Raw genomic sequence first — 50,618 nt, 5'->3', positions numbered from 1 at the left:
CATTACAGCTCATGACTTATCAATGGCAACTAAAAGAAACAAAGTCAAAAATGTCTTAGTGGGTGATGTAAAAAATCGAGAAAATCAGACATCGGTCAGACACCAATGTTCAGGATACGAACACACATCGCTTCTAAAATCGATGTATAATCGTTATAATCATCATAATTTTGTATGTTAACTATATTTAATTCTTTAAATTTTCACATTTTATGCTTAATAAAGTATATGACGAATAATACCTAAGTGGATATTTAAATCAATTACAATTTCATAAATGATGTCTGACACTCTTCTAGACATCAGTTTTCAAAAACTATTGTTTGTTCTTGGCCATTTTTTCGTGTATCTTGCCACCTTATTTCCTAGGAACCACGTGGTTTGAAAGTTTTGTGGTGTTCTTCGGGATTCAGGATTCAAAGGATGCAGCGCAAATTCAAAGGATTGAACCTGCTCTGATACCAAGTAGAAAAGAATACTTCAATTTAGGGTTAGTTCAATGATCATATTAATTCATCCCACAATGGGGGTATATATACAAGTACAAATGAGTAGTCTAACTCTAATAGGAAACAATTTTTCTATAATGACATGATTTTCTATAATTACAATATATCCTAATTAAATAAGAATCCTAATTAATTACGGATTTACAGCGATTCTACGGAGAAGGGTTTGGTGGTTTCATGGTGCTCCCAACTAGAGGTTTTGGCTCATGAGGCTATTGGGTGCTTCATTACACATTGTGGTTGGAACTCAACTTTTGAGGCTTTGAGTGTTGGGAAATTAATCCCCCGTCACGCAAGTACTACTAGTAGAGATGGAAAAAAGAAATAAGCAAGCCAAGAAGACAACAAGATTTAACGGGGTCGGCCAATATTCTTGTCTACGTCCTCGGAGAGTTTCACTTTCACTAATGAGAGATTTACACAAGTACAAGATTACACAGCTCAAATTTATACACAACTTGAGCACTCAAGTTTATACCCAACCCGAGCCCTTGTATCCAATCGGATGCCCCTTGTACACCCTCTCTCAACCTAGAAGATTACTCTACCCAAGAGCTATTCACACAACTCACTTTTTCTTCTATACACAAAGACCCTTAGAGTTGCTCACGCAAAGATTGTTTCTGCTCTCTCCTTACTCTCTTTGTGCTTCTGTCCTCTTTCTCTCCTTTCTGCCGATATGGGGATTATATATCCCACACTCACTCTCCAGCTCTCTCTTCAAAGCATGCTTTCTACTTTTTCTTATCTTTTCCCTGTCTTATGCATGTTTTCATTTCCCTTGTCTCTTGCATGTCTCCTGCATGCTTTCCCTTTCTTGTCTCCCACATGCTTTCTTTTTGTAAGGAGGGACGTCTTACCTAACAATCTCCCCCTCCCGACTTAGATGGAGAGCTCCGCATTACAACTTCAATCCTTGAAGTCATCTCAATTCGAGACACAACTTGTTATACCCACAAGCACTACTAAAAACAATTGCTTTTGCGACGCCTATTTTGCGACGGCAAATTGAGCTTTTGCGACGGCAAAAACTTTTCGCGACGGCAAATTGACCCTTTTGCGACGGCAATGTTAGTGTTGCAATAGGTGGCGTCACAAAATCCATTTGCGACGGTAAAATGCCGTCGCAAAAGATAATTGCTACGGTATTGTCCTGCCGTCGCTTCAGTTATTGTTTTGCGACGGCAATTTGCTACGCAGGCTTCCGTCGCAAAATCCGCATCAGGGTAGTCCATGTGGAGGTATTTGCGACGGCTATGATGCCGTCGCAATGTGTATATTTTCAAAAAAAACCGCCAAACCTTGCCACCAAATTTGTTGCTACGGTTAGGTTGCCGTCGCAAATATATTTATAATTTTTATATTAAATTTTTTTAACAAATAGATAAAACTATATAATTTTATACAAATTGCGACGGTGGTATCGCCATCGCAAACGCTAATTTTATTATTATTATTATTTAGCCCATTTCCACAAAATTAAACAAATAAATAATAATAATAATAACTAAGCCATTAAAAATCTGCATATATTAAACCAAATAGGAAATTAACATTAATTCATGAAAAGTATACTTAAACATATCAATTGATTCATCCTACCATATCCAAATACAAATACAAAATGAAAATAAATATGTTGTACGTTATTTTCAAGTATTGAACAATATTATAAGCACTCTTAAACTAAAACACCAATCATTTTACTTTTTCATTTTGTGAGCTTTGCACTTGCTTTCATTTGCTTTGCTCTTTTTGCCATGAGAACCTGTAAACAATACAGAAAAACCAATGTTAGCTTAATGTCTAGTAGGCAAGATAGACAACAAATTGCACATATTCTTTCATGATGGTGTCTATACAAACAAAACCTAAAACATAAGGCATTGATGAACCTCAATCAATAGTAACAGACATTGTAGCACAAGTGTGTGGTTTTGTGTGCCTGTCATATATCATATTCATGCCCACAAAATTCTTCTTCTTGCAGTGGGTAGCTAATACTTTACAAATAATCTAATAATATTCATCATGTAAATTCAGCGAGCTAAGCTTTGGCATTGATAAGTGGATTAACCATAAGGGATTTTTCTACACTAGAAGTATGGACAACCTCTAACCTGAGGGACATACCACATAGAAGTCGAATCAGCGATAGGACTACGAATATCTAAAGCAGAAAATTTAACCGCTTTCCCATTTACAAACTCAATAGTTCTTTACCAGCCAAAAGGCCCAGAAAATTGAACAGGGTTCGACTAGATTCATACAATAAACTTTAGGAAAATAAATGGGTCGGTTGCAACATTTTCTACATGGACAAGTTATCAATTCACTTTCCTTCCTATTAGTGTATGCAAACTTCAGAAATTCTTCATAACCATCAATAACCCTCTTTGACCATCTGTTCCCTATGTTAATCCAACTCTTATCCATTGTGAAATGCAACTTTTCTAGATCAATCAAACAAAACATTGAGTCAAGACTATGTATGTCAAAGGCTAAAGGTTTATCAAAGCTACATACTTGTGTTAATGAAGTTTTCCATTATTTAGAAGTTTGTCTTGGTTTCATTAAGCTACATCAGAATATGTATGTCTTGTGCAAGTTATATTTTATGTAAATGATATAATGTCTTTTTATTTAAGATAAACAAGTGTCAATTGTAAAAGACTAATATATATACATCAATAAAAAAAAAAGAAGCATAGCCATATTACATTGCCACAAACAAGCTTAGTACTTCATAATAAATGAAATCAGCATAAATATAAAAATGGGGATGAAGTACTAACCTGCTAATATCAAGCTCTTGGATTTGGATTGCCAAAATTAACTCCAGATTCTTCACTGCTGACTTGGTGATGAGTTGCCTTTTCAACTAATGGATGGTGTTCTCTGCTGCAGAAAAAAAAATATGAGTGTTGCTTCTCATTAGAATTAAATTGACATAATTATGGATCCCACAGAGCTTAAAATAATGATTGGGATATAATGTGGTCGAGTAAGCATGAATCAACTAGTCCTATGGCAGATTATAATACATCAAACTAGAAATCAATGTATCTTACTCTTAGAAAGAGAAAGAGTTTGCACATCAGAGGACTAATTCATGTATAATGCATGATGTAATGTTATATGCCTACATTCAATAGAATTAGTACCTTAAAAGAATGCAAAGTTCCATATACAACAATGCAAAGATAGGGGTTTCAATGGTCATGAACCGTTACACTAATGTACCAAATCTACATCTAATAGAGTTGGGACCTTGCCTCCATAAACAAGAAACCTATTACATGGTTCTGGTATACAAAGGATATTGTATTTCACTATAGAACCTCTCTGAAAAGAGGAATAAACCGTAAACATAAGGCTGCACAAAAATTGATGTTCCAAGTCTCTAATCAAAGTTTGCACTTAAGTATTCCATTGGCCTTTTAGTTGCACAGTTACACATAATCAGAGTTAATTGCATTTGTCCTAACTCCCCCTGATTCAATCGGCCAATACCATGTGTAACTGCCCCGAGACAACTATCACTTGTTGACTCTGAAGAGGGATCTCGACTCGACCCCTTCCTCAGTAGGATTTACCTTTTCACCATCGTCTGAAACTTGGAAACTTGTCACTGGAGTCTCTGCTATACTCGCAAATGAGACCCGTTTCAGGTACCTGCATCCTTGTGCACACCGTTTCCCTTCAACCTTCGAGGTCTGAGTTTTTCCTATCAGACGGAACATACTTCCACACTTTTCTCCCTTCATTAGGACCATGCAGCCACATGATATTTTCATGGCTCCCCCTGCTGACGAAACCCTGCAGCCCTTGGAGTCTAGCTGGCTCAAGGATACTAAATTTCTCCGGAACCTTGGGACGTACACAACATCACCCAAAGTGCGAACCGCTCCATCAAACATCTTGATCTTCACCGTTCCAACACCCATGACACAACGCCTTGTGTCATCTCCCCAAGTCACAAATCCTTTGACTTCTTGGAACGTATCAAAATATTCTCTCCTGGAACAAAGATGATGAGAACTCCAATGCTTGCTGTATGCTTCTGGAATGCTGCTACTGACAAGGCCTTGGTGAAATGATCTGCTAGCTGTGAATTTGTATCAATACTCAAAACAGCTATTTCACCATGCTTTACCCTTTCTCTAACACTATAATACTTCAAATCGATGTGCTTGGAATTATTTGACCTTTTAATGTTCTTGCTAAAGAAAACAGCTGCTTCATTCTCACAATAGATCACAAGTGTACCAGCTACAATGTGACTCAACACTTTGGTTTGCATCAAAAAATTCCTAATCCAAAGTCCTTCACACACAGTCTCATACACTGCAATAAATTCAGCTTGCATAGTGGAAGTTGAAACAAGTGTTTGTTTCATGGTCTTCCAAGCAATAGCACCTCCTGCAAGCATGAACACATATCCACAAGTTGACTTCTTGGAGTCTGGATAATTTCCTGCAAAATCAGAATCTGAAAACCCAATAAGTTTCAGATCCTCCACTTGTCTATAAACTAACATGTGACTTTTAGTTCTCCGCAGGTACCTCAACACTTTCTTCCCAGCTACCCAATGCTCATGGCCTGGATTGGATTGAAACCTTGATAAAATCCCTACTGCAAAAGACAAGTCTAACCTAGTGCAGACTTGTGCATACATGAGACTTCCTACAAGTCTGGCATAAGACTTTGACTCCATATTTTCCTTCTCAACATCACTTTTAGGACTCTGCTTCTTGGTTAACTTATCACCTTTGGACATGGGAACTTCTCCAGCTGCACACTTTTCCATACCAAATCTCTTCAAAACTTTGGTAATATAATTCTGTTGAGACAAACCAAGTAGTCTCTGTGCCCTATCTCTTTTAATCTCAATGCCTAGTACATAGGATGCTTCTCCTAAGTCTTTCATGTCAAAGTTCTTTGACAGAAAATTCTTAGTGTCTTTAAGCAGTTTAAAGTTACTGCTAGCCAAAAGTATATCATCCACATAGAGTACCAGAAAAATAAAATTGTTCCCAACTGTCTTCAAGTAAACACACTCATCAACAAGGTTTTTTGTAAATCCAAAAGTAGAAATCACAGAATCAAATTTCTTGTACCACTGTCTAGAAGCTTGTTTTAGGCCATAAATTGATTTTCTTAACTTGCACACTAAGTTTTCATGTCCAGCTTGTACAAATCCTTCTGGTTGCCTCATATAAATCACTTCATCTAGTTCACCATTCAAAAAGGCTGTTTTAACATCCATCTGGTGCAGCTCCATATCAAAATGAGCCACTAAAGCCATGATTATTCTAAACGAGTCTTTTGTAGAAACTGGAGAAAAGGTCTCAGTAAAGTCAATGCCCTCCTTCTGTGTAAATCCTTTGGCAACTAATCTTGCTTTATGTCTCTCTACATTGCCATTTGCATCTCTTTTGGTTTTGAAAACCCATTTACAACCTATAGGCTTCTGTTTAGGGTCAGGTTCAACTAATTCCCAAACTGCATTTTGGCTCATGGATTCAATTTCTGCTTCCATTGCTAACTGCCACTGATGAGATTCACAACTTTCAATGTCCTGATTAAATGTAGTTGGATCATTGTCCTCTGCACAATCCATTTCAATTTCTGCTTCTTGCAGATAAACAATGTAGTCACTATCTTCCCCCCCATAAGTTGGTTTTCTTGCTCTCTGTGATCTTCTAGGCTGAGCTACTGGAGGATTTTGAGGTTCTTCATCAGGGATTTGTTCAGGTATTTGATCAGTTACTTGACCAGTTACGTGGTCAGTTACTTGACCAGGTACAGTTACTTGGTCAGTTACATGGTCAGTTACTTGACCAGTTTCATGGTCAGTTACTTGACCAGGTACAGTTACTTGGTCAGTTACATGGTCAGTTACTTGACCAGTTACAAGACCAGTTACTTGATCAGAGACAGTTACGTGATCAGTTACTTGGTCACTTACTTCTTGTTCTAAAGGCAATGCTACACTTATATTTTCATCTGACACAATTTCCTCAAAATCTGAGGTTAAATCCTCAAAATTTGTATTGTGAACTTTTTCACTTAGAAACTTTACTTGATGTGTTTCAAAAATTCTAGGTGAATGATGAGTAGAATATAATTTATAGCCTTTAGATTTATCTGGATAACCAATGAAATGACAACTAACAGTTTTGGGATCAAGTTTATTCAAGCTTGGATTATAAATCCTAGCTTCTGCATGACATCCCCAAACATGGCAGTGATGACGACTAGGTTTCCTGCCACACCAAAGCTCAAAAGCAGTCTTTTCTATAGCCTTGCTAGGTGTCCTGTTGCAAATATAATTTGCAGTTTTTAAAGCCTCACCCCACAAAAACTTTGGCAAGCTAGTTGTACACATCATGCATCTAACCATGTTCAAAAGAGTCCTATTCTTTCTCTCTGCAACACCATTCTGTTGTGGATTATATGGTGTTGTATATTGAGCTTTAATTCCATTGTCTTGCAAAAACAAGGCAAATGGACCCTTTTGTTGGCCGGATTCAGTGTACTTTCCATAGAACTCTCCCCCTCTATCTGACCTTACTGTTTTGATTTTCTTTTCTAGTTGATTTTCTACCTCAGACTTAAAAATTTGAAAGGCTTTCAATGCTTATGCCTTTTCTGAAAGTAGATAAATATAACTATATCTAGTAAAGTCATCAATGAATGTGATAAAATACACATTCCCACAGATAGTTTGATGCCTAAATGGGCCACATATATCAGTGTGTATGAGTTCTAGTAAAATTTGGCTTCTATATGCAGTCTTCTTCCTAGTATTAGTTATTATTCCCTTAAAGCATTCCACACAGTCTGTTAGATCAGAAAAATCAAGTTCATTTAGGATGTTGTTTTTCACCAAAATTTTCAGTCTCTCTTTTGAAACATGGCCGAGTCTTCTATGCCATAAAAATGCAGCTTTTCATTTAGTTTGGTTCTTTTAACACCTGTTAAAGTGCTAGTACTGTTAGTGTTATTTTCAACAAGTAAAATTTCTTGTTGAGCCGTTGAACAATTTAACTGTAAATAATCATTCCAAATAACACCAGAACCAATTTGAACAAAATTTTTAAAATTAAGAATTCCATTACTATCAATAACAAGTCTACAACCAGATTTTACTAAAAGAGAAACTGAAACCAAATTCCTTCTCATGGAAGGTACATAAAAAACATTGTCCAAAACTAACAATTTTCCTAATCCTAAGTCGAGCTTTAAGGTTCCAATAGCCTTGACTGCCACTCTCATGCCATTACCCACACACAGGTTCACTTCATCACTTTTTGGGATTCTCCTCCTTATGAATCCCTGCAAGGAATTAGTAATATGAATAGGTGAGCCTGAATCTATCCACCAAGACTGTGGTTCAACATTTATAAGATTAATTTCTAAGGAAAAAACTGTATTAGAAAAAATCTTACCCTTTTTGGCTAACCAATTCTTATAGCCAGCGCAGTCCTTTTTCATGTGTCCTACTCTTTTGCAAAAATAGTACTTGAACCTAAATGGCCTGTTTTCCTTGGCCAGTGCAGCTGTTGAACGCTTAGTTATGGCTTTAGTAGGCTTGAGCTTGTTCTGGGGCTTTTTCTTCTTAGGCTTCTCTATGAGGTTTATGGCTGTAGCAGGTTCTTTTTCTTCCTTGATCCTAGCTTCCTCATCAACACAGATGGATATAAGTTCATCTAAAGTCCAGTTGCCCTTTTGTGAATTATAACTGGTTCTAAGATGACTAAAACTGTTAGGCAGGGAATGCAGTGCATAATGCACCACCTGTTCATCCCTAACCCCCATCAAGAGCTCCCTGAGTCTGCCATTTATATTGATCATCTTCATGATATGCTCTCTAACTCCCCCTGAACCCATGTACTTCAAATCATGAAACTCCTTGGCTAGCCTAGCTGCTTCTGCCTTTTCACTTTCTTTAAACTTAGCACCTATGAGTTCCAGAAAATCTGATGCTAGCTCAGGCTCCTCTATACTTCCCCTGACAGTCTTAGACATAGAGGTACTAATGAGGTTCTTAGCCATTCTATTGGATCTATGCCAGTTCTTGTAAAGATCAGTTTCCTTCTTAGTGCTCTTTTCAGTTAATTCTTCAGGTTTGTCCTCAGTGAAGCAATAGTCTATATTTTCATGCATTCCCATGTAGTTCTCTACAGAATCTAGCCACGCTCTATAGTTTGTTCCAGTTAACATCAAGACACTGTTCAAGTTCATGTAAGAGTTACCTAAGGAGCAAAACAAAATTCCTGTGAGTTCTCAGTTTGTAAAGAAAATATGTTTAAGTTTTCTGTGTTTTATTTAGTTTTAAGCATCCAAGACAAGATCACACAGAAAACCTAAACAACCATACTTGCATTCATATCAGTCCATAACCAAAAACAATGTTAAGCAACACTTTTGAGCAGAAGCATAACATCCTGGAGTTCTTTATCAATATGCCATGTTCAATGAAAACAAGTTATCCAAAGAAATTTATCCACATCTTTAGACAGAAGAAAAATTTCTAAGTATCTGAATTTATTTTCATCAAGCACGCATAGTGCTGTTTTGTATTCTAAAACCACACTTGACCACTTCTTTGGAAGATAAAACTGAAGCATAGTTTTAAAACACAAAACACAATTTCAGTTTTGTTACTCGATCAGGTACAGTTACTTTATCAGTTACCTGACCAGTTACTTGGTCAGTTACCTGAGCAGTTACTTGGTCAGTTACCTGACCAGTTACTCGGTCAGTTACCTGATCAGTGTTTTCTGCCAACTTCAATGAAGGATGCTTTGTGCATCATAATCACTTATGCCAACAGAAAACCAAAAACATATGAGCTCTTTTACTTTACATTCTATCCAGATTCATCATTGTAAGAAAATTAAGCTCTTGTATCTGTCAACTTTAACAATGTGTAAACAATTTCTGGGAGATTTTTGTTCTTCATATAATTTTACACAATCACAGATACAATACCATATCATCAATCAATTGAACATGCATATCAAATCAGACATACACATTCAAACACAATTGTTTCGATTCCCAAGAAACCATAGTACAAACAAGAAATTGTAAATTTCATCCGGTCACCATCTACTCTAGCCTAACGCACGCCGGGAATGCAACTAGGGTTCTTGAGCACAAACAAAACTCAATTATCATGCTATGAATCGAAACAATTTTCACAGAAAAACCTGTTTTTGCTTTTTCCCCAATTTGCTGCAAAAAATCTCAGCGGAAGCATGAACTTGATATCCAGATGCAGCAAAACAATTCTCTTGGTATCTTAATTCACAGCAATCGGGGTTTGAATCCCTTCTGAGATGAAAACACCTCAAACACTTCTGAATCCAGTCCCATACCCTCTTCTTGATCGAAACTGAACGTTGTAGAACAACAGTCCTTTGTTCTTAAGGCTTCGGGTCGGGTTTTGGGCCTGGCTGTTGTGTTTGCTGCGACTGGTTCAAGAGATTAAGTAACTTATTTTGATCAGGTACCTGATCAGTTACTTGGTCAGTTACCTGATCAGTTACATATCTAGATCAATCCTATCAAACATGTAATCAAGCCCTAGAAAGCTAGTCAATCATGACATGTTTAACGCATTAGACATAGAGAAAGGCTATCAACTCAAGTGTACAACTTTGTATGGAAAAGTCCACCTAATTGCAATCCTCGTTAATTAAATTCGATCTTTGTCCAAAATCTTTACTACTTTTGATTCAAGTCACACAAAGCAAAAAGTTGATTTATGTTCTTAAACCTAGCACCAATTACATGCAAATCCTATAATTGTCGACCCAAATAAGATAAACATATAAAAGTTTTCTGTAAAGCAAATTTAATTAAACAAACTCACATAAGCAACTCTCGAATTACAATATATGAATCTGAAAATTCTCAATTAATCATAAAATTCCAGAATTTAACAATTGTTCAAACATATATGTCAACTAGAAACAATTCCAACGAAATCAAACAAGGTTACAAAGAAAGAGGTTGAATTACACCGTGAGATGAAGATGGGGATGAAAGATAAAACATATGGAGTCTTGAATCTCGAAAACAAGCTTCAAGGTGGAGAATGCATGATGATGCTCACGGCTTGGTTCTTCTTCTTCTTCGGCCTTGCTTGAACTTCGTGGCTTGCTCTAGAGGATGGAGAGAGCTTTCGCGTATATAGTAAATTTCTGAATTATGGGGGTGTCTCAAACGTCTAGCATAGGGGGAGTATATATAGGGGACGTTGGCCTTGGTCTCCAAGTCTTCATGAATCTTCTATTATTTTCCAAGGAATTATAAGAAAATGCCACATAACTTCAACCAATCACAAATTGCCATGTAAGCCCTGGTGTGTCATCCAACCAATCATAAGCCTTCAAAATAAGTCCCAAATATATTATTGCCGAATATCCATGAATTAATTCTGATTTTCTTCTTTATATTCGGGCAAAATTCCTTTAGGAATTGTAGGAATGAATCTGGACTTGTTTTTGAACCTTTTATTCCTTAAATCTCTCCATGGACTTCCTTTAATGTCTCCCCTTGATTTTCTCTTGATTTTCATGAAAAAATACAGATTTTATTCCTCATTTTCGTCCAAAATATATTGAGGGGATTTAGGAACGAATCTGGACTTGTTTTGAGCTTTTTCTTGTTGCACAATCCCTTGAAACTCTCCCTAGAATATCTCCAACGTTTTTCCTTGATTTCTTCTTGATTTTTCACATTATCTTCATGATTTCCCACGGCAAAATCAGATTTCATTCCTCCAAAAATATCTCCATTACGTCACAAACCCTAATTTCCATGGGCCTTTATCCATTTTGCCGAAAATCCAAGTCATTCTTGAGAGTTCTTGGGCCTCCATGTGCCACCTTCATGCCATGTCATCTTCTAATGTCTTCAGGTTTCCTAGCCTCATCAGGATTCTTGCGTTGACTGGGATTCCTAGTCGGACCAGGAAAACTCCATTTCTTCATTTCAGCTCATTTCCTTGTCATTTATTCCAATGTACCTAGAAAATAGAAACTTTTATTAAAATTACTAAAAATAGAAACTTTCTAAAGATGGAAACTTTCCTAATCAAGACGGATTTATTTAATGAAATAACTAAGTAAATATGAGGAAATAACAGTTAAAACGTCGCATTATAATGCTCCTATCAATTGCGTTCCTATCAACGGAGTCTGCAACTCTGCAAGTCTACCCAGCAAACTTGTTATATTTTCTTATCTAATTAAATTATGGTTGAATGTTTTCCTATCATTAGGTCACTACTATATTTGTAGAAACCCCATGGTTGACACAGCTATCATATGTTTTGCTTGAAAATCAAACTAATTCTTCCGTACAGACAAGGGAGAACTCTCCAGCCGCATAAGCGACTAACTGGGGAACAATACTGACCCGACCTGCCGGGAATTAAAAGCCGGCTTTGGTGGATTTAAAATTTGTGTTGACAGATCTATCATCTACTACAATTACAAATATTTTACACCTTGATGCAGACCCATTTGTGGACTTTTGGATTGACAATTGATAGCAAGGTGGTCTTCATGGAGAGCAAAAGAAGCAAAAGGTTTCTGAAATGAAGACCAGTGATAGAGATAAGAACAGTAGAAGGACTATGCTGGAAATAGAAAAGCTTGGTGTTTCAGTCCTTCAAGATTTGCATTAACAATGAAAGATATAGAAGAAAACGGTGCTGTAAGATGGCAAAAACGATTTAGATGTCTAAACAGTTAAGGATCCACGTGTCGTTGTTTTATAGGGACATCACACAAATGAAGTGGTGTGACCGTAGTTTGAAAAAATTTCTCTTTAATGTGTACTCATTTGTTGCATATATTTTGCAATAATTGCAATTAGATTGAACTTAATCTTCTATCAAGAGATGATTTAGATGGACCAGAGTAAATCACAAGATAGATTTGTTAACGCGGGAGGTTGAGGTTGAGGTTGAGGGTGAGGCTACTTGTAGATATCTATGGTACTGAGTTGATTCCAGATCAATAACATTCGACTTCTATCAATCAATACAACCGAATGGAAGACAGTAGAACCAACCAATGTGCGAAGATTAGAAATCCATCAAAGAAATTTGGTGCAAACAATTACCTTACTCTATATGAAGCTTCCAAGGAACCACATTGAAATGAAGATAATTAGGCAAGAATCAAAATTAAACTTCAGAAAAAACTTAGATCTACATTGTTCGGAAGTGTCCGTGTCTCCAAATTCTCTTTTATTTGCATACTTTAGGCTGTCTAAATTCATATACTAACCGTTTTTATAATTTAATCAATCCTTAAAGATCATATCTGCAAAAATTCAATATAATAAACACAAATCATTTATTCATCCAATTGCATCAAATGAATGAAAAGTTTTTTTTTTTTTTTTTGAATAAGGGTTATGCGGATGCCCTCAGGCCTTTATTAATGAAACGGATGAATACATAGGGGGGACAAGAAGCCTAAACCCCTCATTACAACACATATTAAGAGAAACCCCGGAATAATACCAGCAGCCTCTACAACTACAATGTATTCAAAGATGCACCTGATAACAAAGAGTGTCGTATCGACTACTCTATTTGTTTTACAACGACGGTGGCATATCAGAAAGTTAAAGCAGTGCCATAGTACCAATAAATTAGTAGCTTTCCCAATATGCTGCTGATCGGAAACAAAATCGACGACACGTTGTTTCATCCCGCCACTAGGAGGTTGCAACCAATGCATGATACGCCGCCTCGCTAGGGCAGACAAGGCATACTAAGTATACAAACCTGGAAAACGCACACAAGTCCCTACTAAGAGGTGGTAGGGATTTATTGTACATACAATACACATAAACGTTAAATAAACTACTGAAAATAAATAAACTATATACCCAGCCCACCAACAAAGGCCCATCAAGGCAACACAGGCCCACAACCCAAACAACCGACCACCCTTCACCGCAAGCCGCACCACGGGAAGCTTCATCACTGTCGACCAACCCTGCTGGCGAACCATGGCCGGTACCAGTGGCCGGACCACTTCATCGTTGAGGCTTTTCGCCTCCGAAACACAGCGACATCGTCCAAGCTGTCCTTCCACCGCATGCGTGCATACGTGAAGAACCACCACCATTGGGACTGGATTACAGACTGTTGCACCACCACAGCCGGAATTGAATTGCTTCCCAGAACGCCGTCACCGGTCTCCAGGCTTCCATGAATGCGGTGGAATGCAGATCCAACCAACGAAAGTCGGAAGCGGCAGTTGTAAATGGTGTTGTAGAATATAGCAAGTCCTCCCTCGTTCCGCCCCGCTCCGACCTCGAACCCGCCTTGGACCTTGACTGGTGGACTGAGATTCGATACCTACCCGTCCGATGACGACGTCAGGAAGACGTGCCGCCGGACGGAACATGGGAACATGACGGTTCGACGCCTCTTCAAAACTGAAACTGTTTTTCGTCTTCTCCTTGATAACTGCTGCAGAGCGCTTTACTTAGCTATGAATGAACAGTTTTAGTAAAGGTTAGATTTTAATCATTTTATCCAATATATATGGAAAGTTTTTATTCACATCATCATGGGCTAGCTATCTACAATACACAATCCTTCTTTGATCCTCTATTACACACCATTTTTTTTAATAGAAATTGATATCATTAGAAATAATAACCAGCAACAGCCAATAACTAGAGTCAACCTGTACTTACAACAAGATAGCCAGCAAGAAAATTATGAAATCCTACTCTAAGCAAAACAAACTCTTACAAGTTGATGATAAGATCGTTAAAATTAGCAAACTTATAAACAAAGATACTCCATGTCTTTTAGGGCAAGATCATTCACTAGCCTCCTATTAGTCAATCACGCAATTGTGGTACCAATAGGGGTCGACAGAAAGAATCATTATGTAGAAACTACTACAAAGCTACCTCTAACCAAACGAGTAAACAAAACTAGCTAGCAAACTCCTAGTACACCAACCTTCTAAGAATAAATTGAAGCGCAAAACAAAAAAAAGATAATTGCCCCGAAGAAGAGTAAAGCAAATAGCAAGGTCATTTTTTTTCTTTCTTTTTTGTGATCCTTTCAGCTCAAGAATATTAAAATTTTTGTTGGGCCTCCAGCCTAAAAAGGCTCTCTGAAACCCTAATCGAAGCCCAAGAGGCTTATATTGAAAACGTGGTCTATGTAGGCGTAATAGCGTAACTCTTTAGTTGTTGGTATTAAAAGGCTTAGCCGCTCAGAGTGGACCAAACACAATTACCAACCAATTACGCCAGACTCTGACTCGCAAGAAACAAGAAGCAAGAATATATATATATATATATATATATAATATATATATATATTGATAGCAAAGAAAATTTTCTTTTCGGTCAGAAAAAGCAAAGAAAAATTATTAGAGAACAAAGCTCCTGCTTTCGTAGATGATGAGCTCATCTGCTATATATGAGCAGCTTATGACTTATCAATGGCAACTAAGAGAAACAAAGTCATAGGCATTAGTCATCTTCCTCTGTGGATGCTTGTAGTGAGTCACTTATTCCTTGGGAGGGTCTAATATAGTCAATTGCTTGAACTTTCCTTCTAGTTCTCTAGTCAATTAACATGAGTTTGGGAAAATGTTGGGGGGTGTCTAGATGCATGCAGTACGTACTTCAGTGCTATAAATAAGAGCTTCTGCATATTGAGGTAATCAGATTTCTTCTGTACAACAAAATGGCCAATACTGAAGAGCGTCTGCAACAGCTAAAGGCCTTTGACGAATCCAAAGCTGGGGTCAAAGGTCTTGTCGATGATGGAATCACCAAAGTCCCATCCATTTTCATGTACAAGCCAGAAGATCCCTCAGCCGAGGACATCCCAAGTTTCGGCAATCCAACTAGCCAACACCAATTCGGTATTCCAGTTGTGGACCTTGGTGATGCTCTCGCTGGAAGGCCTGCTAAGGTGATCCCAGATATCCGGCGGGCTGCAGAGAGTGTGGGGTTCTTTCATGTGGTTAACCATGGGATACCCAAGAGAGTGTTGGAGGAGATGCTCGAGGCGACGCGTGGGTTTCATGAGCTGCCAAGGGAGGTGAAGGCTGAGTACTATACTAGGGATCCCATGAGGAAGGTCAAATACTTCAGTAGCTATAATTTGTACCAGTCAAGATTTGCTACCTGGAGGGACAGCATGTTTTTTGACATGGCTCCCGAGCCTCTTGATCCCCAAGAATTGCCTCTGGTTTGCAGGTATATCCGTATATATATATGATCCATATATGATCATGCATCTGCATGTGCACGTGATTCAATTAATTAACGTGTTCTTTATCTCATTTCAGGGATATAACTATGGAGTTTTCTGAGCAAGTACAAAAATTAGCTGTCACTGTGTTTGAATTGCTATCTCAGGCACTTGGACTCAAACCTGACCATCTTTTCGGTTTGGACTGCGAAAAAGAGCATCTTATTATTAGTCACTACTATCCTCCATGTCCTGAGCCTGAGCTCACAATTGGCACAGCCAAACACCAAGATGGCACTTTCATAACACTTCTACTTCAAGATCATATTGGTGGACTTCAGGTTTTGCATGAAAACCAGTGGATTGATGTTCTTCCTCTGCCTGGAGCTCTAATAGTCAACATTGGAAATCTTATGCAGGCAAGCTTTTCTCTATGGTCTATACTTACATATGTTCCAACAAACACTCTTTACCATTAATATTGATCCAGTAACTCCTCTAATCTGTTAATTTCTCGGTGATTACTGCACATTCATTTTCCGTACCACGTACATATATAGGTAGATCTTCAATTACATATTTGTATTTCAGAGTCTTTGGATATAGAAACGTTAAAGTAGAAAAGAAGAAAAAGAATAGTACGTATACACATAACCTGGTATGAATTTCGTTATACAACTCAGATTCATGTAGCTTTGGGTAAAATATATGAATTTGGACCTATACCAAAATGTCTCTGGCAATTGTATATAGATCGATTGCATGCAGCTGTTTCGTTGTTTGTGATAATGCATGTTTTAGTGCAGATAATCTCAAATGATAAATTCGCAAGCATTGATCATAGAGTGTTGGCAAAGAAAGAAGGTCCAAGAGTATCTGTGGGATGTTTTTTCCAACCTGCTCCATCAGATAATCCGTCGAGGCTTTACGAGCCAATTAAAGAGTTGACATGCAAAGAAAATCCACCCATTTATCCAACAATTACCACGAAAGAATATTTTACGGTGTTATACAAAAACTCTATAAATGAGGTCCCTGTTTTAAAATCTTTGAAGTTGTGAAATTTGTCCATGACAATATTTCCAATATATAGGTACTTAAAATAAATGTACGTGCTTTAAGCATGTTCGTTGTTTTTTTTTTTTTTTTTCCTTTAAAGTTTTAATTTGGATGTTAATTGCCACTTTATGGCAATTCTCTAGTTTAATGCGGAGACGACCCGTTTATTTTGAGTATTTTCTGTTATGTTATTATTGTGTACTATAATAAAATGTTGTCATTCTCTGTTTGATGAGGAGATAGCCCTTCTATTTTCTATTTTCTGTTCTTTATTATTTATTTATATAATTGTCAATAAATAAAAAATTCTACTTGTAGTAGTGGAGTTTGATTGGTAAGCCAATCGAGGGAGGAGTTGTAAACTCAAACATTATTGAAGCGCAAAAAAAAAAAAAAAAAAATGCCCCGAAGAAGAGTAAAGCAGATAACAGAGTCATTTCTTTTTTTGTGATCATTTCAACTCAAGAAGATTAAAATCTAGTTGGGCCCTCAGCCCAAAAAGGCGCTCAGAAACCCCAATTAAAACCCAAGAGGTCTAATAAGTCATTAAAACATGGTCTATTTTTGCATAAGAATGGCGTCACTCTTTAATTGTTGTTATTAAGGCTTAGCCGCTAAGAGTCTACACACCAAAGACCAAACACAATGAGTGATAAGTTTACCAACCAATTACGCCACACTCTGCATGACTCGCAAGAAACAAGAAGCAAGAATATATAGTGAAAGCAAAGAAATTTTTTTCTTTTCGGTCAAAAAATAGCAAAGAAAAATTATTAGAGATCAAAGCTCCTGCTTTCGAAGATGATGAGCTCATCTGCTATGACTTAATTGGGATGGAACTACAACATTACAGCTCATGACTTATCAATGGCAACTAAAAGAAACAAAGTCAAAAATGTCTTAGTGGGTGATGTAAAAAATCGAGAAAATCAGACATCGGTCAGACACCAATGTTCAGGATACGAACACACATCGCTTCTAAAATCGATGTATAATCGTTATAATCATCATAATTTTGTATGTTAACTATATTTAATTCTTTAAATTTTCACATTTTATGCTTAATAAAGTATATGACGAATAATACCTAAGTGGATATTTAAATCAATTACAATTTCATAAATGATGTCTGACACTCTTCTAGACATCAGTTTTCAAAAACTATTGTTTGTTCTTGGCCATTTTTTCGTGCATCTTGCCACCTTATTTCCTAGGAACCACGTGGTTTGAAAGTTTTGTGGTCTTCTTCGGGATTCAGGATTCAAAGGATGCAGCGCAAATTCAAAGGATTGAACCTGCTCTGATACCAAGTAGAAAAGAATACTTCAATTTAGGGTTAGTTCAATGATCATATTAATTCATCCCACAATGGGGGTATATATACAAGTACAAATGAGTAGTCTAACTCTAATAGGAAACAATTTTTCTATAATGACATGATTTTCTATAATTACAATATATCCTAATTAAATAAGAATCCTAATTAATTACGGATTTACAGCGATTCTACGGAGAAGGGTTTGGTGGTTTCATGGTGCTCCCAACTAGAGGTTTTGGCTCATGAGGCTATTGGGTGCTTCATTACACATTGTGGTTGGAACTCAACTTTTGAGGCTTTGAGTGTTGGGAAATTAATCCCCCGTCACGCAAGTACTACTAGTAGAGATGGAAAAAAGAAATAAGCAAGCCAAGAAGACAACAAGATTTAATGAGGTTCGGCCAATATTCTTGCCTACGTCCTCGGAGAGTTTCACTTTCACTAATGAGAGATTTACACAAGTACAAGATTACACAGCTCAAATTTATACACAACTTGAGCACTCAAGTTTATACCCAACCCGAGCCCTTGTATCCAATCGGATGCCCCTTGTACACCCTCTCTCAACCTAGAAGATTACTCTACCCAACAGCTATTCACACAACTCACTTTTTCTTCTATATACAAAGACCCTTAGAGTTGCTCACGCAAAGATTGTTTCTGCTCTCTCCTTACTCTCTTTGTGCTTCTGTCCTCTTTCTCTCCTTTCTGCCGATATGGGGATTATATATCCCACACTCTCTCTCCAGCTCTCTCTTCAAAGCATGCTTTCTACTTGTTAATGTCTAAAAGTCCGGCGGTAGCTGAACCTTTGTTAACGCTGATCCGGTGGGCGGATCGATACTTGTGGTGCTCTCAAAGCCTCCGCTACCTGTCAAGTAAAATACAAAGAGCGTCAGAGGGAGACCGCATTGGGCGGTCTTCAACTCTCCGATGCCTAAGTTAGTCATTGTATTTATGTTGACAAAGTAACAGTAGGTAAGTATTGAATGCGTAATTAATGAGGAGAGAGGAGAGAACTTTTTATAGGTGAGGAGGAGGCTGTCCTCCTCCTTGGTTTCGATGTGGGACTGATGTGCTTCAGTTCCCAGCTCTGGGAGCTACTGATGCCATTTTGGCACGGCGCGTGGCGGCGCGTCGGCGGTGATCCGACGCTGTGGTTGTAGCCCGCCTGGCGGTGTGTCTGCATGTCATTCCTTTGGTTGGAATTAGTACCTTTGGCGGTACAATGAGCGTGGCCCATTATAGCTAATTATGCTTGCAAATGTACATGTATGTACAAGTCCCCCAAGTCCCCAGTCAAGGAAGGCAATCTTGGTTGGGGAGTTGCTCGGCGGTTTGAAGCGTTTTGTTCCGCTAGACTTGCAAGAGCATAATTAGCGTCAGTGCGTTGTCAACCACGGATTTTGTGAGCAAACGCTTTATACCCTTTCGGGTGGGCCCCTGCTAGGCCCCCCAGGGAGTCCCCCACTCCCCGGCTAAGATAGACCTCCGGATGGTCGGCAAATTGTTTGTTGAGGGGGAGCTGCACGGAGCAGAGGGTGTTGGGTAGCGAACCCAATCTTAGTACCCGAGTGACGGGGGTCAACGTGCCTGATCAGGGCCGTCGTAGACTGTTGACAAGTCCCCGTGTCCCGTAGGGACCGTCTGACCGTAACGCCGCGTGGCGGTCGTTGTCAGAGTGAGGCGTGGCCTCGGGATCCGCCGCTGGCGGATATCCCCCTACTGACTGCAGCAGGAAGCAGCGTCCAGTAGATGTTCCTGGCGGTACTTCATTGAGCGAAATTGCGCTGAACAAAGCACGCAACTTGCAAGATGAAAATGGGGTCCGCCAGATGTGTGTGGCGGAAGACGCCCCGCTTGCAGGATGGCAAGGGAGAAGTTTCGCTGGCGGTGTTTCGCTCAGCGGATACTTCGTCTCTTGGAAGATGACAAGGGAGAAGTTCTGTTGGCGGGGTTTCGCTTAGCGGAGACTTCGTCTCTTGGAAGATGACAAGGGAGAAGTTCCGCTGGCGGGGTTTCGCTCAGCGGAGACTTCGTCTCTTGGACGAAGACAAGGGAGAAGTTCCGCTGGCGGGGTTTCGCTCAGCGGAGACTTCGTCTCTTGGAAGATGACAAGGGAGAAGTTCCGCTGGCGGGATTTCGCTCAGCGGAGACTTCGGACGGTTGGGGAAGTCATCCCCAGCGGTTACTTCCACCAGACGCTTCGTCTGGTGGTGGTTGACACGTGTCCAACCTGTAGAGGGTTAGCGTGCGGAGGTTTGTCTCCTAAGCCTGGCCGTCTTCTCGCCATAAATGATAGTAATTATGGATTTCGTAACCGAGGCGACGCCTCGGTTAATCCGGAGAGTAAGTGGAGGTCTGCGACACGTGTACGGCTGTTGTGTGATGTCGTTTTTGAGCGGACGGCTGAGAACGCGCTGATGTTGACATAAAAGGGGGGGAAACTCAGCGAGATTTGACACTTTGGTAAAAGCTTCAAACTCACAGTCGTCGTCTTCTCGCTCTGTTCGTCCGAGACTGAAGAAAGAGGTTGCCGGAGCTTTGAGATACCGTTCCCGGAGAAACGACGATCTCACCCCCCTAAGATTGCTGCGCACCATCACATCGTAGGCTTCACCACCGAGGTTGGTACCTGGATTCCCTTTTCCCTGTTTCATTGAATCTGCTATTTTCTGGGTTTTTGTTGTTTTTGGGTTTGGGATGGTTTCTGTTATTTGGCGTGTTCTGAGGTGTGAAGTGAGATTTGGGGGGGGGGGGGGGGGGGTTGGGTTATGGTGGTTGGCAGGGAGTTGGCGTTTAGGGATGAGCTAGATGGTCGAATCTGGGTTGAGTGTGTTTGTTCTTATTTTGGCATTTTCTGGGTAAACTGTTCTTGATGTTCTTGGCTATAACTGATGTAAGAATAGGCTAGATCTGTGTTTATGCTAACTGGTGTGGATTTTAGGGTTTGGGATGGCTAACGTCATAGAGATTTCGAGCAGTGAGGATTCCGGGTCTGACGTGTCGTTCAGCGCGGCGGATAGGATATTTATTGACTCGTTGCGTCCGTCTGCCCATGCAGGAACCTCACCGCCAGAACCGCTAGAGGTTGAGCCGCTACAAACCATACCTTGGGAAGTAGCTATGGGTCGTGGTCCACGTCCAGAGAGCTCTAGGGCGGGTGAGGCCGCTGCTGCCAAAGCAAGGCGCGACGAGCCTTTGGCGAGCAATAGCGCTGCCAGCGGCTCCGCTGGGGAAGAAGAAACAGCGGGGGAGAATGCTGAGTCAGCGTGGTTCCTCCAGGATGGCACCGCCGTTGACGAGGCAGGAGGGCGGATGAATGCCGCCGCCGTCACTCGAATGAAGAAGACGTTCCGGTTGCCGGGCTCGGTGAAGCTACGCCCGCCGACGGTAGATGAGAAGGCGTCGATTCTCCTAGAGGGACTTGCGGCCGTGCATGAGGCGATATTCCGCCAAGGAGTGACACTCCCGCTGGTGCGCAATCTCCAAATCTTGGTGTGCGAGTTTGGCCTTGCCTTCGGTCAGATTTGCCCCAACATGTGGCGGTTGATACTGGCGATGAACTCACTGTGGCGGTTGTCCGGGTGCGAGGGGCCTACTGTGGCGGAAGTGCTTCACTTCTATGAGCTGGTCTACGTGAAGCGCTAGGGTTGCAAAGGGCAAGTGAACCTGAGTCGCCGCCAGGGAGCGCCCAAGCTGATCGAGAATCTAAGGGATTCAATGTCCTACTGGCGGGGGACCTTCTTCGTCGCCACAGAGGGGTGGGAGTATCAGGCTGGGGCGAATGATGAAGGGCCGACGTTTAGGATTAAGTCGGAGTTCCAACCTATCCGAGGTTGGTAACCAGTTTCTGCAGAATGTAGCTGGCGGGTGCTTGTATTTTGCAGATGTACTTTTACTAATCGATTTGTGTTTGTACAGCGGGATTGCGGTACAACTTAACGCGCGAGGAGGGGTGTCGCGTGGCGCGGATCAGAGGTTGTTGGCGGAACCGCAACTTGCTGGACTTCCGACTTCTGACTGGTTGGGAGTTGCTAGTCGAGCAGAAACTAACTCGCTCCGTTGGTAAGAAATTTCCGCCATACTGCTCTTTTTTGTAATAAGTAGCCCAGACTGACTGGTTTATTGTGTTTTTTTTTTTTAGAAACTCCGCCAGGTAACAAATCGAACCGCGACGCTTTCGAAAAAGCAATGGACCGTGCGGAGATTGATAACTTCCTGGAGACAATGTACGCCGAGGGGTTGGCGGCCCAGAAGACTGTAGTGAACCCCGAGACACTGGCGCTGAGCCAGTCCGAGGTTCCGGTGGTGTTGCAGATGCCGCTCCACTCTCACCTTGGCAACGACGGCCTGCCCGTCGTTCAGGCGGGGGTCCCCTTAGCAGGCGGCAAAAAGGGGGCCGCAACAGCGGCTACTCCAAAGGAAAGGGTACCCGCCAACAGGCGTGGTTCCCAGAAAGAAAGGCCGGTGCAGCCGGTAGGGACTGTCACCGCCCCAAGGGAGGAACCGCCGCTGAGGGTGACAAGGGCCGCTGGCGGGAACACAAGGGTGCTTGAGAGGAAGCGCCGGCAGATAGACTCCCCCGACGAGGAAGAGGGGGAGGATGTGGAGATTGTCGGGGGCCGGCAGCAGAAGAAGGCCCGTCAAGCCCCGCTTAAAGCTGCTGTGGCGGAAGGGGAGGCGCCCGCCGCCAGTGACTTGGACTCCTTCGCCGCCTACGCGGAGTTTATGACAGATGGCGAGCGGGAGTTCCTCTTCTATCTGTGCGAAAGGCTAGGGTTTGGCGGCCTAGCGAGGATCTCACGCCCGACAGCGATTGACCAATCGCCCTACAGCTCGGCGTTTGGTCAGATATCAGCTGGGCTGCACGACATGTTTGAGGCGGCGAAGAAGCAGCCTTTGGTCGAAGGGGAACTGAGGGAGGAGATTCAAAGCCTCCAGAGGGAGCTGGCGGAGGCGAGGGAGAAGCTGGCGGAGACAGAAAGGCGGCTGGCCAAGGCGGAATGTGACTTCGCCAACGCCCGCGGTAAGCTCAACGTGGCCATCGAGCGGGACTTGGAGAGGAATGACCGTGTCTCCAAGTTGGAGGAGGACATCGCCCTGCTGCAGGAGCAGATAGCCGCTAAGAACAAGAAACTTATTATTGTGCAGCGGGAGTCCGCCGCCAGGGCGACGGAGCTGAAGCGGCTGGAAGGCCAGGTTGCCCGCTTGAGGGCTGAAGGGGATACTGCCGCGGCCGCCGATGTTGAAGCATTCAAGCAGTCGGCGGAGTATGCGAAGGCGATGACCGAGTCAGCGAAGGCTGGGGCCCTAGCAAACATAGACATGCTGAAGCGGAAGGGCGCCATCGACTTCGTCAAAGCGTCACAGCCCGATGCGCCGCCGGCCAAGAGTGCCCCGCCGGAGAAAGATGTCGTGCCTGCCCCAGCGGGAGGCGCCCGCTCAGGCAGTGGAGAAAGCGGCGTACATCCGGCGGAAGGGTCCTAGCAGACCCCCAATCCCACCCCGTCAGAGGTGTCGCGTGCTGGATTCTTGGCGGCGCACACCCGGGCGGACGGCACCATAGAGACCCCAAGTCCGACAGCCCGAGGGTCCGATCAAACGAGTCGAGCGATCGTGCCGCCGCCTACTGAAGCAGAAGATGCCGAGGGCAACCCCTGAAGCCAGCTGGGACAGCAATAGATTCTCTTTTTTTTTTTTTTTTTTTTTTTTTTTTTTTTTTTTTGTAGCCGCTGAGGCATAATAACTTGTGTAACAAATATTTTGAAATGGAATGAAATTTTTGAAGTTTTGTTTGCTATGATGTGTTTGTACCGCTAGTACTTTAACTTATATTTTTCTTTTGTCAATCAATGAAACATTAAAGGAATTAAGATTGGTCCAAGTGCACCACGTAGCGGACGAAGTCCGCTGACAATTGCTGGCGTTGCCAGTTGCCCTCAGTGCTAGACTTGGTAACAATGGTTTGAATAATTCCTCGTTTCATTGATAGCTGATCGATCAGCGTGTACAAAAGTGGGGTAGTACCCGTTGGGTAGCTTCCCTTAGCTAAGTATTGAACAAAAATTTAGCTAAGTCAAGATGCTCCTGGGTAGCGGCATGACTATTTGTAGTAATACCGAAGGTGTTCGGTATTCCAAGGGTGGGTCGACGTGACGCCATCCTTGTCCATTAAGTAGAAGGTGCCTGGGCTAACGACTTCCACAATTTTGTATGGACCTTCCCAAGTTGGGCGGAGTTTTGTTGCCGGTGGAATTACTTCCTTCATTACCCAGTCCCCCAATTGGAGGTTCCGGGCCTTGACTCTGGCGTTGTAGAAACGCGATACCCGTTGTTTGTTTTGCAAGTTGTGCAAATGGGCCTTGTGTCTTTTTTCTTCTAGGAGGTCCCTGTCCAGGTTGACGCCGTCGCTGTTGGTCTCTGGGCAGTAGCCTTCGACCCTAGCGGTAGGCTGAGTTACTTCAACAGGTAGGACAACCTCTGTTCCGAACATCATACAAAAAGGGGTTTCGCCGGTGGCGGTAATTGGAGTTGTCCGGATGGCCCATAGGACCTCTGGAAGCTTTTCTGCCCACAAACCCTTGGCGTCGTCGAGCTTCTTTTTTAGCAGCTTCTTGATTATCTTGTTTGCTGCTTCGACCTGGCCGTTGGTTTGGGGATGGGCGACAGATGCAAAACTCAACTTGGTGCCAAGGTTGGCGGTAAAGGAGATGAGTTCCTTGTTGTTGAACTGTGTGCCGTTGTCTGTAATGATTGTATGTGGGACACCATAGCGGCAATAGATGTTCTTCCAGAGGAAGTGAATTACCTTGGCGGTAGTTATTGCCGTCAGTGGCTCGGCCTCTATCCACTTGCTGTTGTAGTCGATGGCGACAATGATGTACTTGAACTGGCCCTTGGCGGTTTGGAACTTTCCCATCAAATCGAGGCCCCACGTGGAGTGAATCCATGGGCTGATGATGATGGACAGCGGTTTTGTCGGTGCATGTGGGAGATCTGCAAATTGTTGGCATTTGTGGCAAGACCTCGAAATCCGCCGGGCGTCATCACCAAGTGTGGGCCAGAAGTAGCCCTGTCGCATTGTGCGGTTGGCCAAGGATCTAGCGCCCGAGTGGTTTCCACATTCTCCGCCATGGATTTCTGCTAGGACGACCTTTCCTTCCTCTGGGGTTAGACAGCGGAGGTTGGGATGGGTGAATCCTTGGCGATAAAGCTTGCCATTCTGGATGTTGTAGCGGGTTGCTCTCCGCTTGAGCTGTCTCTCCTGGACCTTATCTTCTGGCAATGTGCCGCTGCGCTTGTATGCAATGATCTCGTCCATCCAGCTGGGACTGACCTCAATGCTGAAGATCTCCGCCAGGGTCTTTGTGATACTCGGCCTGTCAAGGCACTCCACTCTTGTGTCCGCTGGACTTTGATGTGGTTGGGCGGTTGCCAGTCTCGCCAGTGAATCAGCCTTAGCGTTCTTTTCCCTGGGGATTTGTGTGATGGTGTGAAATTTGAACTTTTTGAGCAACGTTTTGACGTACCCCAAATATGCCGCTAACTGCTGGTCCTTGGCTTGGAAGCTGTCGTTGACCTCGTTAACGACTAATTGAGAGTCGCTGAATATGTTGACGCTGTCAGCCCCCGAGTCAATGGCGAGGAGCAAGCCGGCAATGAGGGCCTCGTATTCCGCCATGTTGTTTGAAGCTTTGAAGTTGAATTTCAACGCATACTCCGCATTCAGTCCCTCGGGTCCTGTTAAGATGACTCCGGCGCCGCTGGCCTTGGCGCTGGCGGAGCCGTCCACATGCAGGTTCCAATCTGACTGTGGGGGAGTTGCCTCCTCAGCGGTTACCATTTCTGTTCCGGGCCCTGTCTCGGTACCGGGTTCTGGCTGACGCTAGGTGAGTTCAGCGATGAAGTCCACCACTGCCTGGCCCTTCATGGCGGTTCTTGGCTTGTATTCTATGTCAAACTCGCTGAGCTCAATGGCCCACTTGCTGAGGTGCCCTGAGTGTTCAGGGTTCTGCATCACTTGCCTCAGCGGTTGATTGGTTAACACATGGATGGTGTGAGCCTGGAAGTATTGGCGGAGGCGTCTGGCGGCAACAATGAGTGCGAGGGCTAGTTGCTCCAAGGGAGGATATCTTGTTTCTGCTCCGTTCATGCCTCTGCCGGCGTAGAACACTGGGAGCTCGTCTTGGCCTTCCCGCCGGACAATGGCGCAGCTTACCGCCGACACCGAGACCGCTAGGTAGATGAACAGTGTCTCTCCTTGCACAGGGACAAAAAGGAGAGGGACTGCCGCTAGGTATTCCTTCAGGCCCTGGAACGCCGCCTGACACTCTGCGTTCCAGTTGATGACTTTCTTGTGAGTCGTTTTGAGGAGCTTGAAAAATGGGGCACACTTATCAGTGAGTCTGGAGATGAATCGAGAGAGGGCGGTTAACTTGCCCTGGAGGCATTGGACGTGCACCTTATACTCAGGGTCCGCCAGGTCAAGGATGGCCTGCACCTTGTCTGGGTTAGCCTCGATGCCCCGTTCGCTGACGATGTAACCCAGAAATTTGCTGGCGGTGACCCCAAAGAAACATTTTTCTGGGTTGAGGCGCATACCATAGGCCAGGAGAATGGTTACTATGATCTTGAGGTTTGCCACATGTCTGCTGGCCTTTATGCTCTTAACTAGCATGTCGTCCACGTAGACCTCGATGATTTTTCCCAGATGTTCAGCGAACATGGCGTTCATCAACCGCTGATAAGTTGCACCGGCGTTCTTCAGACCGAAAGGCATGACATTGTAGCAGTAGAGGCCTTTGTCAGTGGTGAAGGTGGTGCATTCCTGGTCGCCGGGATGTATCTTGATCTGATTATATCCGGAGAAAGCGTCCATCATACTGAGGAGCTCGTGTCCGGCGGTTGCGTCGACCAGCTGATCAATACGAGGTAGCGGGAAACTATCCTTTGGGCATGCCTTGTTGAGATTTTTGAAGTCGACACACATCCGCCACTTGCCGCTGGGCTTTTTGACCATTACCAAATTGGAGATCCACTGGGGATAGATGACTTGGCGGATGAATCCAATGCCCTGGAGCTTGGCAACTTCCTCTCCTATTGCCTGGTACTTTTCCTCATCAAAGGCCCTCCGCTTCTGCTTGATGGGATAAAAGGATGGTTTGATGGTCAGCTTGTGAGTTATAATTTCAGGAGATATACCTGGCATGTCAGCGTAGGACCAGGCAAAGACGGCGGCGTTATCACGCAGGAACTGTGTGAGCTCCGCCGCTACCTCTGGGTCAAGCTGGGCGCCTATGCGGACCGTCCGCTCAGGGTGCTCGTCCGAGATGCAGATGACTTTCAACGATGTCTCCGGGTTGACTGGTTCCTTCTTTACATACTTCTTCTCCTCATCCCTAGGATCCTCAAAGATGTTTGGTGGCGGTGCCTGATTACCCACCGTCAGAATTTCATGGCGGCGTGTCGACCGCGCCATAGTAGTTGAATAGCACTCTCGAGCCAACTGCTGACTTCCTCTCACACAGCCCGTGCCGTTGGGTGTGGGGAACTTCATGAGAAGCATGTATCCGGCGATGATGCACTTGAGCTTGTTTAGCGCTGGTCGTCCAATGATGATGTTGTACGAACTGAAACAATCGAGAATAATGAACTCCGTATGTACCTCCGCCATGCATGGACTAGTACCAATAACCAGTCGCATGTAATCCGACCCCAGCGGTTGTGTGACGTCGCCGGAGAAGCTGAGCAGTGGCTCGTGATCCTGGAGTAGTTTCCTATTCCGCTTGAGGTGGTTGTAGCAGCCGTTGAAGATGACATTGACAGCGGACCCGCTGTCCACCAAGATTCTCCCTACTGAGAATCTGCCAAGGATGGCGTCGACCAAGAATGGGTCGTCATGCGGTAGATGCACTCCGCGCTCCTCCTCATCCGAGAAGGTAATAGGTTCCCAACCTGATTTCGGGAGCTTGGCGGACCTCTCGTAGCGGATGTTGCAGACCTCCTTTGGGTGATTGGCGCGTGCATAGCGCTTTCTGGCCCTGTGAGACATGCTGGTGATTGGAGCGTCGCCATCGATGGTGTTGATGCGGCCCAAGGTCTCAACGTTGGCAATTACTGGTGGTGGTTGGCGTACCTTGAACTGCTCCAGCTTGCCGTCACGGTACAGGGTCTCAATGGCCGTTTTGAGAGCATTGCAGCTGTTGGTATTGTGGCCGCTGTCCTCGTGGTATTTGCACCACTTGCCGGTGTTCCTGGGTTTGCCCGTCTTTGGGTACTTTGGAGGGGGTGGCGGTGGGATTTGATCCTTGCACTGATTGTAGATGTCTTCATATGAGGCCGTGAGGACCGTGAACACTGCGTACCGCTGCGAGGACTCTGCCTGCTTGTTGCGGTTATCCCCGTAGGTTGGGCGGTTGCCCTTGTTGTAATTCTGGTCCTTCTGCCGCTTGTTCTGGTGGTGGCCCTGCTGCCACTCCCTCTTCTTGTCAGTTGGCGGTGTTGAAGGGGTCTTGTTAGCGGTTTCCTGATGAGTGGGGGACTGCCGTGATGATTTTGTTGGGGTTGCTGGTGGCGGTGGGGTTTCTCCATATGTAATGAATTCCGCCTGGGCGTGGATGACCGCCTCACTCATGATGTGGTCGTACGCCGCATTTGGGTGATTGTAGTTGAGGTGATAGAGGAATGGCCCCTTGAGAAGTCCCTGCTTGAAGGCCGCCGATGACATTGTTTTGTCTAGGTCACGGCACTGAGACGCTGCCGCTCGCCACCTTGTGACGAAGGCCTTCAGTGATTCGTCCTCCCCCTGCTTGACGCTGAACAGCTGACTTGTGTTGTGATGCCCGGCGGACAATAAGATGAACCGGGAGAGGAAAGCGTGTGATAGTGCATGGAATGAACTGACAGACCCCGGTGGACACTCAAAGAACCAGTTCATTGCCTCGCCATCCAACGTTTCGCTGAACAAGTGGCACAAGGTGGCGTCGTCGAATCCCTTATTGTTGGTGACCTTCTTGAAGGTTTCCATGTGGACGAAGGGATCAGACATTCCGCCGTAATGCGACATCTTTGGGGTTTTTGCAGACGCTGGTCTGATAGCTTGCAGAATCGCAGCGGTAAAGGGCCCAGGTCTGGAAGCGAAAAGTGGATTCTGAGTTGGCGCTGGGGCGCCTGACTCTGCCCGGATCAACCTTTGCTCCAGTTGGTGCATCCTTTCCAATATCTGGGCGGTTGTATGGCCGGCGGAATCGGCCTGAGTACTCCGCTGGACCTGCCTGCGCCTTGGCGCAGGCGGATTGCCTTCAGTCCTTGCCCTAGCTTCCGAGCGGTTGGTATACGGTAGTGACTCCGCCTCCTGCTCTATCATTAGTTGGGGGATGGGCGGTGGTCCCATTCCCAACAATTCAGGTGGGTCCAGCGGTACCTGCATTTGTATGACGGGCCCCGGTACCAATGTGCCAGTGCCGGGTCGACTACGCCTGGTGCTACGTGACTGCTCGCTCGGTGCTGGGCGGGCGGTGGCCTCCAACGTCCTCTTTAGTTCCTCGAAACGTGCCATGAGCGTAGCCACCTGTCTTTGGGCTTCAGCCTTTTCCTTGCTCTCCTCCTCACGCTCTCTGTTTGCCTTATGAAGATCCGCCAGTGCTATCTCGTACATAGTGACGAGATCTTGGCCCGGCGGGCGGCTGCCGCTTGGGTTTGCCTCGCCGCCGGGGTTGGTCGTGGTTGTGAATAGTGCGCGGTTAACGCCTACCGCTGGGTCGGAGGGTTGGGGGATGGCGGACTGGTCCGCCTGTTCCTCAGCGTTTCCTCCACTACCGTTAGTCATGGTGGATGTGGTGGGATGACCTTTTGTTCAAGGGTTCCCACAGACGGCGCCAATGTTAATGTCTAAAAGTCCGGCGGTAGCTGAACCTTTGTTAACGCTGATCCGGTGGGCGGATCGATACTTGTGGTGCTCTCAAAGCCTCTGCTACCTGTCAAGTAAAATACAAAGGGCGTCAGAGGGAGACCGCGTTGGGCGGTCTTCAACTCTCCGATGCCTAAGTTAGTCAATGTATTTATGTTGACAAAGTAACAGTAGGTAAGTGTTGAATGCGTAATTAATGAGGAGAGAGGAGAGAACCTTTTATAGGTGAGGAGGAGGCTGACCTCCTCCTTGTTTTCGATGTGGGACTAATGTGCTTCAGTTCCCAGCTCTGGGAGCTACTGATGCCATTTTGGCACGGCGCGTGGCGGCGCGTCGGCGGTGACCTGGGGGTGATCCGACGCTGTGGTTGTAGCCCGCCTGGCGGTGTGTCTGCATGTCATTCCTTTGGTTGGAATTAGTACCTTTGGTGGTATAATGAGCGTGGCCCATTATAGCTAATTATGCTTGCAAATGTACATGTATGTACACTACTTTTTCTTTTCTTTTCCCTGTCTTATGCATGTTTTCATTTCCCTTGTCTCTTGCATGTCTCCTGCATGCTTTCCCTTTCTTGTCTCCCACATGCTTTCTTTTTGTAAGGAGGGACGTCTTACCTAACAATCTCCCCCTCCCGACTTAGATGGAGAGCTCCGCATTACTACTTCAATCCTTGAAGTCATCTCAATTCGAGACACAACTTGTTATACCCACAATTATTCCATTGGCCTTTTAGTTGCGCAGTTACACATAATCAGAGTTAATTGCATTTGTCCTAACTCCCCCTGATTCAATCGGCCAATACCATGTGTAACTGCCCCGAGACAACTATCACTTGTTGACTCTGAAGAGGGATCTCGACTCGACCCCTTCCTCAGTAGGATTTACCTTCTCACCATCGTCTGAAACTTGGAAACTTGTCACTGGAGTCTCTGCTATACTCGCAAATGAGACCCGTTTCAGGTACCTGCATCCTTGTGCACACCGTTTCCCTTCAACCTTCGAGGTCTGAGTTTTTCCTATCAGACGGAACATACTTCCACCCTTTTCTCCCTTCATTAGGACCATGCAGCCATGTGATATCACTACTAGAAAAACACCATTTAAGGACACTGAAACTGTGTCCTTAAATACATACAAGGACTTTTTTTTTAAAGAGTCCTCTATCCAGCAGTCATTATAAGTCTCAAACAAGGACACTGAAAACGTGTCCTCTTTTCTATACGAGGACACAGTTTGTGTGTCCTTAAAGCTCTAGATGCAGTGTCCTTAAATCCATAAGAGGACACCTAAATTGCATCCTTATATCTTCTAATAGGTGTCCTCTATTCTATACTAGGACACACAAACTGTGTCCTAAAAGCTCTGAAAATGGAGTCCTTGAAACCATAAGAGGACACAAAAAATACACTCATATGTGTCCTTAAAACTAAAACAGGACACTTAAAAGAGTCATAGAGGACGTTCAAAACGTGTCCTTAAAACTTGTAAAAAACCCAAAAAAAAAAATTTAATTAATAATAAAAGGAAGCTTTCTCCAATTGTACACCCCTCAAAATACACCACCAAATGCAATATTAACTGAATCAAAATACACCATATGCAAACAAATTTATAAAGTATAACAAATTACAGTTCAACAATTCTAGTCAAGTAAATCAATGTCCTGCACCTTGTAGGTTTATAGTTGCTTAATCTGCTTCCCAATATCTTCAATTATAACCTGATACATATAGCACAAACCAATATCAAGTACATATTAACACTCCTAGAGCGTACTTGTGAAGACAGATACAACACAATGAGGTTATGAACATTAAGGATGAAACTGGAGCGTACATGCCATTCAGTCTGTCCCTCCGCATTTTTTGTCTACAGGCTTTAGAATGAAACACATTGCACGATCCGGACCTCAGACTGTGACAGAAACAGTACAGATAATTCAAAATTGCATCATCAAGAAGAGAGATCGATGGAAAAACTACATGGGACATGATGAATACAACTTTTATCTCACATCAATAAAAAATAAAAAATAAAAACTCAAACTGTACATGGGTAGTAATATATAAATTTCTGTTTCACAGGTCAGTAAGAAATAAGAATAGAACTGAAAATATAGGTACCATTTGTTCAACCCAGTTTTCTTGAGAATCTCGAAATTTCTAAATAAGCCATCAATGCCCACTGAGATGATAACAACAACAAAAAATGAGTTCTTTCTTGAAACAAAGATACTTATAATAATTATTATACTCATTTTCTTGAAACAAAAATGAGTATAATATTTATACTCAAATTAAAAGAAAACCGCGTTTAAGTTGGTTAGTGTACTTGCATCAACATCTCCATACTTCAAGATTCCCACAGGAAAATGGACCTATTTGAAAATGCGCAAAACAGAAATGAGATGCCTTTATATACAAACATCACAGCAATGTCATCCTCTTAGTCACACACACATGAAAACAATACCTCAAAACTGAACTGAAAATGGAGAACACAGAAAAATACTCACAGGCACACCGAAACAGAAACGAATACTTGACAACTGGAATTCAACGATTTCCCATATCTGATTACACAAAGCTGAGCTTAAATGCCAACCCTCACAAAACCTACAAAGAAAAATATCGATCACCCACAAAACCAAAGTCAAAAGTGCATGCATCGAATTCAAAACTAACCAACAAAGGTCTAGATAGCAAAAACACCTATGAAAGGCGGTGTTTTTTGCCGAGCCTCTGACTAATCTATTCATGACAAACAGAAATATTAAAGGGGATCCATATTGAAGCACACTGAAATATTAAAGAACACAATGATGTAAGAGCATCATGACAAATTGACAATGCAGAATTTTGAAACTAAACCCAAGAGCAAGCCTTCCTTTTTCTCCACAAAAAATTATAACATGCAAGTATCATCAGTTCCAATAGGTAAGAGCTTGCTCTTATCTAATGAAATTCCAATTCAAAATATACCAAACAATGACAGTCAACAAAATGAAGGCAGCATTTATTCTGAATTTACAAAATGAAAACGAGAGCTTATCATGGCCATTAGCAGCAGCTGCCTGGGTAAAGTACATCATCTAACACAGCTGAATTCACTAAATTTGTTGTTACATCAGTGAGCATGGCACTGTTGTGTAAGCCTGTAAGGAATCACAAGCCTGTACATCATCTTCAGGCCCATTCCTTTTCTGTTTCCTTGAGATACTGTTTTCTGCTTCTGCAAATGAGTCTCAACTTCAACAAGTCAGATTAATACTACCTCTGCTTGTAGTAGTGAATGTGAAAGCTGAAAAAGCAGTACTTAATACTTCAATTGAAATAAGAAAATAGGGTAATGTACCTCCTTATTTGTTTGAAATGAGACCGGAAGCCCCAACTCATTCATTTGTCTAGTAAGTTCCATATCCTCTGGCAAAGTTCCACATTCTGAAACCCAGAAATTCCACCTAAAAGGTTTAAGACTACTACAGACACATAATTATAAGACGAAATTACTAAACGCGCAGCGAGCTCTAGAAAATTAAAAGAGATAGTTAAACACAACAAAGAAAGCATGAAAGTGAATCCACTAGCCTGAGGAAAGGGCGTTTGAGCCATCGTCTCAGTCATCCTCAGCTAGTTTCTGTAATCATAGGTGAAATTCATAGCATTCGTTTAGTAATAAGTCTCAAACTTCCAGCAATATAAACACAACCCTGCAAAGTTGTATGAGTATGAACAAGTGAAGAAACTGTAGTTAATAGTGTAATCATATCTTACATTAATATGTTCAGAGTTGAAGACCTCAAGGCATTTACTTTTTCTCCTCAAGTAAGAATATGAACCTTCAACAACCAATAGCGCCAAAAATCGGAAGTCAAATATTGTTGTCTGCTCAACAATAGACATGTAAAGAAATGCTTAGAACAGATTGTTATACGTTAACAGAACAAACACTACTACAGAAATTGAAACAGACGACGGGCAAAAACTGTCGTCTGATATGGAGGCTGACCGTCGTATATCGAGGCGCCGTCTGATGAAGGTCGATTGTAGGGAACCGTCGTGTGAAGGGCTCGGCAGCATGCCGACAGCCTATCGACAGCATGCCGGCAGCCTGTCGACAGCATTGGCTGTTGTGTACTATTCTTCAGACAACGGGCGATTTTAAAAACTGTTGTGTGATTGCGATTCAGATGTCGTTTTATTTTATGGTCATTGTGTGACTTATATTCAGACGACAGTTTTTATTTTGTAGCCGTCATAACTATTGTATACATTCGACAGTTCTTTTGGCAAAAAGTGTGGTGTGAAGACTAACAATTAAATGTATCTGTGCTTTAAGATGACACATTGAGCTTTTACAATTGTGCTATAAAATGTTGGTCAAGATATATAACAATCAAATTAATTCAAATCCCACCATATGTAAAATGAATTCAGTAAATTGATATCAAATAGGGAGTATTTCCCAAATATTCATACACAAATTTAAGAGGGTCATTTGTACATTTGTCTTATTTCTCTGTTTCTGTCGACTTTTGCTATTTTGTACATCATACAATGGCCGAGTACCCTTGCAGCTCCATGTCTACAAGTCGAGCTACTGTCTGTGATCCTTGGGACTAGTAAGAATGGGCAGCCCTTCTTTGAGTTCCAACTGATATCCCAATAACCATTCCAACAACAATTGAATAGATGCAGAAGTTTTCAATTGATGTTAAAAGCTGCAACCATCAAACAAACATTACTTTTTGTTTACATTTAGCATCGGTGAAATTGGTCATTAATACAATGTATAGAAATTGTTCCCATCTATTAACCCATAAGATTAGCTCATCTATGATTAATACATGCAAGGTGGAGAATGTGAAATAAACCTGCTGGAAATAACTAACGTGTATTGTTTTCTCCACAAGATCAGCTGACTTTCCAGAGAAAGTATGGATACATATTTTCTAATAATCATGTATAGCCTTGGCACATGCAAACATATGAAAATATAGGTCTACTTTTAGCATCTGCCTTCTCGATAAGGTATTAGCCAGTTTGGTTAGATCTTTTCCTTACTTTAATGAGGTCAAGAATGCAATTACCTGACTTGAGTTGCAAAGCATGGTTTCAGTATGTGCATAGAGTTCCTCTGACAATGAAGCATGATAGAGCCTTATATACTTTTTTTCCAACTACCTGAAGATAAGCAATCAATTCGAGTCACATAGATGTTTGATCATAGAAACTAGTAACTTGCCAAAATATGCATCAATGCACACACAAACACATACATCCACGTGGAAGTACATGCATACAACATATGCCTTTGTATATGGAATTATGATTCATGACATATATGCATGGTAAAATGGTTCTGCACTTAAAAGTTAAAACAAATATGTTTCATGGGCACTAAAAATCTTAGTCTTCACAACAAATGGAGGTGTGCACATCTAGTATAAGTGAGGGTATAGTATGACTGCACGTTGATAGAGCTGTAAGAGGACGTATGAAGTCTTTAGGTACCTTACTTTGTATAAAATATGAAGCTAGGTAGCAGCTTGACATATATAAAGAGACACTGATGCAAGAACAATAACAGAGAGATATTTAGTTAAAAGAAACAAAGAGAAAACTGCATCTTGATCCTACTTTCTTTCTTTTGTTTTTTTGTTCCCAACCAAATAATCCTGAGAAGATTGAAACCAAAACAATCCTATTTTTCTTTTCAGTAGATTAAAAACATCTAAGGCAATTACTTCCGACTGCAATCATAAAACAGATTTGCGAGTTCTGTAAGACAGTAAAAGTAATTAACTGCACTATGCCACTACGGGAACAATATAACAACACTTTTTACATGACCTTTACTTCTCCTCTTACCTTTCGTGATTTTGGAATGAATCAACCTCTTACTTTGATATTCTAGGACCATGCTTTTCAAAAGTACAGAAAACATCACAGACATAAACTAATGATATGGTTGGTACCAAGATGATTATATGCACCAAAGTAAAGCTCCCTCATAAGTGACAAAGACCTCAATATGCTAGATACAATTGATTACAGCGCCTTTATATTCACCACCATAATCTTAAAAATAAATAAGAAAGACCAATTTTTTCCCTATCAGAAGTTCCTATACTTGCAGGACATAAAGTAATATATATATATATATATATATATATATATATATAAGCAGCTGTAAGCGTTCTGTATAAAAAAAACCATGATCAAATAATTCCTTAACAGTGCTGATATCAATGGTATATGAACAGATCTACAACCGATTCATATTTATATGTTCAATTGAGCAATATTCCCTACAACCTACAAAACAAAATGTTTGATACACCAAGGCAAGAATATATACTTCAAGAAATCAAATATTGCAAAACTTAAAACTGAAAATAGTACCTGTATTGGAATGTACAAAAATGAGATAACATCAAGTTTCAGTATCTCCAAAACGGAAGTGCTAGCTTCTCTAAGCAGCTGAAACTTAATTCCAAAAATCATTGTCATGTAGAGGCCAAAATAATGATGAAAATAAATAAAATCACCAAAACCAATATAGAATTCAGCAGTGGCACAGTACATGCATAGCGTAATTCAATTTACCACAAGTCCACAACTGATGCAATTCAATTTACCAAAACAGATGCAGTTCTATTAATCAAGATAGGCAAAACTGCCAAATTTCATTAAACCAAAACAGATACAATAAGCATTAAGCAAACTAGGAAAGTCCAAAACAGATACAACTCATACAAGAATCCCTGAACAGAACACCAATCAGAAACTTAAGAACCAGAACAGATGCAGAATCAGCTCGAAGAATCAGAGATTCAAAATGCCCAGCAACAGCAAGGCAGCAACTTAAACATTCTAAGTTTCTTACATTCATAGTTTCAAACTTTCAATTGAAGAATTAGCGAGTCAGCGACTCACCGAGCTTGAGCCTTGAAGAATCAGCGACTGACTGAGCTTGAAGAGTCGAACCCAGAATCTGCTTTGTTGCTTGACGGCTTCAGGAAGAGACCGAAGAGTTGAAGAGAGCAAACTGCAAACCAAGAGTGAAAAGTGAAAACCCAGAAATTCGTGAGAAAGAGAAACTCAGATTCATGAGAAATTCGACTCACTTGCTCAGTCGATGTGTTTTGTCGATGTGTGACCATGCTGGAGCCTGGAGAGGGAGAGAGCCAGAGAGGACAGAGGAGAGCCAGAAAGGACAATGGCGATGGCGACTTCGTCATTTTGAAATTTGAACCCAGACTGAAGAGAGGCGATGGCGATGGCAAGCGGCGGAAGGAGAACCCTAATCTTCGAGACAGCAACTCACCGATTTGGGCATTTAGCTTTTTAAATGCCCAGAAATTACCCAAATCTCTTTCTCTTTCACTTTGTACAAAGCAAAAAACACACAGCCGATCTCGGAAATTGCAAGAGAGAGGGGGGTTGTTACCAGAGATAGTTGGATTTGATGTTGGCCTGAGCGCGGTCAGAATAGAGCTCGGAGTTGTTGAGGTCAACATCGATGAAGGGCTTCACTATTTCCCAGATCGAATAACCCATTAGGTTTTGGTCTGGGTTTGTCGAGAAGAGAGAGAGAGAGAGAGAGAGAGAGAGAGAGAGCTTTGGTTGGGATTTGTAGAAGAAGAAATAGGGTTTGACGAGAAAAGGTTTGTCGAGGGGGAGAGAGGTCGGGTTTTGCCAAGCAGAGGGAGTGTTGGGGTTGCCAGTGAGTGCAGAGTGTGAGGCAAGTCGAGAGAATTGGGTCTGTCGAGAGTGAGGCGAGGCGAGAGTGAGGCGCTGTCGAGAGAGGGTTTTGATTTTGGCCTTTTGGGTATGTTTGTTCTTTTTGTTATTTTGTTTTACTCGAGTGTTAGGGTTTCAAACTCGACCCTATCAATTTGGACAAGGAATGACACAACAGATTTGTGTAAAAATGTGGTCTGAATACAACCATTTAAATTTGAGGGTTTTCTCATCGAATGTTTAATACCTATTAGGGGGGAATGTGGAGTTTGATATGAGATTTGGCACCACATACATGGCAGAAAATTTGCCACTCAATTTTTTTTGGGTCATACAACGGTTCTATCCTTAAACGTCTTCTAAACTCATTCGTAATTCCTTATCAGACGACGGATTTTATAAAAACGACATCTAAAAAAATAAAAATCAATCAGACGACGGAAAATTGTGATGCGTCGTCTGAGAGGCGTCGTCTGATTCAATTTTTGTAGTAGTGAAAATAGGTAATATACTTGCACCTATCATAATCATCATTATCACCAACATCAAACAAATTTAAAGGACAAATTCTTACAAAAGAAAATAAAAATTAAATCTCTAAGGTCTCATGGACAAAAATTCAGAGAGGATGATGAATCGACGACCTTCCAAAACCTTTTCAATATTCTTATGCTTTGGAATTTTCAGTTTATTAAACAGCGAAATCAATGAAAAATGGAGCGAAAACTAACCTTACCTTCATATGCGCTGTCAATGTCCTGGGCTTGAAGCATAAATGAACACTATGCCAAAAAAGCTATCAGACGACAGAGGATATCTGTCGTCTGATTAAAGAAATTTCTGTTGTCTAGTACGGTGCCGTCTCTTGGGGAATCAGACGACAGATTTCCTCTGTCGTCTTATTTATCAGACGACAGAAATTTTTTGGGTCTTCTGTTGTCTGATGAAATCGAGACATGAGGTAGTGAATTCAAACGACAGATAAATGTCGTGTGAACTAGAAACAAATAACAGTTCCTTATAATTTATGTGGTCTGAATGGACTTATAATAACAGTTAAGTGTTGTTTTATTCTAAGTTCAATAACAGTTAACTGTCATTCGTATTCAGTTTAGAATACAATTATCTATCGTCTTTAGTCTCCTACGATAACATTTATATGTTGTTTTATATGCATTATAGTCACAGATAAGTGTGCATTAAACTTAGTTAATACTATATTTATTTACCGTTTGAGTTTAGTCATAGATGACAGTTAAATGACGTTTAAAAGGAATACAAATAACAGTTGTCTGTGGTTTTTATTAACTTATAGTAATAGTTATCTGTTGTGGAATATAACTTGGAGTTACAATTAAGTGTGGTTTGAAAGTTGTTAAGGTTACATTTATCTATTGTTGTGATTTATACTCTACAACAGTTAACTAAAGGTTGAAGAGCACAGACAGGACAATTATTTGTTGCTTGAAGCTAATTTGAGCGATAGTTAAATGTTGTTTCATTTTGTTTGTAACCATAGAATTTTGGTTCTATCGACAATTATCTGTTTTTTGAGTGGATAAAAAACAACACACTTGGATTTAATTCTGTTGTTACTTTCTATTTTAGATGACAATTTTCTGTTGTTTGAGTGTCCAAATATGAACACAATTTTTCTTGTTTCTGTTGTTCTTTGACGCGTCCAACAACATCATTTTGTTGTTGCTTTCTATTCCAGATGTCATACTCGTATCCCTGTTGTGCCATAATCATGTAAATCTGGGAACAACACAATGCATTCATCAAATATGAAATCCATTCACAAAAATACCAATATTTGATCAATCTGTTCCTGGAGCTATACATACATCCATCATGGAGCTAAACTTAATAAACATCAGTTCAATAACCCATAGCAGTTGGTATGATCAACAAATGTAACCCAAAAAACCACTGATATCTCATACTAGCTACTGATCATAAACTGTACTTGCAGGCCAAAAATAGATACTTAGACCAACTGCATAACTAGTTAATATGGGTTATAGATGATGCATGTCCAAAATTAGAATCTTCTCGACACACTAGCTTTGCTGAAATTGGCTGACATACTTTGCCCACTCGGCCCGGACCTGATCAATGTCTTTTTGTGTGTAGAAGTGATTTGCTTTCCTTTCCCACTGCAAGTATAAAAAAAAATACAAGTTAATGTGAATGGATATGTTTCACAACATTAATCAGAATTGGAAGGAGTTGATATATATATATATATATATATATATATACCTTAGCACTCCACTGTTGATTTTTGTCCTCCGCTATGTCTTTCATGTAATGCATAATCCACAGTCCACAAGTTTTATCGCCCAATTGCTCCGGAATGCCCTGAAACATCATAAAATTATTGAATACCTGGCTGATGCTATGGAATAAAAAGAACATTTGTTGAAGTAAAATCAACTAGCATATAGTTAGCTGGTTTGCAACTCGTACCGCACAATTTTTCCATTGAACTATTTTTCTGCCTTTCTTATTTTTCTGTGCATTGTATATTCTGATGGAACTGAAACAAAATGACGAGAACAACAATCAGCCAGAAACTGAACAACTTACAAAGTAACATTTAGATATAAATAATTCCAGCAAAATGCAAGTATAACAACCAATTTAACATTGAACCAAACTGAATGTAGAAGCCGCTTACTCGTCCACAATAGTTTTCCATTCACCGGTGATGAGTCGCCTCTTTAATGGATCCATGAAGTGCACCACTTCTTCACCGGGGTTCACAACCGTCAACATCCAATGACAACTAACATTAAAATGTTCAACTCAATACCCAAATTAATGAAGATAGCATGCATTTATACTGTAGATATTAGGAGGTAAGGTCTAAATCAAAATTGCTTACCCTGAGTTATATGGAACTAGAAAAACCTGGCCAGGCTTCCCATTTCCATACCGAACAGCTAGAGAACGAGCTCGTTCTGTTGGATTTCCACACGCAAGTGCACCAGTGTGATCAGGGTCTATGAAGGCGATCATTTCCAGCATCTTTGTTTTCTTCAAAACCTGATAGAGGTAGCTACAAAAACAGCAGATTTAGTTTAACACCAATTACAACATTGAAGATGGCCACCATACAACCTAATACAATTTAATAGATTTAATATGCACTACAAACCTCATATACATCACTAATGAGCCGTTCGATATCTCCTTCATGTTGGTCATGGCATACACATCCCTCCTAAAGATAGCTACCTTCTTTGGATGGCCTAAAAGCTCTTCTCCCAAAGTGGTGTGGATGGTGAACCCATCCTTTAAGAATGTGTTGGCCCATTGGCACAACATCTTTAGGGGTAAAGGCAACTTGGCTGGCAGGTTTTGAAGGTCATCATGATCATCATCATCATATATGTCGCTATTTCTCTTCTTCACAATTTTACGCTTTACTCCTTCCTATATTTATAAACAATAATATGCATCATTATTAGATCAAAATAGTTTAGGGTTTCTGAAAATGTACTAATGAACAAATGAAATTACCTTTTGCTCAACTGTGGGGGGTATAATCAAGTTTTTAGGCCAAGCAACGCATGTGCCAATCGCATCGCGTATTTTGACAATCTCATCTTTGATAGGAAATGGTAGCAAAGCATCTTCAACAATAGCTTTGGTGACTGACACGCGCACATTTTCCTCTCCCATTGGAACACCATGGATTGTTTGTTTGCTGGCCTCAATATCAACTTCAACGATGGTTCCAAGAGCAACTACATTATCCAATGAATTTATTGCTAGCTTAGACTCCAACTTGACCGTATTGGTCATAACCTGAGATTTCTGAAACAGTTGCATAAATCAGATTTCAGAAATCGGCATGCATCAGTAAGTATGATCTATCAATCTAACCATAAGGGTAACAGAAAGTAAAGGAAGGAAGGTAAGGTAATAGGGTGTAGTTTACCGGAACTTCTTCCCAGAATTTAGTCTTGATGAGAGGTCTACCAACTATCCCAACATCATCCTCAATAACCGATGCAAATTTGCTGCTCAATTTACTATCCAGAAACGGCATAGCAGTCTCCTCTTCAACATCCACTTGTGCAGCATTGTTCAAGATTAACTTCTTCTTGACATTTCTAGCAAGCTCAGTTTGACCAACCTTCATACCCTTGTCATTTTGCCGGGAACAGCTGCCTTGTCCAGAACCAATATCATTCAATGGTGTCAACGTTTTCAATGAATCATTGTCAACCTCTTTCCTCGCAACCTTTTCTTCCAACTTCTTAAACCTATCCTCCCAAACAGCTATTTCCTTGGCAATGTGATGTTCCATCTCCAGCTCCCATTTAGCTCTTTCATTGGCAATGATAGTTTCTTTCTCTTCAGCTAATATCCTCTTCACACTCACCCTCAAGGTGTCTTGTACAGATTCCTTTCGGCGTTTTGGTATATTAAAGTAAGCAGCCGGCTTGACAAAGCCACCAACACCTCGTACCCTGCCAGGGGCCTCGGGGTTTCCCAATGCCAATGTTAGAATATCATCTGATCCAGAAGAATTCACTTCACCTTCACACAATTTTTGCCTTAGTTTGTCCTGTAAATATAAAATAGAAGCATCAGATGCATGAATGATGCAAATTAAATATAAAAATTCAGAAAAAATAATTACACTTGTAATTGAACTTACAATTTTTTCAACTGTCTTCTTGACTTCCGGCCCGTTGAAGTTGCCGGTCTTGTCTTGTCGTGCCTTTACCCACATTGTCGCACGATCAAGTTCTTCGATCGGTATTGTTTCAGACTATATGAACATAGAGGGTATAATGATCATTACTTTGTCCTAAATCCAAGGAAGAACAATTATACAGTAAAGTACTCTAGAAAAGGCTATACTAACCAGTTCTTCTTGAAGATTAGCATATCCTTTTCGCGCCATTCGATGAGGGTACTTATTCTCCTTTCGCTTTTTTATTTGTGCCTCGCGAAGTTCCTTCAAAGAGTATGCAGAAGTGTCCACAATATTAGAGCGTCTTGAAGATTTTAACAGATATAGACATAGAATAAAAGCATTATCATCTGTTCTTGGACTAAAATTCAGTAGTTGCCAAACCTTAAATTTTGTGGTAGTCCTATCAGCAACAAACTTATCCCAGTCACGCTGGTCAATGGATCGATAATCATCGGGAGGGAACTTCAACAGTTCAGGGTTATCCAAATATGGCATAATGTACCAGTTTGTCAACTTGCTCTTGAATTCTCTCCATTTATTGGCGGCTGATGTAATAACCAATTTCTTCCACTCCTTAGGCACCACAAATGCTTCCTGCATATGTTCAAAACCATAAGCGGGAACCTTTCTTTAATATTTGCTCATTGTTAATGAAAATAAGTAGAATACAAGTAACACAGCTATATAGAACAACATTATCATACAATTAAACATATAGTCAGATTAATTACCTCAATACTTTCCCAGATTTTGTCTTTCTCATCTAATTTCACTTCTCTCCAATCCTTTATAGATATCGGGATCCTTGTACGTGCCAATACCCCAATATAGGACTGCATCTCCTTAGCTGCCTTTCCAATTGGTTCCCCTTGAGCATTACACTCAACTTTCAGCCTCTTTCCACGAATAAGTCGCCTTGAAATGCGATTCATCGTTACCATCCCACGCTTAAGTAACTGTAGTCCACCGGTTAGGTTGTCCTCTTCATCAAGGGCCTTGCTCTTTCCAACATTACGTGCATATGCTGCCTTCTTGGACTTACCAGCTTGCTTGGATACACTTCTCTTTGGGGATGCAGATTTGTTAGAGTGAGCAAGTGTCAACATTGTTTTTCTTGATGTCGCTTGAGCTTTCTTGGGGGTTGCAGCTTTATTAGGGGCTGCATCTTGCTGAGCGAAGGTAGATTTTAGTGGTACATCCTGCATATGTTCAACAGCTGGTTTTGACACGATCTTTTGACCTCTTTTCATTTGCAATGCCTTCATCCTTAGTGCTATAGCTCTAGCTTTGGCTGTGTTGTTAGACCGGGGAGCCATGACCTAAAAGAAACAAGTCAACAGTTAGCAATATGTATAAATAAATGGTTGAAAACAAATAGCAGATCACAGTACACAAAAGTACACAACACATTAGCAGCTAAATTGAACCTAGTACTAACAAAACAACTAACATATTAAAAAGGTTCATATATTTCATCAATAATCACACAGTACAAAGACGGGTGAAGCAAACAAAAGTGCAAGGAAACAACCCTATTATCTAATCCTATAAGCGACGATGACTATTTTCATTCTCAACCCATATGGCTTCATCTCCAGGTCGCATATAATTGATGTGATCATCACCAACTATGTCATCAAAAGTCTCAATAGATGGCAATGTGGCATTATATGGCTGCTGTTCCACTTCAATATCTTGTAGCTCCTCATCATCATTAGCCTCTTGGTAGTCTTTATCTGGACACCTTACTACCACTGACCATTGCACATCAAGGGGGTCTTGTATGTAAAATATTTGCTTAACATGCGTAGCTAAGACAAAAGCATCATTTAAGTGCCCTATCCTATTCAAATTCACCAAAGTAAACCCAAGTTCGTCTACTTTGATGCCCCTAACATTCTCTACCCAATCACATTTGAATAAAGGTACCCTAAACTTGTAGTAGTCCAACTCCCATATATGCTTAATCACACCGTAAAAGTGCATATCATCTGTTCTAGGGTTTTTATCCCTTGCATTAGAAATCTGCATTGCATCAGCAAGCAAAAATACCCCACTGTTTTGAACAGATCGAAGATTGTCACGCTCCTTGGTGTTGAAATCAACACCATTAACCTGGTATCCACTAAATGTTGGCACTTCATTCTTTGGTCCAGCTGCCATCCATCTCATTGTATGTGAAACATTATTGTCAGCAAACATGAGTTCATTTGAAACCTGCAAACAGTACATACATTACATAGCCATCAAAACATAATATTTTATTGTTGCAAATGTATCAATAATGAAGAACTTACCCTCTCTTTTAACCAGTTCGAAAAGGTCTGATTCTGTTTATTCTTCAACCACGTTTCATTTTTTGAGAACTTAGGATAAAGCAACTTTAATAACTCCAAATGTTCACTGGATGGAGGAGAAAAACAAAACACTTAGCAAGAAATAGAAAATAATGAAGGGAATTTGCTGACATTAATTATAATTATTAAAAAAGAAAAAGAAAAAAGGAATAAGTAATGACTTACAGGAAATATGGCAACGCATCCTCCGTATTCTGCAATACACAAAGATGTGCTTGATGCATTTCTTTTCCATAAACAGAAATCATGGAAGCACCTGATAGCGGTTTGGATGCATTCCGAAATTCTGCTTTGCTACTTTCTGGGATTCCAGCAGTACCAGCATCATCAAGCATACGTTCAGCACAAAACTCAACAGCCTCTTCGACAATATAACACTCTGCTATGCACCCTTCAGGGTGCCTACGACATCTCACCCATCCTTTGAACACTTTCATGTATCTCTCAAATGGATACATCCATCGAAAAAATACTGGACCACAAAGCTCTACTTCTCTGACAAGATGCACAGTCAAATGAATCATGATGTCAAAAAAGGATGGTGGGAAGTACTTCTCAAGCAAGCAAACTGTAATAACTAGGTCAGCTTGCATTTTTTGTAGCTTGGAAACATCAATCACTTTGGCACATATAGCCTTGAAGAATAGGCAGAAGCGAATGATTGCATACCTAACAGGCTTCTCAAGAACAGATCGTAAAGCAACAGGGAGCAGAATTTGCATGATAGTGTGACAATCATGCGATTTAAGACCAACAAGTCTTAAATCATCCATAGAGACAAGGCTCCTAACATTTGATGAAAACCGCACAGGCACTGTCATATTGAAAAAAGAGTTGCAAACTATTTTCTTTTCATTTAGCAGCAAATTCCAACTAGCTAAAGGTAACTTGTCTCTTTTGGCACCAATTTTGGGATTCAAACCAGTCCTAATGCCCATTTCAACCATGTCTAAACGAGCAGCAACCCCATCCTTTGTCTTCCCGGGAATGTTTAGCAATGTACCAATGATAGCATCACAACAGTTCTTCTCAATGTGCATTACATCGAGATTATGTCGTATAGGAATATATCTCCAATACTCTAGTTCAAAGAAAATTGACTTCTTCTTCCAACAAGGCCTGCTTCGGTCTTCAACACTCTTTGCAGGATGACACTTTTTGCCAAATGCACAGTTCATACCCTCAACTCTAGCAAACACCTCCTCTCCGGTTAATGGTACAGGAGCAAGCTCCTCCTCTACTGTATTGTCGAAAGCAGCACGCTGTTTTCGATAGGGATGATGTCTAGGTAGGTATCGACGATGCCTCATGAATGACATTTTATTACCTTTCTTCAACCTATATGGTCCACTCTTATCAACGCATATCGGACAAGCATTGTATCCTTTCACATTGCTGCCTGACAAGTTCCCATAAGCGGGAAAGTCATTAATGGTCCAGAGGAGTATAGCTCTTAGTTTAAAGTATTCCCCTCTAAAGGCATCATATACTCCCTCAACCCCATCCCACAAGACTTTTAGATCATCTATTAAAGGTTGCAGATATACGTCGATATCATTACCAGGCTGTTTTGGTCCGGAGATCAGCAGCGTCAACATCATATACTTCCTCTTCATACATAGCCATGGCGGAAGATTATATGTCACAAGTATAACAGGCCAGCAAGAGTACCTGCTACTTAGAGAACTATGAGGATTAAACCCATCAGATGAGAGGGCTAGTCGAAGGTTCCTAGGCTCACTTCCAAATTCCGGCCATTTCTTGTCAACTAAATCCCAAGTCGGGGAATCAGCTGGATGCTGCATCATTCCATCTTTCTTTCTACCATAATCATGCCAAGTCAGATTCTTAGCTGTATTGGCCGATTGGTAAAACCGTTTGAACCTCGGGATTGGTGGAAAGTACCATAAAACCTTGGCAGGTATCCCTACTTTTTCAGTTTTATCCTTGCCTAATTTCCACCTTGAAGCACCACAAGTGGGGCAGATAATAGCATCTGCATGCTGCTGTCTATACAAGACGCAGTCATTTGGACAAGCATGAATCTTATGGTACTCCATACCTAATGCACTAAGTGATTTTTTTGCCTCATATAAAGATGCAGGAACCTCATTTCCTTCAGGAAGCAAACCCCCGATCATTATCAGCATGTCAGAATAGCAGGAATCAGTCATTCCATGCTTTGCTTTCAGATTGAATGTCTGAATCAGACCATTTAACTTGGTTGTCTTGGTACAACCAGGGTACAAAGGCTTATCGGCATCCTCCACATACTTCAGAAACTCATTTGAGTCTTCTGAAATCTCCTCATCCTCACTCTCTCCTTCTACATCATTCTCTCCCATCCTACTACCCCCATCCCAATCTACAGTTTCAGCTTCCCCTCTTCTATTGCCAGAAATGGCAGCTGTATTAGGTTCTCCATGCCACCTCCAATGCTTATAACTACTATCAATACCATTCCAAAAAATATGGTCCTTAACAACTCCAATGGAAAATCCATCAGTATTGCAGCATTTTAGGCAAGGACAACGTATTTTTGCTTGGTTGTTGGCATTAGCAGAGGCAAATTTCAGAAACTGTCCTACTCCTACCTCAAACTTGCGTGACCTTCTATCAGCATTCATCCATGATTTATCCATCTTACACAGAAAAAGTAAAATAATCAAGATTTGTACAACACCTTACATACATTTATATATCCCAAACACAATACATGCTATACTGCTCAGAACTAACTAACTATAGAAGTAAAAAAGAAAAATGTACAAGATCAATCCTCAATCATCTATATTTAATGAAAAAACTATACAAGAGCTGCAAGTCATGCATTGAGATACGATGTTAAGAAAAACTTACTTGTAATTGCCTGACGATATGCCTGAACTACGACCTTGCTGGAATACCAGACCCTTCACAATGAAGTTAGCAACAATCTCAGCGACCTGTACAGATGTATCAAAACATTAGATACGCCGCACAATGTAATTATCAAAGATAAAAGAAATATTAACATCATTTAATAATTGCATTAGGCGGCCAGAGACATGCAGTTGTCCAAGGTGTTTTCGATCAGATTGCTAGATAGTAAACTCTTTGGAACATTGCCTAAAGTTAATGAATGTTGTTTTATTATCTGCAGCTACATGATTGCTTTATGCAAGTAAAAGATTACAAAGAAAGACTTAAAAGAAGTGAAGATAAACTTTGGGTTGGTGATTTTGTTCCTCTTGAGATTAATGTACAGGAAAAGATCAATTTGAGAGGGGAAAAAAAAAGGTATCATTTTAGAAAATGTAATGGTGAAGAATATTAATATATATTTTTTTTGTCTATCCACAAGCTGAAGTCAAAACTATCTAGAATTTTGGTCAACTTCTTTTGAACCGGCCAGTTTTGAGTATCAAGTTCTTTTGTACCTTAAAATGAACGCGGAGATCGCTGCCTCTGGCTTTGCAGGCTGATTCATCATTGCAAAACAATAAAAACCATTAGATTTTCAAAAACACTCAAACTCATACTAATAAGCCCACGAAACAAACACATTGGTTAAACTACAAATTACTTACACTTGGTATTGTTGTCCGGCTCTTGCAAATACTTCACCTGCAAAAAACCCAGTAACCCAATCTCATAAGAATTTGAATCCACCAACACAAAACCACAGATTCAATGACCCATACATTTTGATTTCGGACTAAAAACATATAAAACATGCTTCATTTTCACTGCTTCTGAAACCTAGAAAACCAAAACTATCTTTTTTTTTTGGTCGACTTTTGAGTCAAAGAAGCTATCAAATTCCTGTTTCAGTAATAGAACAACTAGAGTTTATATTTGGTCATTTGGATGCCTAAAACACAAACATGCTATCAGATTGGTATCATTTATGCTATCCTAATTATGCTATCAGATTGGTATCAATTATGCTATCCTAATTATGCTATCAGATTCACAGCAAAACACAAGCATCCTATCCTAATTGCCTATTCTGTAAGGTATGCAACTTAGTTGTTGTAGTTCCTAATGAATATTGATAAGTCCACATCAAGTCTTACAAACAATTCATACAATGAACCAAAAAAAAAAAAAAAAAGCAGCCAAGCTAAATACAAACAGCAATATATGAAAGAATGAAAGATCAAAGACCATGTTTAGATCTCAAGTTCTCAACTTCAATCCATCTGTTACCAAAATATAGGGATTTCATGTTCATGTTTGTAGGTTGACGATCAATAACTATACTAAGACTAAAATCAGATTGTGGAAGAATATATATAGAGGAGGCAATAACAAATATATTTACCTGGCCGGTAATTTTACTTTCTGGAGATCAAACCGGTCAATATCAAGTTTGAGACCCTGTAAACATGCAATTGTACATAAGACTATAAAAAAGTTTTCGTATTTTGTAATTTTCACTTCTCAGCACCCAAGTAGCATAGAATATAGCTTCATATATACCTGATAAATTTTAAGCCCCTCAAAACTTCACCAGCAAGCCAATTGACACCAAGCTTATATGCTCAAACCTGAATTGCAAAGCCCCATGATAAACTGAGTTCGTCACTCCTGAGACATGTCAAAACATACATGTAAGCAAGAATGCTTCTTAAATGAATACATATAACTAATTCAAGCAATATATACTTAACTGTTAACGATAAAGAAGAAAACAAAACCCTCAACAAAGAACCAAAAGGGAAAAAGAAAAAAAAAAAAAACAGCCTTAGCAAACAAATAAAGAGGAAGTAGAATCACATCTATAATTATGACACTGTAAACAACAAGTCCACATAGTGAGATGGCAACGGATCAATTCCTAAAACCTGGAATCAGAATTCAATAAAATATATATATATATATATATATATATATATATATATATATATATATATATATATATAAAATAAAAAAACCAAAATCAATTGCTAAACCAATAATTGAAATTATCAAAGTAACAATCACCTTCTTGCAGTGATGTTGTTCTAGTGAGAAATCCAAACCTACAATCATGAAGACGTCAAGTTAAAGAGAGATCATTTATGTTAACCAAAGAAAGAGGTTTAATAGATGTGCTCTATATATATATATATATATATAGAATCTATTTCCTACATTTCTATAGTACTTCAATTCCTGTCAGACATTAATTTGACATAGCGAGCTCATCGCTCAATCTCCTTGTTTCCAAGTCATTCCAACTCAATAGAAGAAACTCTCATCGAGCTTATTCGCTTTTTGTTTTCCTCCGATTTAAAGAACAGAAGATTCATCAATAATCAGAAAACAAAACTTAAATACCTGATTCACAGCAGCACAACCAAGTAAAACCAACTAACAACACCAAAAGAACAAGCCAAATACTCCTTTGCATAAAACCTACACAATAAGAACAAAATAATCATCACCATTCAAACAACAAAACACCCAAACATCTATAAAAACTAACAATCCAAACCTCAACAAAAACCACCCACTGAAAACCACAAAACCATACCCAAACACATAGAAACCAAAATCATTACCTCAACAAAACATAAAAACCAAGATCAATTGAAACCCAACCACAACAAAATCCACCGATTCAAAACCACAAAACTACAAGCATCAATAAAACATCACCTCCGATGAAAAACCTCTTCTCCTCCGATGCTTTTCTCTTATCTATAGATTTGGCACGGTAAACATCTAGAAGTCATGGAACTTCTGGAAGGGTCAGTGGAGGCTAAAA

The 50,618-nt window shown here is 41.1% G+C and overlaps 2 protein-coding genes and 2 long non-coding RNA genes across 7 annotated transcripts; 1 reads left to right on the top strand and 3 right to left on the bottom strand.

The window, feature by feature from the left end:
* Window positions 1–15,239: 15,239 nt before the first annotated feature.
* LOC133739706 (1-aminocyclopropane-1-carboxylate oxidase homolog 1-like) lies at window positions 15,240–17,068 on the top strand. The gene is made up of 3 exons (XM_062167496.1): window positions 15,240–15,782; window positions 15,875–16,196; window positions 16,584–17,068. Exons 1-3 carry the CDS (start codon window positions 15,265–15,267, stop codon window positions 16,836–16,838), a joined length of 1,095 nt encoding a protein of 364 aa, XP_062023480.1. The 5' UTR covers window positions 15,240–15,264; the 3' UTR covers window positions 16,839–17,068.
* A 14,554-nt stretch (window positions 17,069–31,622) lies between these two features.
* LOC133739929 (uncharacterized) lies at window positions 31,623–33,945 on the bottom strand. 2 transcript variants are annotated; one of them, XR_009860900.1, is made up of 3 exons: window positions 33,839–33,945; window positions 32,581–33,701; window positions 31,623–31,979 (listed from the first exon to the last, which is right to left on the bottom strand). It is a non-coding gene; the product is annotated as an uncharacterized LOC133739929 (long non-coding RNA). The 2 variants fall into 2 exon arrangements; XR_009860899.1 differs by lacking the exon at window positions 31,623–31,979 and having other exon boundaries at window positions 32,119–32,680; window positions 32,777–33,701.
* A 542-nt stretch (window positions 33,946–34,487) lies between these two features.
* Window positions 34,488–37,903, bottom strand: LOC133741504 (uncharacterized). 3 transcript variants are annotated; one of them, XR_009861971.1, is made up of 5 exons: window positions 37,195–37,903; window positions 36,954–37,115; window positions 36,470–36,553; window positions 35,155–35,248; window positions 34,488–34,785 (listed from the first exon to the last, which is right to left on the bottom strand). It is a non-coding gene; the product is annotated as an uncharacterized LOC133741504 (long non-coding RNA). The 3 variants fall into 3 exon arrangements; XR_009861970.1 differs by having other exon boundaries at window positions 37,004–37,115; window positions 37,195–37,901; XR_009861969.1 differs by having other exon boundaries at window positions 36,470–36,547; window positions 37,004–37,115; window positions 37,195–37,900.
* A 1,708-nt stretch (window positions 37,904–39,611) lies between these two features.
* On the bottom strand, window positions 39,612–41,156 carry LOC133736333 (uncharacterized). The gene is made up of 6 exons (XM_062163790.1): window positions 40,974–41,156; window positions 40,701–40,874; window positions 40,494–40,601; window positions 40,283–40,352; window positions 40,076–40,174; window positions 39,612–39,969 (listed from the first exon to the last, which is right to left on the bottom strand). Exons 1-6 carry the CDS (start codon window positions 41,141–41,143, stop codon window positions 39,874–39,876), a joined length of 717 nt encoding a protein of 238 aa, XP_062019774.1. The 5' UTR covers window positions 41,144–41,156; the 3' UTR covers window positions 39,612–39,873.
* Between the last annotated feature and the right edge of the window lie 9,462 nt (window positions 41,157–50,618).

The sequence above is a fragment of the Rosa rugosa genome, chromosome 3 (assembly GCF_958449725.1).
Source record: "Rosa rugosa chromosome 3, drRosRugo1.1, whole genome shotgun sequence".
Lineage (NCBI taxonomy): Eukaryota > Viridiplantae > Streptophyta > Magnoliopsida > Rosales > Rosaceae > Rosa > Rosa rugosa.
Note: the sequence above shows the minus strand (reverse complement) of the source record. Positions and strands in the feature narration are given on the sequence as shown.

What these genes read in the sequence shown, in the direction of transcription:
- LOC133736333 (XM_062163790.1), bottom strand. Translation starts at nt 41,143, where the DNA reads ATGTTGTGCCAATGGGCCAACACATTCTTAAAGGATGGGTTCACCATC. An exon ending in TCATTAGTGATGTATATGAG is followed by an intron (nt 40,875 to 40,973) that starts GTTTGTAGTGCA and finishes CTGTTTTTGTAG; the next exon opens with CTACCTCTATCAGGTTTTGA. An exon ending in TTCAATGGAAAAATTGTGCG is followed by an intron (nt 40,175 to 40,282) that starts GTACGAGTTGCA and finishes ATGATGTTTCAG; the next exon opens with GGCATTCCGGAGCAATTGGG.
- LOC133739706 (XM_062167496.1), top strand. Translation starts at nt 15,265, where the DNA reads ATGGCCAATACTGAAGAGCGTCTGCAACAGCTAAAGGCCTTTGACGAA. An exon ending in GAATTGCCTCTGGTTTGCAG is followed by an intron (nt 15,783 to 15,874) that starts GTATATCCGTAT and finishes ATCTCATTTCAG; the next exon opens with GGATATAACTATGGAGTTTT. An exon ending in ACATTGGAAATCTTATGCAG is followed by an intron (nt 16,197 to 16,583) that starts GCAAGCTTTTCT and finishes GTTTTAGTGCAG; the next exon opens with ATAATCTCAAATGATAAATT.